Raw genomic sequence first — 70,980 nt, 5'->3', positions numbered from 1 at the left:
AAAGGGGAGGAGGCAGGAAGGGGAAGAAGAACTTTCCCTGGCACCTGGCCCTGGGTGCTTGGCGTTGCCCTTGATTACCCTCCAGTGACTTTTCTGTAATTCCTTGGACCTGGTCTCCTGACGGCACTAAGGATAATCTCCTATGATAAATGCATGATACATTTATTGCCTTTTCTGCCTTTGAGGTGGCGCCTATCATGTCTTTATGTTTCAGCTGAAGAAACTAGCCAAACACCTTGCTCCCTTGCTCAGATGCCCACAGGGAGTAAATGCTCCCTGAGGTTCCAGCAGGCCTGAGTCCAGAGCTAGAGCTCCCCATAGACCCTTGTACTCACCTGCCCGCTCTTTGCTCTCCTGCCTTTGCCTGCTCCTGTAACTGATCTGAACAGCCCTGTGTCCTTGGAGTCCTCAAAAATGCGGGGTCCAGAAGATGGATGCAGAGAGCAGAGATGAGGGAAAGACAGAGTTCAAGCAAAGGTGGAAATAAATGAAGTGGATTTAGGAATGGAAATATCAGGACTCGGGCCTATAATTATAATTTTCTACAGCTGTCATAACAAATTACCACAAACTTAGTGGCTTAAAGCAACACAAATTTATTCTCTTACTGTTCTGGATTTCAGAAGTCCAACAGGAGTCACACTGGGTAAAATCAAGGTGTCAGCAGGGCTGGGTTCCTTTCTAGAGGTTCTAAAAGAGAATCCATTTCCTTGCCTTTTTTCCACTTCTAGAGACCAACCACATTCCTTGGTTTATGCCCCACATCCTCCATCCTCAAAGCCAGCAACATAACATCTCTTTGACCCAGCTTAGTATATCACATCTCTCTCTGACTCTTTTATTTCCTCCCTCTTCCGCTTTAAGGACATTGATCCCACCCAGGTAATCCAGGAAAATCTCCCTTTTTTAAGGGAGACCAACAACCCTAATACCATCTACAACCTTAATCTCCTTTGCCATGTAACTAACATATTCATGGGTTGTAGGGTAAGGACGTGGACATCTTTGATGAACCATTATTCAGCCTACTACAGGCCTGGAATTCTGAAAGAGGAGATGAGCTCGATCCTGCTATCACATTCCCCATGTTCAGGTCTTCTCTGGCCTCCAGATCAGGTTAGCTACACCGCATCCCTCCTGCTCCACACCCCCCACCTGCCACCCCCCACCCCTGCCTTCATGCACTGTCGCAGCCCTTTACTGTTTTTTAGTAGAAATTATATAGCTATTTTTTTCTGCAATTATGTATGTTAATTTGTGTCTCCTCCATTCAATTATAAGCCCCTCAGAGGCAGGATCCAGGTTTGTCTTTTTCACCATGGAACCTCTAGCACTTAAAGGCAACTTTGGCACGGAGAATGTTAAAATATGCTCAGAAAATATTTGAATGATTTATTTAATGAATATGGCCTGGAAAGCCTTCAATTTCAGACTGAAGGGTACAGAATTTCCAGGCACCGAAAATCACTGAACTTGAAGGAGGGGACTAAAAGATGTCAAAAATAGGCTGTTCATAATAAAAGCCATCAGGGTAAGGAAAACGGTGAGCTGAAGTTTGGAAATGTTGAGTTTGAGGTACCCATAGGATGTCCTAGGACTTCTGTCCTTGCAGGAGACATGAGGGCCTAGGACTGGCCAGGATGTCACCCTTGGAGTTGAAGCTGCATGAGTGGATGGGGGAGAGGGGATAAAGAGCAAGAGCCTGGCCTCAAGGGCAGAACCTGGGGGAAGGACCGTGATCAGGGGCCTCAGAAGACTGGAATAACCAGAGAGGCACCATAAGAGGCAGGCCAGAATAAGCAGATCAAGGAAGAGGATTTTGAGGAGAAGGTTGTCAATAACTGTGAGGAGCCTGGGAGAATGAAACCTAATAGGAAGGACTCCAAAAGTCCTCCGTTTCCTCATGGGTGCAATGAGGGCATCCGAGCTCAGAAAATGCTAGGGCTCTGTGGAATACCCCCCTCTTCGGAGAACTTTGCCGGAACCCTGTCTACCTCTTCTGCACCTTCCTCACTCTTCACAAGCCTGGGGACCTGGCCAGTCTATATTCCTCTTTGGAGTCATTTCTACTGAGGGCATACTTATCTATTTGAGGTCATTTCCCCTGACGCCCCTACTATCCAAATGTGTGGTCCTCCTTCCAGCTCTGGATGTTAGGGAATAAAGGCCCTTTCCTGCTTCTTAACCAAGAAAATCTGGATAACCCTGAACTGAAGGGGTATTTGCGTACTTCTTACAACTCTTAGAGGGTATCCATCAGTTGTGGGTAAGGTCTCTGGTGCTGGGTCAGCGTCCAAATTCTGAATGCTCCCACTGCTCCACAGCACTGACCTCTAGAATTTGGCTGGGAAGGGGACTCAGAAGCCAACATTCCCTTGGTAAGATGCCAGCCAGTCCCTAATATTGGCAATTCCACCCAGTTTCATTATAAAGCAGGTGGGGTTGAGCTGGGGGAAGTAGTGTCTGTTTTTACATCTCCATCTGACAGTTTTTGCAGAAGGTGGAGGGCAGGGTGCCTGCCCCTCCGACAGGCCCTGCTCTGCCCCTGTACTTTGGCTCTAGGGGCAAGCTCTGCAGTCAATCCCCCCAGCACTGGATGGCCCAAAGATGGGTTCTAGGCAGAATGGAGAACCTGAATGTGATGGTGCCCTACCCTATCGCTGGCTTGGTAAACAGGAAAGGCCAGAGAGATGAATATAGGTCATCTAAAGAACAGAGGGATGAGGAGTGGGGAAGAAATCCTTGTTTCTTACATCTTCAAGATGTTCTTTCATAATCTCTCAGGCCTAAGGACCAGACAGAGCCTTTTTTCTTGGTTGTCAAGACCTCGCTTACAAGAACTAAAGGTAGAGATGGAGGAGTTTGCCATAGCAGGGTACTCTTAATTCATCTTAATTCTCTTAACTATCCTATGAGGAAGATGAAAATAGTATACACGTTTTATAGATAAGAAAGTTAAATACCTTTATCCAAGGGCATACAGCTAGTACATTGCAGAGAGCTGGGTTTTGAACCCCAACAGCCTGCCTCCAGAGTCCATGCTTCCGCCCACTCTGTTATGTGGTGAATGCTTAAAGCAGGCCCTGCTGTCATTTGCAGAGCCGCACAAGTCACTGGCCTGTACTGGCATCACCTCCCATTGCAGGTGCGCAGGCAGAAGCTCTGTCACCTGCGAGTTTCCCCTGCTCTGCCAGGAGTACCTTATGCTCATGAACCACGAACATCAGGAAAGGGTCCTGGTCTGCCCCACCCCCTGCTCACCTCCCTGTCTGTGTCCCATCAGACCTTCAGCCCCTTGGGGGCAGGCTAGGTCTCTAACTTCACTGCATCCCCAGTACCTAGCACAGGCTCCAGCACACAGCAGGTGTTCAGCCAGCATTGTTTGCTTAGAAATGATCAAAGCCAGCCTGCTCATTTTACAGGTAAGGACTAATCACACAGGTTAAGTGACCTGCCCAAGTCTCCACAACCTACTTCTGAGGAACTCATTCCTTGCTTTGTTCAAGAGTTCAGAGAGACTCCACGCATTCATACACACAGGATGGAGTGTGTAAAGACCGAATTATATGGGATAGACCAGTAGGCCATCACAGGTAGGGGCAGGGAGAAAGAGTTCCTCAGTACCAAGGACCTGGTTTAGTCTTATCAACACCCTGGAGTTATAAAAACTGCTTTTCTTTCTACCTGCTCAAGACGATCTCAGCCCAACCCAATGGCCCAACGCAGACCATCTGGGAACATTTACAGCTTTTAAGAAACAGGTAGCTTTACAGATAAAACCTGGAAGCCTACCCTCTTGTAAGACGGAGGCCTCCTTCCCTAGACACCAAAATGGCCACTCCCTATGCAATAACCGAAGGACCCCTCGTTGGGCCACTTTGAGCAATGGCCCTGAATCTCAAGTTCTTAGAAACAAAATGTTCTTGGGAATCTGCTATGTGGCTAACTCTGTTCAGAGTGTTGTCACTTACTCAGCTTTCATGAATCTTTACCTCAAACCAGTGAGGCAGTCATATTATTGTCAGCCCACTTTACAGGTGAAGAAACTGAGGCTCCAATAAGGTAATTTCCCTGACCCATGGTCACTTGGTTAATAAGTGTCAGAACTAGATTTTGAATTCAAATCCATTGGTTACACAAAAGCTGCCTCCCTTGCCATGCGTTATGATTCAAAGGCCATACCAGCTACTCTGTGCTGGTTCCATGAACCCCGCCCCAAAATTAACCTTAGTAACAAGAAAAAGGAGTCTCGCAAAGATTGCCACCCAGTATCCACACTCCCCATGTTTCTTAGTAACAGTATCCCAATTCCATTTGGAGCAGCAGGATTCCATCCCCCAGCCTCTCTTGGAGCCTAGAGGAATCCAGTAAGTTGTAAACAGAAGTCATTGACCAGAGAAGTTCTTTAGAGGATGCTTAATCCTTTTACCCTCTCTTTTTAGTTTTCCCTTTTGCCTTTCTCACCCTCGTTTAGTTTCTGCCAGGAAAGGGAATGGGATGACTGGAGATCCAACAGCCTTCTTAGATTCTGAGGTGACTGTGTGAACAGAAGTTCACACTAAGGACAGTCGAGCAGAAAGATGAGCAGAGTCTGGTTCTCTACTGACCGTGGAGCACCCAAACAAGCCCCAGGTGCCCCCCCCCCCACCGAACTCTTTTACATGAAAGAGAAATGCATACATCTCTGTCTTATCTGAGACATGGTTATTTACATGTCCTGCCATATGTAGCCAAACCTAATTCTTATATGTGAATGGAAGCTAGCATTTACTGAGCACTGACCATAATCCACAAACTTCCTAATGTTCTTGCAATTAATCCTCACAATAATTCTGCATCACACGTATTATCTCCACTTTGCAGATGAAGAAACTGAGATGCAGAGATGTTGGATAATTCTTCCAGGATCATTCAGCAGGTAGCAGAACTGGAGTTCAAACCCAGCTCAGTCTGAGTTCAAATTCCATGGTCTTTCCATAGCACCATGACATACTGGATGCTTGCAGAGAGTTAATTAAAAGTACCTCCTGGGGGTGCCTGGGTGGCACAGCGGTTAAGTGTCTGCCTTCAGCTCAGGGCGTGATCCCGGCGTTATGGGATCGAGCCCTACATCAGGCTCCTCCACTATGAGCCTGCTTCTTCCTCTCCCACTCCCCCTGCTTGTGTTCCCTCTCTCGCTGGCTGTCTCTATCTCTGTCGAATAAATAAATAAAATCTTTAAAAAATAAAAAATAAAAAAATAAAAGTACCTCCTGAGGACACTTGCTTTCAAGGTGGGGAGGCGTCGCCCTTGAACCCTCAGCGCTTCAAGCCACGTGCAGATGGTGCTTCATCTGTGCATGAAAGCATATCTTGCACATTTTCTACTTCCGCCTTCTGAGCTGCTGAAGCAGAAAGTCCAGGCAGCTGTGATAAAAATTTTAGGACTTGGCCTTATAGACTCTCACAGTGTTACAGTTGGGAAAGACCCTAAGAGGTCATCATTGGACACATGTGTAAACTAAAGCTAAGACAGGCAAAGTGATCTTTCTAACATTATCTGTTGAGCTGAAGGTGATACCAGGACTAGAACTCTGGTTTAAATTCCTAGTCTGGTGGGGTTTTGGTTTCTCGGGTTTTTTTTTTAACCTGCATCTGACCATTTATGTTTTTAACTACCAGTTAAAAAAAAAAAAGCAAATGTAGAAATTCTTTCCTCAATCTGGTGCTTCAATTTTGTTGTTCTTTCCCATAAATCTACCACAAGTTCCTAAAAGGTTAAACCAATCTTGAATGCCTAGAATAAGCCCCATTTGATCATGATGTACCATGTTGTCAGTTTACTAATATTTTTTTTTAAGATTTTATATATTTATTTATTTGACAGAGATAGAGACAGCCAGCGAGAGAGGGAACACAAGCAGGGGGAGTGGGAGAGGAAGAAGCAGGCTCATAGCGGAGGAGCCTGATGTGGGGCTCAATCCCATAACGCCGGGATCACGCCCTGAGCCGAAGGCAGACGCTTAACCGCTGTGCCACCCAGGCACCCCAGTTTACTAATATTTTGTCAAGGATTTTTGCAGCTGTGTTAAAGGTAGATATTGGTCTGTAATTTTTTTTTTTTTGTAATATCTTTTGTTAGTTTTTGGTATCAGGGTTAATATGGCCTCATAAAACAAGTTTGGGAGTATTCACTTTTTTATTTTCTAATAGAGAAAGATTGGTATTATTTCTTTGTTAAATGTTTGATAGAATTAACCATTAAAACTATCCAGACCTAAATTTTTCTCTGTGAAAAAATTTTGCCATATCAATTCCTCAATAGATATAGGGCTATTTAGATTTTGCAATTTATTCATGCCAGTATTGATAAGGTGTACTTTTCAAGTAATTTATCCACTTAATCTAAGTTTTAAAATTTTACTGATATGAAGTAATTCATAATATTTCCTTATTATCCTATTAAAGTCTGGAGAATATGGAATGATAGTCCCTCTTATTCCTGATACTGTAAATTTGTTTCTTTCTGTGTCTCTCAGTCTAGATGGATGTTTGTCAAATTTCATTGATTTTTCCAAAGAACTAGCTTTGGGTTAATTTGTCTATTGTTTGTTTTTTTTACTTTGCTGCATCATTTCCTTCTTTCTACTTACTTTGGGTTCACTTTGCTCTTATCTAGCTTCCTAAGGTTGAAACTTTGTTGATTAATTCTATTCCTTTTATCTTTTATAATATAAAAATGTAAAGCGATAAATTTCCCCCAATTCAATGCTGTAGTTGTGTCTCCCAAGTTTTGATATGTTGTATTTTCATTATAATTTACTTCAAAATATTTTCGAATGTTCCCCGTGGTTTCTTGTTTGAGACATGGGGTTATTTAAAAGTGAGTCAAGACCGAGGGCTAGCAAGATGGCGGAGGAGAGGAGACCTAAATTTCGTCTGGTCCCAGGAATTCAGCTAAAGAGCTATCAAACCATTTCAAACACCTACGAACTCAAACAGAAATTGAAGAAAAGAATAGTTGCAACCACTTTGTGCAAGGTAGGACGTGGGGAGAAGTGAATGTGAGGCAATATACGGTAAGACAGACCGCGGTGGCGGAGTGGGGGGGCCGCCATCAGCCAGCTGCCGGCAAGTGCTAGAGCATCGGGGCACAAAATCACAAAATCGGAACTTTTAGAAGTCTGCTCCACTGAGGGACGTCACACTAGTGGCTAAGCAGGGGGTGGGACCCTCACTGGAACACTGTGGTCTGAGGATCCCGGGGTTCACAGAAAGACCCAGAGTGCCTGAGTGCCGCTGAGCTCCCAGGTATCGGATCGGGGAAGCCGGCTGCAGAGTGAGCCGAGGAAGGGGCTCTCAGCTTGGGGTGGCCATAAACTGCGATACGGGGCACAGTCGGGCCACTGCTCTCTGAACAGGGACCCAATAAGTGGCAGATCTGGGAAGACTCCCCTTCCTCCCCCAGGAGGAGTGGAGCAGGAATCTGCTGGGTTTGGAGACTCCAAATGGGGTGGTGGGCCAGAGTTAGAAATGCTTGGTCACAGGCTGGGTGAGCACGGAGCGCGGACAGATACCAGGGGGACAGGAGTGACTGACTGCCTTTCTCTGAGGGTGCACTGAAGGCTAGAGGGGGCGGGCGGGGGGGACACAGCTCCAGGCTCTTCTGGGGCCAGAGATTGGGAGGCCGCCATTTTCATTCTTATCCTCTAAAGCTACGCAAAAGCCTTCAGGGAACCAAAGCCACATGGCACAAACCAGAGCAGATTACAAGGGTGGTGCAATTCCACATGGGTTGAAGACACCTGAGAATCAATACAACAGGCCCCTCCCCCAGAAGATCAGCAAGAACATCCAGCCAAGACCAAGTTTACTGATCAATGAGAACTGAAAAACTCCAGCGCTAGTGGAATACAGCACATAGAATTCATGGCTTTTTCCCCATGATTCTTTAGTCTTTCAAAGTTAATTTTTAAAATTTTCTTTATTTTTTCTTTTTCTGTTTCTTTTTTTTAAATTTTTCTTTTTTCCTTTTTCAACCAACTTCTTATCAATTCCTTTTAAAAAATCTTTATTAATTTTCATTTTTACAGTCATTGTCTATCCCTTCATTGTATTTAACCTTATTTTTTGTATATATGTAAGTTTTTCTTTCTCTAAAATTTTGGGAGGCAGTTTCTTCTAACAGACCAAAATATACCCAAAATCTACTGTGTGGTCTGTTCTGTTCACCAGCCTAATCATATTCTTTTTTTTTTTTTTCCCCCCAGTTTCAGGTTTCTTCTGATTTGTTTAGTGTATATTTTTCTAGGGTCATTGTTAGCCTTTTAGCATTTTGTTCTCTCATTCATCTATTTTTCTCAGGACAAAATGACAAAGTGGTAAAACTCACCTCAAAAAAAAAAAAAAAAAAAGAACAAGAGGCAGTACCAACTGCCAGGGACCTAATCAACATGGACATTAGTAAGATGGCAGAACTAGAGTTCAGAATGACAATTATAAAGATACTAACTGGGCTTGAAAAAAGCATAGAAGATACTAGAGAATCCCTTTCTGGAGAAATAAAATCTAAGCAAGTCAAAATCAAAAAGGCTTTTAATGAGGTGTAATAAAAAAGGAGGTTCTAAGTGCTAGGATAAATGAGGCAGAAGAGAGAATTAGTGATATAGAAGACCAAATGATGGAGAAGGAAGCTGAGAAAAAGAGAGATAAACAACTAGTGGGTCATGAGGGGAGAATTCGAGAGATAAGTAATACCATAAAGTGAAACAATATTAGAGTAATTGGGATCCCAGAAGAAGAAGAAAGAGAGAGGGGGGCAGAAGGTATATTGGAGCAAATTATGGTACAGAACTTCCCTAATTTGGGGAAGGAAACAGGCATCAAAATCCAGGAGGCACAAAGAACACCCCTCAAAATCAATAAAAATAGGTCAACACCCCAACATCTAATAGTAAAACTTGTAAATCTTAGAGACAAAGAGAAAATCCTGAAAGCAAGAGGTCTGTAACTTGCAATGGTGCAAACATTAGATTGGCAGCAGACCTATCCACAGAGGCCTGGCAGGCCAGAAAGGACTGGCATGATATATTCAGGGCACTAAACAAGAAAAATATGCAGCCAAGAATACTATATCCAGCTAGGCTGTCATTGAAAATAGAAGGAGAGATAAAAAGCTTCCAGGACAAACAGAAACTAAAAGAATTTGTGATCGCCAAACCAGCCCTACAAGAAATATTTAAAGGAGTCCTCTAAGCAAAGAGAGAGCCGAAAAGCAACATAGACCAGAAAGGAACAGAGACAATATACAGTAGCAGTCACCTTACAGGCAATACAATGGCACTAAATTCATATCTTTCAATAATTACCCTGAATGTAAATGTGCTAAATGCCCCAGTCAAAAGACACGGGGTATCAGATTGGATTAAAAAAACAAGATCCATCGATATGCCATCTGCAAGAGACTCATTTTAGACCCAAAGAAACCTCTGGATTTAAAGTGAGAGGGGTGGAAAACCATTTACCATGCTAACGGACATCAAAAGAAAGCTGAGGTGGCAATCCTTATGTCAGACAAAGTAGATTTTAAACTAAAGACTATAATAAGTGATGAGGAAGAACACTATATCATACTTAAAGGGTCTATCCAACAAGAAGATCTAACAATTGTAAATATTTATAAATAAACATGGGAGCTGCCAGTTATATAAGCCAATTAATAACAAAATCAAAGAAACACATCAACAATAATACAATAATAGTAGGCAACTTTAACACCCCGCCTCACTGAAATGGACAGATCATCTAAGCAGAAGATCAGCAAGGAAATAAGGGCTTTAAATGACACGCTGGACCAGATGGACTTCACAGATATATTCAGAACATTCCATCCCAAAGCAACAAAATACACATTCCTCTCTGGTGCTCATGGAACATTCTCCAGAATAGATCATATCCTGGGTCACAAATCAGTTCTCAACTGGTACCAAATTCCCTGCATATTTTCAGACCGCAGTTCTTTGAAACTTGAACTCAATCACGAGAGGAAAGTTGGAAAGAACTCAAATATATGGAAGCTAAAGAGTTTCCTACTAAAGAATGAATGAGTCAACCAGGAAATGAAAGAAGAATTTAAAAGTTCATGGAAACAAATGAAAATGAAAACACAACTATTCAAAATCTTTGGGATGCAGCAAAGGTGGTCCTAAGAGGAAAGTATATAGCAATGCAAGCCTTTCTCAAGAAATAAAAAAGGTCTCAAATACACAACCTAAACTTACATCTAAAGGAGCTGGAGAAAGAACAGCAAATAAAGCCTAAACCCAGCAGGAAAAGAGAAGTAATAAAGACCAGAGCAGAAATCAATGAAATAAACACCAAAAGAACAATAGAACAGATCAACAAAACTAGGAGCTGGTTCTTTGAACGAATTAATAAGATTAATAAACTCCTGGCCAGACTTATCAAAAAGAAAAGAGAAAGGACCCAAATACACAAAATCATGAATGAAAGAGGAGAGATCACAACCAACATCAAAGAAATACAAATAATTATAAGAACATATTATGAGCAACTGTATGCCAACAAATCAGATAATCTGGAAGAAATGGATGCATTCCTAGAGACGTATAAACTACCAAAACTGAACCAGGAAGAAATAGAAAACTTGAACAGACTTATAACCAGCAAGGAAATTGAAGCAGTAATCAAAAATCTCCCAACAAACAACAGCCCAGGGCCAGATTGCTTCCCAGGGGAATTCTACCAAACATTTAAAGAAGAATTAATACCTATTCTTCTGAAACTGTTCCAAAAAATAGAAATGGAAGGAAAGCTTCCAAACTCATTTTTTGAGGCCAGTATTACCTTGATCCCCAAACCAGACAAAGACCCTATCAAAAAGAATTACAGACCAATATCCCTGATGTACATGGATATCACCAAAATACTAGTCAATAGGATCCAACAGTACATTAAAAGGATTATTCACCATGACCAAGTGGGATTTATTCCTGGGCTACAAGCTTGGTTCAACATCCGGATATCAATCAATGTGATACGCTACATTAATAAAGAAAGGGCAAGAACCATACGGTATTCTCAATAGATGCAGAAAAAGCATTTGACAGGGGCGCCTGGGTGGCACAGCGGTTAAGCATCTGCCTTCGGCTCAGGGCGTGATTCTGGCGTTACAGGATCGAGCCCCACATCAGGCTCCTCTGCTAGGAGCCTGCTTCTTCCTCTCCCACTCCCCCCTGCTTGTGTTCCCTCTCTCACTGGCTGTCTCTCTCTCTGTCAAATAAATAAATAAAATCTTTAAAAAAAAAAAGAAAAGAAAAAGCATTTGACAAAGTACAGCATCCTTTTTTGATTAAAACTCTTCACGATGTAGAGATAGAGGGTACATACCTCAATGTCATAAAAACCATCTATGAAAAACCCACAGCGAATATCATTCTCAATTGAGAAAAACTGAAAGCTTTTCCCCTAAGGTCAGGAACACGGCAGGTATGTCCACTATCACCACTACTATTCAACATAGGACTAGAAGTCCTAGCCTCAGCAATCGGAAAACAAAAAGAAATAAAAGGAATCCAAATCGACAAAGAAGTCAAACTCTCACTCTTTGCAGATGATATGATGCTTTATGTGGAAAACCCAAAAGACTCCACCCCAAAATTTATACAGGAATTCAGTCAAGGCAGGATATAAAATCAATGCACAGAAATCAGTTGCATTTCTATACACCAACAATGAAACAGAAGAAAGAGAAATTAAGGAGTTGATCCCATTTAGAGTTGCACCCAAAACCATAAGATACCTAGGAATAAATCTAACTAAAGAGGCAAAGAATCTCTACTCAGAAAACTATAGAATACTCATGAAAGGAACTGAGGAAGACACAAAGAAATGGAAAAACGTTCCATGCTCATGGATTGGAAGAACAAATACTGTGAAAATGTCTATTCTACTTAGAGCAATCTACACATTTAATGCAATCCCTATCAAAATACCATCAACCTTTTTCACAGAAATGGAACAAATAATCCTAAAATTTGTATGGAACCATAAAAGACCCTGAATAGCCAGAGGATTGTTGAAAAGCAAAGCTGGTGGCATCACAATTCTGTACTTCAAGCTCTATTACAAAGCTGTAATCATCAAGACAGGATGGTACTGGTACAAAAACAGACACATAGATCAATGGAACAGAACAGAGAGCCCAGAAATGGACCCTTAACTCTATGGTCAACTAATCTTCAACAAAGCAGGAAAGAATGTCCAATGGAAAAAAGACAGTCTCTTCAACAAATGGTGTTGGGAAAATTGGACAACCACATGCAGAAGATTGAAACTGGACCATTTCCTTACAGCATACTCAAAAATAGACTCAAAATGGATGAAAGAACAACGTGTGAGACAGGAATTCATCAAAATCCTTGAAGAGAACACAGGCATCAACCTCTTTGACCTCAGCTGCAGCAACTTCTTCCTAGACACATCGCCAAAGGCAAGGGAAGCAAGGGCAAAAACAAACCATTGGGACTTCATCAAGATAAAAAGCTTCTGCACAGCAAAGGAAACAGTCAACAAAACCAAAAGACAACTGACAGAATGGGAGAAGATTTTTACAAATGACATATCAGATAAAGGGCTAGTATCCAAACCTATAAAGAACTTATTAAACTCAACACCCAAAGAACAAATAATCCAATCAAGAAATGGGCAGAAATCATGAACAGACATTTCTGTAAAAAGGACATCCAAATGGCCAAGAGACACATGAAAAAGGGCTCAAAATCAGTCGGCATCAGGGAAGTACAAATCAAAACCACAACGAAATACCACCTCACACCAGTCAGAATGGCTAAAATTAACAAGTCAGGAAACGACAGATGTCAGTGAGGATGCGGAGAAAGGGGAACCCTCCTACGCTGTTGGTGGAAATGCAAGTTGGCACAGCCACTCTGGAAAACAGTATGGAGATTCCTCAAAAAGTTGAAAATAGAGCTACCTTATGACCCAGCAATTGTACTACTGGGTATTTATCCCGAAGATACAAATGTAGTGATCCAAAGGGGCACATGCACCCCAATGTTTATAGCAACAATGTCTACAATAGCCAAACTATGGAAAGAGCCTAGATGTCCATCCACAGATGAATGGATAAAGAAGATGTGATACACACACACACACACACACACACACACACACACACGCGCGCGCACACAATGGAATATTACTCAGCCATCAAAAAATGAAATCTTGCCATTTACAATGATGTGGATGGAACTAGAGGGTATTATGCTAAGTGAAATAAGTCAATCAGAGAAAGACAATTATCATATGATCTCTGATATGTGGAATTTGAGAAACAAGGCAGAGGATCATAGGGAAGTGAGAGAAAAAATGAAACAAGACAAAACCAGAGAGGGAGACAAACCATAGAGACTTAATCTCAGGAAACAAATTGAGGGTTGCTGGAGTGGAGGGGGGGTGGGAAGGATGGGGTGGCTGGTTGGTGGACATTGGGGAGGGTATGTGCTATGGTGAGTGCTGTGAATTGTATAAGACTGGTGAATCACAGACCTGTATCCCTGAAACAAATAATACATTATATGTTAATAAAAAATAAAAAAATAAAAACCCATCCTGATTTTTTAAATGTTAAAAATTAAAAAAACAAATTGAAAAAAAATTTAAAAAGTGAGTCAATCTCCAAATATTTGGGGCGCCTGGGTGGCTCGGTCATTAAGTGTCTGCCTTCAGCTCAGGGTGTGATCCCAGAGTCCTGAGATTGAGCCCCACATCGGGCTCCTCCGCTGGGAGCCTGCTTCTTCCTCTCCCACTCCCCCTGCTTGTCTTTGCTCTCTCACTGGCTGTCTCTCTCTCTGTCAAATAAATAAATGAAATCTTTAAAAAAAATTCTCCAAATATTAGGGTTTAAAATATATGTATATATGACTTTTTGTTACCAGTTTCTAATTTAACTCCATTATGGTCGGAAAGCAGACTCTGTATGACTCCAGCTTTTTTAATTTAGTGATATTTGTTTTATGACCCAGCTTGTAATCTGACTTAGTGAGTATACGACATGCATTTGAAAAGAATATGTATTCTTTTTTTTTTTTAAAGATTTTATTTATTCCACAGAGATAGAGACAGTCAGCGAGAGAGGGAACACAAGCAGGGGGAGTGGGAGAGGAAGAAGCAGGCTCATAGTGGAAGAGCCTGATGTGGGGCTCGATCCCAGAACACCGGGATCACGCCCTGAGCCAAAGGCAGACGCTTAACCGCTGTGCCACCCAGGCGCCCCTGAAAAGAATATGTATTCTGCAATTGTTGGGTATATTGTCAATTAGCTCAAGATGAGTGATAGTGTTATTCTCTTCTTCTACATCTTTACTAATTTTTGTCTAGTTCTACCAATTGCAGAGATACGTATGTTCAAACATCCAAGTGTGACTGGGAAATTTTCTAATTCTTCTCTCAATTCTGTCAGTTTTTCTTTCATGTTCCTGAACCTCCATTATTAGGCATTATTAGGCACACAAACATTTAGACTGTTAGATCTTGCTGATGAATTAAGCCTTTTATCTCTAGGAAATACTCTTTAAATACTTTTTTTAAAAAGATTTTATTTATTTATTTGAGAGAGAGAGAGCATGAACAGGGGGAAGGGTGGAGGGAGAGGGAGAAACAGACTCCCTGCTGAGCAGAGAGCCTGATGTGGGGCTCAATCCCAGGATCCCAGGGTTATGACCTGAGCCAAAGGCAGATGCCCAACTGACTGAGCCACCTACATGCCCCTAAATACTCTTTTTTTTTTTTTTAAGTAGGCTCCATGCCCAGTGTGGAGCCCAAAATGGGGCCTGAACTCAGAATCTGAGTTCAAGACCTAAGTTGAGATCAAGAGTTAATCACTTAATGGACTGAGCCACCCAGGCACCTGAATACTCTGTAAATACTTTTATCTATTTATGATAATTGTCTCTGCTTGACATCTACTTTATCTGATGCTAATATAGCCATCTTATTCTTGTGCTTCCTGTTTACATAGCATAATTTTCCATCCATTTACTTTCAACCTACCCACATCTTGATACTTCATTTATATCCCCGAGGTAAACCGCACATGGTTAAATTTTTCTTTCTTACTGATTTTGTCCGTCTCTGCCCTTTCAATTGGAGTATTTAATGTAATAGTTAATATGGATCTATTTAGGTCTAACATTTCGCTATTTATTTTTTGTTTGTCCCCTCTGTATTTGAACTTCTTTTTTTTTTTAAAGATTTTATTTATTTATTTGACAGAGATAGAGACAGCCAGCGAGAGAGGGAACACAAGCAGGGGGAGTGGGAGAGGAAGAAGCAGGCTCATAGTGGAGAAGCCTGATGTGGGACTTGATCCCATAACACCGGGATCACGCCCTCAGCCGAAGGCAGACGCTTAACCGCTGTGCCACCCAGGCGCCCCTGTATTTGAACTTCTATACCTCCTTTCCTGACTACTTTCATTAATTGGATATATGTAAGAATTCCATATTTATTGGCTATTTAGCTATATCTTTTTGAGTTAACTTTTTGTGGTCATTCTAGTAATTAAAATATACATTCTTAATTTTTTTACAATCAACTTAGAGTTAAAATTTTACTGCTTCTCCTAAAGTGTAAGAAACTTGCCATTTTACTCTCATCTCAACCCCTTACTTTATGCTATAGTTGTTAAATAATAACATCTACATATTGATGATATGAACATTCACAGGACAATGCAAGACAATACAAGATAATGTTATAATTTTTGCATCAAACATTATCTTTTGAAGTTTTTAAAAAGATTTTATTTATTTACTTGAGAAAAAGAGAGCATGAGCAGGGGGAGGGGCAGAGGGACAAGCAGACTCCATATTGAGCAGAGAGCCCAACACGGGGCTCAATCCCAGGACCCCAAGATCATGAACGACCTGAGCCAAAGTCGGATGCTTAACCCACTGAGCCACCCAGGCACCCCACATCAAACATTACCTCAATACATATTATTTTAAAGAAATTTAAAGGGAAATAGTCATATTTACATATATTTTCCATTTCTGGTGCTCCTTTTTACTTCCTGAAGATTGAGTTCTAATCTAGTTCTCTTTACCTTGATGAACTTCCTTTAACATCTCTTATAGTGCATTTTGGCTAGCAATAAATGTTCTAATTTTTTGTTTAAAATATCTTTACCTTTCGTTCTTAAAGGATGTTTTTACTGGATATAGAAATCAGATTGACATTTTTTTTCTATAATGATATTTTTCTATTGACTCTGGCCCCCATATTTTTTCTGATGGTCAATGGGCTTTCAAATTATTGTACTCTTGTATGTAATATATCTTTTTTTTTTTCCTGACTGCTTGCAATATTTTCTCTTTATCTTTGGTTTCAACAGTATAGCTTCAGATGTGGTTCTCTTTTCTTTATTCTGCTTGAAGTCAACTAAGCTTCCCAAGTCTGTAATTTTATGTCTTTCACCAAATTTGCAGAAATCCTGGCCATTATTTCCTTAAATATTTTTTTCTGCACCATACTCTTCCTTTCTTCTACGATACTCTTAACACATGTGTTATTCCTTTTGGTATTATCCCTCGGATCCTTGAATCTCTGTTCATTTTGGGGGGTGGGAATCTTTTTTTCCTGTGCTTCAGATTAGATCATTTCTATTGATCTATACTCAAGTTCACTGACTCTTTCAGCTATCATCTCAAAAATGCTTTCAAGCCCAAGGGAATTTTTCAGTTCTAGAATTTCCATTTGGTTCCTTATATATATATATGTTGCATAATACCCCATAGCACCATACTATATCAACTCTCCTTTACTGATGGAGGTTCACATTAAGTTCTTTTTCTTCAGGGTAGGTACACCTTTTTGCCCCTACAAAGTCATGCTACAATAAATTTTCTTGAATATATTTCCTTACGTACCGGTATAATTTTTTTCTGTAGAATATATTACAGAAAGTAGTATTTCTGGATTAAGGAATATGTGCATTTTTAATACACATTATTATACTTTCCACAGATGCTGTACAAATTCACATTCCATACTCATATGGGTAGTGTCACCAATACTTTTTATTTTTGCTCATCTGATGAATCAAAATGCTATACTTTTATTGTGCTAGTTTGCATTTCCTTGAATACCAGTAAGGTTAAGTATCTTTTCATATCACTAATGATTTACACCTTTTTCCTGGAAGTACCTATTAATATGCTTTGTCAAGTTTTAATTGTCTTTTTTTTTTTTTTTGGTTTGTAGGAATTAAGGTATATTAGCAACATTCATCCTTTGTCATGTATATTTTTAAGTATTTGGTCTTCTGACTTTGTTTATAGTTTCTTTTGCTATACAAAAGCATGTTCATTTTTAAGAGGTGATGTGTGATGGGGCATCTGGGTGGCTCCGTAGGTTAAGCATCCAACTCTTGATTTCCACTCAGGTCATGATGTCAGGGTTGTGAGATTGAGCCCTGCATCAGGCTCTGTGCTGGGTGTGGAGCCTGCTTAAGATTCTCTCTCTCCCTCTCCTTCTTAGGTGGTGACCCTTAGGGTTCCTAAGTTTTATCTTTTGCATCAGAAAGTCTTCTTTACTTTATGATTTTAAAAATAATTCCTTACATTTGTATCTAATATTTTTATTTTTCACATTTAGACTTTTAGTCCATCTGGAGTTTATTTTTGCATATGATGTGGGGTAGAAGTATCATCATATTTTCTTCCAGATGGATAGTCAGTTCTGCCAACACCATATATTAAGTAATCCATCTTTCTCCCTCTAAATGAAATGTTATCTTTATTTATATTAAGTCCTAGTTTGAATTTGTTTCTGGATTTCTTCTTCTTATTATTCTACTTGTATTGTTTATTCCTATGCTATACATATGGTTTTATCATAATAGCATTACAGTAAGTTTTATTATCTGGTACACAGGTAGAAATTGTGTTTAGCTAGTAACATGGATAGCAGATAATAAAAGCTTAAACAAGAATTAAGTTTATTTCTATCACATAAAAGAAGTCTGGTATAATAAGGCCAGGGTTCATATAGTAACACCATGCTCACCAAGAACCCAGACTTCTGCCATTATTCTGCTCAGCTGTTCTTAGCAGTGGCTTTCAACCTGAGGCTCCCTGTGCTCCAGGAGAGCTGCTGAAACTCCAGCCATATATCCCTTTTTTCCAGGCAGGAAACAGAGTGGAGAGGAAATCAGAAGGGTACATGCCAGCTGTCTGATTTCATTTTTAGGGGCTTTTCTGGAAGTCCAAACTAAAAAGTTTATTTATACCTGCATCTGTAAGGGAAGCAGAGAAATGAAGTCTTTTAGTTGCTGGATATTGAGTGTGAACCGAGTTTGTCTCAGCCACATCTAGTAAGGTAAGCCCTCCCCTCCCTTATATTCTTCTTTTATTTGTTTTTGTTACTTTCAGACATTTATGTCTTTTAGTTAATGGACTTCATTCTTTAGAACAGTTTTAGATTATAGAAAAATCGAGCAGACAGTACAGAGAGTTTACATATACCCCCTTCCTATATTTGTTCCTACCCAGTTTTCTCTATATCATTTACCTCTTGCATTCGTGTGGCGCATTTATTAAAATTAGTTGACCAATAGTGTTATATTACTATGAACTAAAGGCCGTAGTTTACATTAAAGTTCTCTGTATTGTACATGTCTATGCGTTTTGACAAATACATAATGGCATGTGTCCACCATCACAGTATCATACAGAATCATTTCACCACACTAAAAGTCCACTATGCTTCACTTATACCCCTCCCCCAAAACCCCTGACTCCTGGGAACCACTATTCTTATTACCATCTCTATAGTTTGCCCTTTCCCAAATGTCATGTAGTATGTAGACTTTCCACACTAGAAAAGCTTTGTAAGAAACTGCCAAACTGTCTTCAAAGTGGCTGTACCATTTTGCATTCCTATCGGCAATGAATTAGAGTTCCTGTTTTTCTGTATCCTCACTAGCATGTGGTGTTAGCAGTGTTTTAGATTTTAGGCATCCTCATAGTTTTGTATCAGTGTTTCATTGTTTTAATTTGCATTCCCTAATGATATATGATGTTGAATATCTTTTCATATACTTATTTGCCATCTGTATATCTCCTTTGGTGAGGTGTCCGTTAAGATATTTTGCCCACTTTTTAACTGGATTGCTTCTTTCCTTATTCTTGGGTTTTAAGAGTTCTCTGTATATTTTGTGTTCAAGGTCTTTTTTAAAGATTTTATTTGTTTGTTTGTTTGTATGAGAGACAGAGAGACTGAGAGAGAGAGAGCATGAGCAGGACAGAGGGAGAGGGACAAGCAGGCTCCCCACTGAGCAGCGAGCCTGATGCGGGGCTCAATCCCAGGACTCTGGGATCATGACCTGAGCTGAAGGCAGACACTTAACCAACTGAGCAACCCAGGTACCCCTGTATTCAAGGTCTTTATCAGACATGTGTTTTGCAAATATTTTCTCCCATTGTATGGCTTGTATTTTCAAAGGTATTCTACCTTTCAGTGTTGTTAAGGTCAACATTGTGACAAAATCTCCATTTCTGTTTAGGTTTTCTGCAAGTCCGTACCACTCCTCTTCTTCTGTGACTTCCATTGGCTTAAGGCCACTTCCCTTTCCAAGTCTGGCCAACTGGCAGAAATCCCTCAGCTATCAGCCAATCCAATATGACAATATTATATTTATAATGTAGAGAAATAATTTATATATTTTAAAATCATATGTACATATATCCTTTTAACACTTTTGGTTTTTCATCATTCTAAGAAATTCTCAGGGGCGCCTGGGTGGCACAGCGGTTAAGCGTCTGCCTTTGGCTCAGGGCGTGATCCTGGCGTTGTGGGATCGAGCCCCGCATCAGGCTCCTCTGCTATTAGCCTGCTTCTTCCTCTCCCACTCCCCCTGCTTGTGTTCCCTCTCTCGCTGGCTGTCTCTGTCTCTGTCAAATAAATAAATAAAATCTTTAAAAAAAAAAAAAAGAAAAGAAATTCTCAGTCACTAAAAACCATACATACCTGCATTAAAATTTCCTCTTAAAATTGGAATCTCCCCCCTCAAATTGTTCAAGCACCCAAGGCATTGAGCAGAAAAGGGCCCCTTGTTTGGCTGCCTGTGGAACTCAGCAGGGTGTCCGCAGACCTTTCGACAGGGACACTTCCCCTTTAGGGCCTGCACTTGCCCTGGGCTGCAAAGTCAGCCTCCAGCAGCTGCCTCTCCCATCTTCACTTGACCACAGCTTTGCTCAACGACTTCTCCTTCCTAGTTCTTGAAACAGTTCACTCTCCTCTGCTTCTTACCGACTGTCTCTCTACCTGCTTCTTTTCTCCCATACCCTCCCCCCACCACTCCCTTGGTCACCAGGCAGTCCCCGAGGTCAGAAAAGTCTGCCTCACCTGTTCCTTTTTCCTCCCTTTCACTGACGTTGTCTACACAGACGTCCCTCACTTTTCGTCGCATTCTCATTATTTCTTTTTCCAGTTTGTTGTTGTTGTTGTTGTGACTTTACCTTTTAACATAAAACGAATACAAGCATATGAGAAGAGTAGGTAGGTAAACCACAGTTAAGGTTCTAGGGGGGTGATCTTCCTGGATATTGACTGCTAGGACTGGCTTAAAGACACAAGAAAAAGACCTGAAAATCCTACTCCATCTCTTTCATTGTTCCTGTCTTCGTAAGAAATACTTTCTTAGGGGCAAAAGTGAAACTTATGAATTTGATGCTGACTTAATTAAGAACGTTTTGAGATCCATGGAGCGATGCAATATTCCCCCATGTTAAATTTATCTGGATAGATTAAAATTCGGTAAGCTATAGGCCAAAAAAAAAAAAAAAAAAGTAATGGCTATTCACTGCAGAAAAAATACAACAAAGTCGAAAGGTAAAGATAAAAACCAGCTGCAGTCTCATCAGTCCACAATAGCCCTGTAGCCATGCAACGCTTGCAGACTTTTCCCGATGCCTGTAGGGAACACAGGCCCAGGGACCCTCATCTACAATTCCAGGAAGTGAAAACCTCGGGAAACACAAGGTTGTTTTGCTTTTGTTTTTGTTTTCTAAGTTTGCAGCCAGCTTATTTGACTACACAACCTGACCCAAACTGATGTGACATGATTTATAGTCTTTGTCCTACTTAGAGTGAATGTTCATGTTCCACTGCAGAAATCTTCGTGGGTTTGATTGCAGGTTGCTGCCTCAGACACATCGAGGGTGTTCCGTAACGATGCAGCTTTGTAAAGTCTGAGAAATTCTGAATTCCGAAACATATCTGACCCTCGAGGGTCAGGACTGTGGACCCGAAGACTTCAAAGAAGTGATGGTGATAATGATGCTCTGTGGCGTCCACGCGCTCCAGGCACTGCTCAGCACTTTGTGTATATTAATTAATTAAATCCTATACATTCCCACAAAGGAGGTACTATTATCTTCATCTCCATTTTACACACAAGGAAAGAGATGACATTGTACTTACTGTTTTATTGCTTGCTTTCTGCGCTGGATAATACCTCTTGAACATCTTTGATTTCAGCGAATATGAATCTACAGCCTTATCTCTAGTGATTGCACTGTGTCCTATTGTGTGACTGTGTTTTCAGCCAGTCCCCTGTTGTAGGGCACATGTTGTGTTCATACCCTCTTGATGCATTTCTCTCTAGGATCCTTCAGTAGAAGCTGGCAGTTGTCCTTCTCAAACCTCTGGTTCTGAGAGGCCAGGACATCGCAGGACTTGCTTACTGGGTCCTTAGAAGGAAGCCCATCCTGCCTCTTGACCATCTCCTTTTATATTTTTTATTTTTTGTTATCCTAATATAAGCGTTTCATCCTCTGTGTATCTTTACCCAATTCCCCGGCATTTGAGAAATCCGTTTCGCCATTATTGAGGCAGGATCTGAAATGGCAGATATCTCTCACTTCGTCAGCACGGCCTCTTTTGCTTCCTGCCCTTAATTGACCCACTTCCCTCTCCGTGTGCCCTTGTTTCAGAAGGCTAGCATGTCAGCTCCGCGATGACATCTCTTAGGTCTATATTCCTACTGCCTGATTGCTAAGCATTTAATCAAATGGGTCCTTCTTTGATGTCATTTAATCTTGATTCTTTTCCCACAGTTGCCACTAACATTGTCTCGTGGCACCTGTATTGGTTTCCTGTGGCTCCTGTAAAAAATGACCACAATCTCTGTGGCTTAAAACAAAAGAAAATTATTCTTCCACAGGTCAGAGGGCCAAGAGTCCAAAATCGAGGCTTTGGCAGAGCCACACTCCCTCTGAAGGCCTAGTGGAGAACCCTCCCCTCCCCCTCCAGCGTCTGGTGGTGGCAGGTGTTGCTTTATGGCTGCATAACCCAAATTGCAGTCTTCATCTTGGACTTCTCTTCCCCCCATGCCTCTCTTCTGTGTCTCTTATGAGGACACTTGTCATTGGATTTCGGGTCCACCCAGATAATCCAGGATGATCTCATCTTGACATTACATCTGGAAAGATCCTTTCTCCAAATTCGGTCACATTCACAGCTTCCAGGGGTCAATGCATGGACATCTGAGTCTGAATCTATTCCAGCTCTACTGCTTGGTGATGGCTGCTTCTGGACCAATCATTTGGCACCTCTGAAGCTCAGCTCCCTTATCTGTAAAATGGGATGATAATGACACCCACCTCTCTGCATTGTTGTGAGCAATAGAGAATGCGTGCTAACGTACATGGTATAAAGGTGTTCCCCAAATGGTAGCTATGACAACGTGTGTATAATGCAATATGATGTTTCTTTAAAATTAGAGGGGTTTTTTATTATAGAAGAAAAAATAATTCATGCCTGTGGTAGTGTATAAAGTAACACCTCCCCACTCTAAAAGAACCTAGTCCTAGTTCCTGGAGGTAGCCGTTGCTAACAGTCTCTTCTATAAGCTTCTACAAATATTCTATGCGTTTGGAAGTATATATCCATTTTGTTACACAAATAGGCTCATGTACATTCAAAGCTTCCTTTTTACTAAATCATTGTTCCAGGTGTATTCTCCAGGAAGCAGACCCTGAGATGGACTTCAGTGTGCAGAATGCTTATGCAGTGGTGTTGGTGGGACTAACATCTGTGGAAGGGAGAGTGGGAGCAGGAGTAGGGAGAGGGAGAGGTCAAGGTCTTAGACAGCCTTGGCCAACCCCACGGAGTTCTGGAGTTACACTCCTGCCACTCCACTGCCAGTGAGCCAGCCTGGGAAGGCAGCTTTCTGCAGCTGAGGCCATCTCTGAAAGGGACGACAGCAGAGGGCTGTCTACCACCAGCACTCCCCGCAGCTGACAGCAGCAAGTTCTTCTGAAGGGGGCATCAGCAGCACCTGGTGTCCACCTCAGGGATGTCTGGATGACCTAGTAAGACAGGAGAACTCTGATGGAGAAAGGGTATCCTCTTGCCTAACAGCTGGAAGACCCAAACCCTGTAGACCCAGCAAGTCTGGCACATGGGGCTGTGTCAACTTTACACTAGTTTTATGGGAGTTTTTATTGTCCAAAAACAGTCACCATCGCTTTGTCTTCCTCTTCTGACAGCAGAGCTTCTGGGATCTCTTTGGCTGGGATGTAGGGCAAAGGGCTGGGGGAGGAAGCAATTAAGTTTCAACACAAATTTCTCTGACAAGTAATGAAAACAGAAAGTAGCTGAGGATTCCCATTCCGTAAAAGACAAGCATAAAGGGTCATTCACACATGTGACAACGGCCCTTCCTATCTACTTCCTTTTCAATGTTCTTTTAGTGTTTTCCTTTGTTCAGCACTTGCTGGATCAACTCCCAAGCTAAGAATTTGGGACCACTGCCCCATGGTCTGAGAAAACAGGTGCCATTGTCTCACCCAGGCTATGCCCCCAAGGGAGGCTGTGTGTAACTTGGCATCCTCCATGGGGGCCCCACACTTTCCCTGCCCTTCCCTCTGACCTCCTTCGTGGAACTTAGGCAAACATAGGGAAGCAAAGGTTGGGAGACCAGGCTCCATCCTGGGAATGGAGACCTGCTTGAAAGTAAGAATTTGGCTTTAATCAGTATTACCAGAGGCTACCTCGCTGGCTCAATCAGTAGAGTATGTGACTTCTTCTCAGGGTCATGAGTTCAGGCCCCACATTTGGCCTAGAGCTTACTTATATATAAATATTTTAAAATGCTCAAAATATTTAAAATAAAAAATTAAATATATTTATAATATATAATATATGTTTTATATTTATATATATTTATATCTGGAAGGAATTATATATATCTAGAGGGATATATGTTTTTACATATATATATCTATATCTATCTATATATATCTATCTAGAAAAAGGAAATGGTATCTATCTATCTAGATAGATATAGATATATATCTGGAGGGAATGTAAATGGTACAAACATTTTGAAAAACAATGTGGCAGTTTCTTATAAACACCACAAGAGCTAACCATTCCACTCCTAGATAAATGAAAACCCATATTCACACAATGACTTGTACAGGAATGTTCATAGCAGCTTTATTCATAATAGCTCAAGCTGGAGACAACCCAAATGTTCATCAGATAAAAAATTGTGATATATTCTTGCAATAGAATACTTATCCTCAGTAAAAAGGAATTGATATATACAAAATATGAATGACCCTCAGAAAACATGCTGAATGAAAGAAGGCAGACACAAGAGTACATACTGTATGATTCCGTTTACATGCAACTCTAAGAAGGTCAATTTAATCAATAGTGACAAAGCAGAAAAGATGAAAACGGGGTATGTATGGACATACTTAGGAAAAAGAATATGCACCAAAATATTAAAGTGCTTGGCTCAGTTGGAGGTGGTGGACGTTAGGGGGCATTATAAATGACTTTTACTTTATACAGTTCTGTACTTTCTAAACTTCACAATATGATCCAGCTACTCTACTCATAAGTATATACCCAAGATAAATGAAAACCTACATACACATGAAAACCATACACAGATTTCATAGGAGCATTATTCATAATAGCCAAAAAGTGGAAACAACCCAAGTGTCCATCAACTGACGAATGAATAAATAAAATGTGTTTATATCTAGAGTGGATTATTCGGCAATAAAAAAATGAATTACTGCTATGTGCTACAATACACATGATCTTTGAAAACATGATGCTAAGTGATGAAAAGCCATCAGATCAAAAGTATTTACTACAAATATGACAGAGGATTAATAGAAAGGTCTCATTCTAGCTAGGAAAAGAAAAGAAAGAAGAACCCAGTTGGTAAAAGCAAAGGAAATGAAGACAGTCGCTCTGGGGGAGCTAATAGGAAACGGATGGGTAACAAGCCTTATAATTGCTAGTCATCAAAGAAATGCAAATTGAAGCAACAGCATTCCAAACGCAGGCACTACTATTATCAACTGCATGGTTGCCTTGGATTCTGGACCCTCACTTGCTTCAGCAAATAGACCTGGTTTCTCCTTCTTTCATTTACAGAGAGCTAAATTAGTGCTCAAATATAACAACTTCATGATCTACACAACGTTAAAATTATCTCCCATTATTTTCTCCTTTTTTCCCCCACCTCACGCCCTGTATGTTCTCTGGAAAAAGAAGTTATCGAACATGTATACAAACACACTGCCTCTAATCCAATAATGATAATAATAATAATAATCCTTTTAAGTAAGCAAGTTATAAATCTATAAAGCATACATAAATGAACTTTTTAACCTATAAGCTACCAGATGGCTCATGATTCCTTCAGATATGGTTTAGGAGGCCCATCTGATGGCTCTGATGGGGGACCCATGCCCCAACACTCAGAGCTTGCCCCGACTCCCAGCCCTTGCCTTGCATTCTTCCTGAGACCTCTGTCATCATCCCTACTTGGGATTGCTTCATGAATTCTTTCTCCTCCCTTCAACTTTGTGCTTCCCACAAATTTGCCACTTACGACATGGGCAGGACCTCTCAGAAATGAACGCGTCAAGCCTCTCATTTGACTCTTGCCACAAGATCCCCCTGCCTTTATAAAACAAGGTGTGCATTGTTTTATCTTTAAAGTGATGCCGTTGGGGCATCTGGGTGGCTTAGTTGGTTACGCATCTGCCTTCAGCTCAGGTCGTGATCCCAGGGTTCTAAGATTAAGCCCCACATTGGGTTCCCTGCTCAGTGGGGAGCCTGCTTCTCCCTCTCCCTCTGCTGTTCCCCCCGCTTGTGCTTTTTCTTGCTGTCTGTCAAATAAATGAATAAAATCTTATAAATAAATAAATAAATAAATAAATAAATAAATAAATAAATAAAGTGATGTTAAGCTATCCAAAAAGCAAAAATAATTTAATTATGATCTTTAATGCTAGTGTACTAGTATAATCTTATACCACTAACAAAAGTGGAAAATGATACAAGACCATCAAGTTGTGCATTCTTTTTGATTCTGTGAATGTGTGCATGTGGGGGGTGGTGTGTGTGAAGATATTCATTACAGTAACATTGATAATGGGAAAAAAATTGTTTTTCCTAAAGGTAGAGCAATAAGGAAAGAGTTCAATTATGAGGCTGCCCTCTTGCAAAGACTAATTGGAATAAGGATAGACCACTGACCTTATCCATTAGCTGGCCAGTGACTGGCCTGGCAAAAAAAAAAAGATAAACTGAACCCACTAGAGTCTTTCTCTCTTAAACAATACCTATTACCAATTGAGAAGGTATTAGAGCTGGGACGTCATCTAGAGCAGTAGTTCTCCAACCTTAATGTTCATGAGGATCACCTCAACAGCTTGTTAAAATATGGATTGTTTCTAGACTATGGGCACAGAGAGATGTGCAGAAGGGGAAGGACAGAGAAACTCACAGGAGGAACTAAAGACCAACTGTGGCTCCTGGTTACTTTCCATTTTCCGTGAGCCCAGCTATACTCGGGTTCCTGATCTGAGATTCTATGTGACCTCTCTGTGTCCTTATGCTAAACTCCCCTTAATTTAATTTAACGTCAGTGAGTCTCTTTGCAACATAAAAAGCCTGCTTAGAACACATTTTGTAAGATTATGTCCTTCAATGGAGGCAAAGTGCATTATCCCAATTCCGTTCCAACCCACCCCTTGTGTAACCAAGGTAATGATTTTGTATGTATCTTTCCTCAGCTTTCTCTAAGTTCCATATACACATATATGCGAGTGTTTTACTATGTTACAAAAAATTAAATTGTTTTGAGTTAGCGTTCAGATTCTGCTATAGACGGACATATCTGTGGCTTAGACAAGCTGAGGTTTACTTTTCTTTTGCATGACGGTCCTGAGGTGGGTGGTCCGAAACTGGTGAGGTGGTTCTGTGCTCTGAGGTCATCTTAGAATCCTGTCTCTTTCCATCTTGCAGCTCCACCAGCCTTGGGAGTTGCGTCAATCACATTTCCCAGGGTGTTTTATACCATGTCTGCATTCTGGTCAACAGGAAGGGGAAAGGGAGGTGGCAGGGAGGGCATTCCTTGCCTTTAAAGAACAGATTTTCAAATGTGCACAGATCACTTCTAATCATTTCCCCTTGGCCATAATTTAGAACTGCACACACAACTGTCTGGAAAGGAGGCTTAGAAATAGAATCTTAAGCTGGTTGGTCATGTGCCTGGTTAAAATTTAAGAGGTTCTGGAGTGGGGAGGGGTGGAGGAATGGGATTGCTGGGTGATGGACATTGGGGAAGGAATGTGTTGTGGTGAGCACTGTGTATCGTGTAAGACTGATGAATCACAAACCTGTACCCCTGAAACAAACAATACGTTACATGTTAATAATTTTTAAAAATTAAATATAATTTTTTTTAAATTTAGAGGTTCTGTTATCAAAGGAAAAAGGGGGAATGGATCTTGGGGAACATTGAACAATCTCTACCACTATGACTATACAATGCTCTGCAATTTGCTTATTTCGTAATGCCCCTCCAAGTCAATAAACACCACCCCAATTTGCTTTAATGGCTGCCAACCTAGCATCTTACTGTATAATTATCATGTATTCAGTTACTCCTCTATTTGTGGGCCTTCAGATTAAGTCCATTTTTTTGTACACATAAAGTTTCTTCAATAAACCTGCTTGTTCACAGATTCTTGCTTCCTAGAACTTTTGTTTCAGTAGGATGAATTGCCCAAAAAGAGTCAAAGGATATGCATTTTTTATTTTTATATGTGTTGCCAAATTATTTCCTTTAAGGCTATAAGAGTAAGTTATAAGTCCACCAGCAATGAATGAAAGTCCCCATTGCCTTATATTATCATTAATATGACTTATGATCAATATGATTAATTAATATAATTAATTAATGATTAATCATTAATTTTTGGCCCATGTGAATGGATGAGAAATTCCACTTCATTGTTACTTAATTTTTTCAAAGATTTATTTATTGGGGCACCTGGGTGGCTCAGTCCATTAAGCTTCTGTCTTCACCTCAGGTCAACTCAGATCCTAGGGTCCTGGGATGGAGCCCTGAGTCTGGCTCCCTGCTCAGCAGGGTGTCTACTTCTCCCTCTCCCTTTGCCCCTCCCCCCACTCATGGTTTCTCTCATTCTCGCTCGCTCTCTCTCTCAAATACATACATAAAAATAAAATAAAAGTATTTTTAAGAAAAGATTTATTTATGTATTTGAGAGAGAGAAAAAAAGAGCAGTGGGGCGGGGTGGGGAGGACAGAGGGAGAATCTTAAGCAGACTCTATGCTGAGCACAGAGCCCTACACGGGGCTGGATCTCATGACCCTGAGATCACTACCTGAGCTGAAACCAAGAGTTGAATCCTTAACTGACTGTGCCACCCAGGCACCCCCATTTTTACTTAAATTTGAATTTCTCTGAGTACAAATGAGGTTAAGGGTATTGTCATATCTTTATTGATGATTTGCATTTCCTTTTCTGTATATTGCTGGTTCATATCTGTATCTATTAGCATCCCAGCAGGAAACAGAATTCACCCCAGATGGTTCAAACGAAAAGACTGCAAGGAAGGCACTACTCACAGAGTTGCAGGCGGGACGAAAAGGGTAAATACAAGATGAAAAGTTAGTGAGGCACCCAGAGACGAAACAGCAGGAAGCTATCGCTGCCTCTGAGGGCTAAAGAGACAAGACGGGGAACTAGTGTTACCAGTGAGCCCAGTGAGGACTGAACCATGGAGGAAAAGCTCTCCTCTAAGAGCTGTGGAGATGGAAGCACTTAGCTTCTGCCAGACACATATCACCAGAAGGGAAACATCCCAACTTTTCTCTCCTTCACCCCTCCTATCTCCCGCCAGTTCTTTCCATTGGCCAAATCAACGGGCAAGGCAGCCAGCAAGGATTCCAAGTGATGCAGTCCACAGGGCAACCTCCCAGGACACAGATGCAGGCAAACAGGGTGAAGAGCTGTGCAAAACAAGCAGAAAAAACAGCATAGTATCTTTTACCCCCTCTTCTATGGAGTATGTGTCTTTTCCCTATCCATCGGTGGGAACTTGTCAAACACTAGGGATATTAATCCTTTGTCTCTAAAATGTATGCAAATGATTTCCACAGTCCATCACCAGCAATTGACTCTTATCCACAATTCATTTTTCCATATAAATCATTCTTATGGCTTTGGAGTCTACCTTTCAAAAGATAGTACTACCTTCACCTCCAAGGTTCCACACATCATCTCCTACATTCTCTTCAAATGTTTCTTTTTTTAACTTTTGCCGCTTTGCTCCCTTTGAGTTTATTTTTGTACAGGGCATGAAGTAGAGAGTCTAGCTTTGTTTTCTTCCAGATGAAGAGCCAATCATGCCAGCCATGCTGGCATGGCTCTTTATCCACTGAGGTAAAATCACAACTTTGTCATATAAGCTTAGAATATATACTTAGATTTATTTCTGAGCTTGCCATGGCACTCTTTCACTGCTTTGAGTGGACGGTGGGCTGGGGGTACAGGATAAGAGCATTCTAAAATTTGCAAGGAAGAATCAAAGTCTGAGAAGTAAGAGAATGGCTAAGAAATTCATGGAAAGGGACACCTGGGTGGCTCAGTCAGTTAAGCATCTGCCTTTGGCTCAGGTCATGATTCTAGAATCCTGGGGTCGAGTCCCACATCCGGCTCCTTGCTCAGCAGGGAGCCTGCTTCTCCCTCTGCCCCTCCCACCTGCTTGTGTGTGCTCTCTCTCTCTGACAAATAAATAAATAAAATCTTTAAAAAAAAAAGAAATTAATGGGAAAAAATTCTTTCAGTAGCCTTGATATATTATATGTTAGTAATTTCTAGAATGCTGATCTAATTTTTTTAAAAGTATGGGGGTGCCTGGGTGGTTGAGAGCCCAACTCTTGGTCTCAGCTCAGGTCATGATCTCAGAGTTGTGAGATCGAGCCTCACATTGGGCTCCCCACTTAGGATGGAGTCTGCTTGGGACTCTCTCTCCCTCTCACTTTGCCCCACCCCCCAGTCTCTCTCTCTCATTCTCTCTGTCTCTAAAATAAATTAATTAATTAATTAATTAATCTTTTTGAAAAAGTATGATGTTATCCCAAGAGCAAATGAATAAATACAAATTAAATTTGAAAACTTAGTAATGTTCTACTAGTCTAACATGGTAGCTGTTTTTAGTACTTTATCTTACCCTCCATCCTTTATCTGTATAACCTAAAGGTCAGCCCCCTGAATATCATAAATTCATCAGTTCACGGGGGACATTTTGTTTTGCTTTGTTTTTTGCTTCTTCTTAACTCCCTTGCCCCTGCACTTCTGCCTCATGGTTGCTCCTAGAACATTTTCATGGGCCATTTCTTCTCTGGAAGTCTCCAGCCTCCCACCCTTTTGCCCACCTTTCCCTCTCTAACCTCACTGCTCATCTCCACCAGCTTCTGCCCATTGCTCTCTCTTCCCCCTTCACTTGCCCCACAACATTAAAACTTCGTCTTTCTTTTTTTTTTTTTTTAAAGATTTTATTTATTTATTTGACAGAGATAGAGACAGCCGGCGAGAGAGGGAACACAAGCAGAGGGAGTGGGAGAGGAAGAAGCAGGCTCCTAGCGGAGGAGCCTGATGTGAGGCTCGATCCCGTAACGCCGGGATCACGCCCTGAGCCGAAGGCAGACGCTTAACCGCTGTGCCACCCAGGCGCCCCAAAACTTCGTCTTTCTTTATTGGAAGAGCAATGCTGTATTACCATCTCACTCTAACCCGGGCCAGCCCTGAGCTCTAGATTGCTGTGAGCACCAGGGTCTAGAAAGTGTGTGGCAAAGCAAAGACAGCTCACTTTCTGAGGATTCCTGCCTCCAGATTCTTAAAGCAACAACTTTCTCTCCCTCCTTCCTGGCCATACTTTTCAAGAGTTTGTTCACAGCTTATACACATACCAATTTGTGTTCGACATTCCCTTGATGTTAGTTCATCAAATGTACACACATATCAATTTGATTTTTTGTAAGTCGTTTTCTCATCATGAGTCTTAGCTTTAAAAACTGTATAATTCCCTCATGTAGAGATGACATAATTGACAATAATTTCTCTAGCTTTGAACACTTAAAACATTTCCACTTTTTTTTTTTTGCTGGAGAAAATTTGTTATATTTTTAAATAATTAAAGCTCTCTTTCTGTCCAATTATTTTCTAATACTTCAAATTTTTTAATTCTTTTTTAACCCTGAGGTCAAGAGTTGCATGCTGTGCTGACCTGAACCAGTCAGGCGCCCCCTATCGATTTATTTTCTGAAAGTAAATCCCTGGGACTATGCAAAATAGAGAAAAATGGAGCTTACGTTTTTATTACCTTTGATATATATTGTTAAATTTTACACCATTCTACAAATTTACAGTGCCACCAGTAACGAATATTTCTCTATAGTCTCATTTCTGTTGGGTTTTGTGTTTTCAAAGACGTTCCACATTTATAGATGCAAACTGTGCTTTGTTTTTATTCCCATTTCATGTCTTGATTCCTGGGACTGTTGAAAAGTTTGCCATTTATTTACAATTTGGATTTTCTCTTCCATATATTGTCTGTGCTCTTGTGTATTTGTGTTTGACTTTTTTTTTCTCTTTTTTTTTTTGGTAGTTGTGTGGCTTTACCAACCCAAATACAATGTGCACATAAGCGGTCTGTCTGTTCATTTTCTTCACCATGCAGCCTGGTATTGGGATGGGTGACTCTGGGCTGGGCTGCTCTTTCCACCATGGCTTCTTGGTTCTGGGAGGGGACGTTGTGAGCAATCTCTGCGCGGTAAGATCTGTTACACAACCACAGCGCTTCAAGCTCCTTGACGTCGTGGACTAGGAATCCTGGAAGCCATGGAGCAGCCTGTGCTTTGTTTTCTTGTTGCTTCCATAACCAGGCGTGGGCGTCGAGAACTGGCCCTTGAATCTTCTGTAAACCCTTCTGTCAATGCCTCTGGGTTTCCATCCCTTGCACTTAGTTTTGACATATCGGTCTGACAGGCACCAGATGAACTTGTTGGTCCTCTTTTCAACAATCTTGGGCTTCTGAGGGCGGCCCTGATGCTCTTATTCACACACTTCAGAGAGGGCAGATTTGATGCCTGCTTGATCACATCTGCCATAACTATTTCCTCTAATCTCATTTTTCTTTATAGATCTTGTATGTAGGTATTTGTAAGTTTTACTATGTTCCAGCAGTCCAATTGTTCCCTTATTATTTATTGATTTATGTTAGAAGGTAGTAGAAGAGGGACACCTGGGTAACTCGGTTGGTTGGGCTTCTGCCTTTGGCTCAGATCATGATCCCAGAGTGTTAGGATCGAGTCCCAAGTCAGGCTTCTTGCTCGGCGGAGAGCCTGTTTCTCCCTCTGCCTGTCGTCCCCTCTGCTTATGTGCTGTCCTCTCTCTCTCTCTCTATCCGACAAATAAATAAATAAAATCTTTTTTAAAAAAAAGAAGAAGGTCACAGAAGATACTTAGGACTGTAAGAATTGAAATTCCACCACTCCTAGTCTTGCTCTGCCGCTCTGGGTGACTGAGCAGATCACGCCGCTCCCGAAGCCCTCTTCCCACCTGAAAGGGCCTGACATCATGGGCAATGGCATGGAGTGCACAGGGTCTGAGGAGGATTAAATGACATAAGACATAAAAGGCCCCAACCCCACAGGCGCAGTGAAACAGGCCAATATTTAGCCAGGATGCACCACAATGGCCCTACAGCGAGACACTGAAACACATTCGTTCTGCTAGAATGTGCATTTCTGTAAAGGAATCACTCATCGCTGGAGGAAAATCATAACCACCATCAGGAAAGCAAGAAGCCCTCAGTTCAGCTGCTACTCTGACTGCATGAGCGCTTTCACTATAGCTTAGGAAAATTAAAAATAAGCGCTCATACCCAGAGCCCTTTTCCCCAGCTCCAGGGCACTGCCTCCTGGACCCACTGAGCAGAACTCAGAGCCCACTGCCCTCTATATTTTCTTTTCTCTCTTTTTTTTTTAAGATTTTATTTATTTATTTGACAGAGAGAGAGGCAGTGAGAGAGGGAACACAAGCAGGGGGAGTGGGAGAGGGAGAAGCAGGCTTCCCGCTGAGCAGGGAGCCCGCTGGGCTTGATCCCAGAACACTGGGATCATGACCCGAGCCGAAGGCAGACGCTTAACGACTGAGCCACCCAAGTGCCCCTCTCTGTACTTTTCTGCACCTGCCAGCCAGCTCTAAGTAAAGCCCTGCCCACATTTTTCCACTCTATGATGCTGTACATTTGAAATAGCCACTGTGATGCCCTCCAGCCACACGGAGGTGCCCAGCGGTCCGAGCTCTCTCCTGATGTGCAGACTACTGTATGCATTGCTTTCCAGTTACAGACGTGCATAGATTGGGAGTGAGCTGCCTCTAACCCTATTTTCCCCACAGCCCTTCTATTTGTACTCCTTGCTTTTGCAGAACATACGATTTTTCAGGAATGGGTAAGTGTTGGGCACTAGTATGTACAGCCTCACACCCTCTTGTTCATACCTTTGATCCCGGCCTTGTTTGGGGGCACAATTCCACACAGGCTTGGACCTGCCTCCTGTGGCCACGCTTCACCCCCTGACCCCCGCAGGGCTCGTGGAGTGCCTGCAGGAGCGTGCTCAGCACTGGCTCATGTGCAACACAGAGGGGCAAGGGTGTTACAACCCGTTGGGGCAACCCTCTGCCAGTGCTGGATAGGAGTCAATGGATGAAGACTTACAAATGCTTCTCCCTTTCATCCCTCAGAGGGTTAGTCTGAGGCATATTCAGTACAGTTTCTCAGAAGTTACTGTTGGCATCGAAGCCCAGTTGTCCACAGCAAGGACCAGCACAACTGGCTTGGCTTGCCCTCCTTCCTTGGCCAGACTCCCTAGGCCCTCCCTCTTCCCTAGGAAGGCACCTGCACCCACGTCCTTGTCTCAGGTTTTTCTTTCCGGGGGAACTAAGGTACCATGGGCTGCATTAAAGTCAAAACACCTCTCCCTACTGTTGCGAAACAGTCTTTGCCCAAATCCTTCCAAGGGCCTTTATCATCTCTTCCCCAGGATCCCCTGCACCTCCTTATGATGCCCCACCCAAAGCCTCCATCTGGAATCTTCTTTTTGGTTTGGATAGAAGGAGCCAAGTTTTCAGCATCTGCCCCAGTGTCTAGATTGAATAGAAGTGGCTCCTCTGTGTCAAGGGCTAGTCTGAATCACCAAACAGGGACAGACTCTCACAGCCCCAGCTCCAGTTGCACACCAGGAGTCAAAAAACCTGTCTGCAGCCAAAAGGGTGAACGTGAGGTTTATGAGTCGCGGCTTTGCCCTCCTTGTCACATTCAGGATGAACTCAGAGGGGAGGAAATGAGACCATTACTAAGACCTGTTCTTTCCACTGGAGCACTTCCTTCTTAGACTTCGACACTTCAGTGTGTGTACATGCACGTAGGCCTGATTTTGTCCTCATGATCTTTGCATTCTTTGTATCCTAAAATCTAGGTCAGTGATTCTCAGACTTTGGGATTTCGCAGAACAGTACATTAAACACATATTTTTAAAACTATAAAGCTGTCATAATTCATTTCGTTTAGAGAGAAATTTATAACACACAATCCATGGTTCTACAATCTTCTCTTTCTATCTTCTGCCATAAGGTTTAATGAAGTCTTCAACATTATTCTGGAAGTCCTCTTTGTTCTGCAAATGTGTTCTGCGGCTTTAATATTCAATGGACCATCACAAGTCAAAAGGACAGTGAATAGTTTATTTAACCCCCAAACAACATCCTTGAATATCTCAATGGAAGTCCAGCTGGTACAGTCAGTTGAATGGTCTCTCGGTAAACTTAGACATATTTCACCTGTCTTGGCGCTGTTGGGGTGCCAGATCCCCAGCAAACATTCATGCTAGGAGGCACCATGTTGTGCACAGTGGGAACCGTAGTTTCAAACTGGAAATGTCCCCCCCCCCCCCCGGTGGTTACCTTCATCGGGGGTTACAGTTAGTTGAAAGCAATGCAGCTTGTTTGGGTCAGGAAAATGTACTTGACATGTACAAGGTAAATTGGCTTCACACTTTGTAACCTCTTTAACAAGCAGTTTGTCCCAAACAAAAGCCCTGAGTGGAGTCAGACCGACATCTGGGACCCTTGGGGACTGTCAGCCCACTTCAAGTGGTAACCAGCGTTAGCATTACTGCAGACTTTAACCTGAGCGCCCAGGGACAGGCGAGGTGGGCCCTGTGACCAACATCATGGAGGGCCTGGCAAGACATGCGGCCTCTCACAGTGGCATCGAAGTCTTGGAGGCTCTTTATCAGCCTTCCTCTCCCTCTCTCTCCCTTGCCCAACGGAGTCTGGCCTATTCTGTTTGGTAAATAAACAAATGATGCCCTAGGTAATAGAAAACAGGTAAAAAGGGCATCATTGAACTTGAAAATTTGTGCTTAGTTTTAATTCACATGGAGATTGTCTTACTTGACTTAATACAATGACCACTTCGTACTCCAAGTTTATTGTGCAAAATTAGAGCAAACCAGTCCTTCAATGTACAAGTCCTTTCTAAGTTTAAGGAAGGTGACTCTGAGAGCTTTTTTGAATTCTTCAAGTTGTTAAGAATAGGATGCCATTTTCAAAATTTGATTGTCCAAATGACTTCCACAATGCTATAGTCAAAGTAACTTCCCGAATTCCAATGGCAAAATTTAATGCCAGATGTGTCCAATAACTCATAAACCACTCCACAGATAGAAATTAAATGTAACTCGATCTTGTCGCAAACTAAAAAATATCTTTGGAAATGTTTCCAGAAAAGGCCATCAGTTAAAAGTTATTAATTTATCCCTAACTAGTAAACTGGCAGTCAGTGTGTAGGATTTAACAGTATGGATTACAGAAGTGATCTTCCAACTGTATTCTGCATCAGAATCACCTGGAGAGATTGTTGAACCGCAAACTGACGGGCCCTATCCTCAAAGTTGCTAATTCATAGGTCTAGGATAGGATACGAGAATCTGCATTTCTAACAAGTCCCCAGCTGATGCTGAGACTGGGAGAACCGCACACTGACTATTACAGAGACGTAGAAACACTTGCTACCACACTAAACTATAAAATAGACATAAGTTCTGTTTCATTCAGGGACAAAAAAAAACTCTGTGCAAATTTCTATTTTGTCAAATTTTATCTCTGGCCTGGAAAACAAACCAAGGTTATCTATAGAGTTTTTCTTTGGGGCTCGTGGTTGTCAAGGGTGCTGGGGGTGGGGGTAGAGTCCAACAAAAGTTGAGAGGATGTCATATTTAAATAGGTGAAACTAGGTTGCTGGAACCACCAGTTTATGAGAGTGATGGGTGTCATCGGCATTGAAATCTCACCTCACGGTTGCATCCTACTCCGACTTCTCTGCAACTCCCTCACCCCCCATTAAAAAATGAAAAAGGAATTATCTTCATTCTGATCTAATCTCTCAAGGCCTAAGGTGTGAACTAGGTCATCTGGTGATGACACTTACAAAACCTTTACACGTGATTTGCCATTAATAGGGTGTAAAGAACATTCGAATATGTTATCTTTGATCCTCAAACCAGTCCTAGGAGGTGGACCTTACTACCTCTTGATACCAATGATGGAATTGAGTCACACAAAAGATAAATGACTTGCTCAACATTAGAGCTAACAAGGAGCAGTACCAGTGCTCAGATCCAGGTTTTGAAAGACTAACTACTAAAAGTTTAAACTGTTCAAGGCACCTGGGTGGTTCAGTTGATTAAGCAGCCAACTCTGGATCTCAGCCCAAGTCTTGATCTCAGGGTCATGAACTCGAGGCCCACGTTGGGCTTCATGCTGGCATGGAGCCAAATACATACATACATACATACATACATACATGTTTAAACTTTCCAGAGATCTGAATTTCCAAAAATATTGAAACTAAGAGAGAAGTTTATTGTCCTTGTTGATGCTATTTCTCCAACATATTAGAAATAATTAGTAATGTTTAAATACATATAATACTTGTTTTTGTTAGGAGATAGTATAAAAATATAGAGAAAGCATCCCACCCATTTAAAGAAATAACTTTATTTAAAGGAAATAGTTTGATAAGTTTTGCCACATAGCTGTAACTGTGAAATCATCACCACAACCCAGATAATGAACCCTCAGAGTTTCTTTTTGCCCCTTCACCTATTTCACCCATCCCCCCCACCCACCTCTCCTCTGGCAACCATCAGTTTGTTCTCTACCGTTAAGAGTCTGTTTCTTGATTGTCTCATTTTTTTCTTTGTTCATTTGTTTTGTTTCTTAAATTCCACATATGAGTGAAATCATATGGTATTTGTTTTTCTCTGAGTGACTTATTCACTTAGCATTATACTACCTAGCTCCATCCATGTTCTTGCAAATGACAAGATTTCATTCTTTTTAACAGCTGAGTAATATTCCATTGTATATATACATCACCTCTTCTTTACCCATCTATCAATGGACACTCGGGTTGCTTCCATAATTCAGCTACTGTAAATAATGCTGTAATAAACATAGGGATGTATATATCTGTTTGAATTAGTGTTTTCACATTCTTTGGGTAAATACCCCATAGTGGATTTACTGGACCATATGGTAGTTCTATTTTAATTGTTTGAGGATCTTCCATACTGTTTTCCATAGTGGCTGCCTCTAGTTTGCATTCCCATGATGCTGCAAGAGGGTTCCTTTTCTCCATATTCTTCCCAACACTCTTATGTTTCTGAATTTAGCCATTCCGAAAAGTATGACATGATACCTCATTGTGGTTTTGATTTGCATTTCCCTGATGATTAGTGATGTTGAACATCTCTTCATGTGTCTGATGGCCATCTGTATGTTTTGGAGAAATGTCTGTTCATGTCCTCTGCCCATTTTTAATTGGATTATTTGTGCGTTTTGGTGTTAAGTTCTTTATCTATTTTGGATACTAACCCTTTATTGGATATGTCATCTGCAAATATCTTCTTTTCCCATTCCATAGCTTGTCTTTTATGTTGATTGTTTTCTTTTCTGTGCAAATGTCTATTTTGATGTAGTCCCAATAGTTTATTTTTGCTTTTATTTCCCTTGCCTCAAGAGACATATCTAGAAAAATGTTGCTGCAGCTGATGTAAAAAAAAAATTACTGTGCTCTCTTCTAGGATTTTTATGGTTTCAGGTCTCAAATTTAGGTCCTTGATTCATTTTGAGTCTATTTTTGTGTATGGTATAAGGAAGTGGTCCAGTTTCATTCTTTTGCATGTAGCCGTCCAGTTTTCCCAACACTATTTGTTGAAGAGACTTTTTCCCAATGCATATTCTTGCCTCCTTTGTCAAAGATTGATTGACTATATAATTGTGGGTTTATTTCTGGGCTCAAGTTTTGAGAGTTCTTTATATATTCTGGGCACAAGTCCCTTATCAGATATTTGATTTAAAAGTATTTCCTCCTAGGGGTGCCTGGGTGGCTCAGTTGGGAGAGCATGGAACTCTTGATCTCAAGATTGTGAGTTCAAACCCCATGCTGGAAGTACAGCTTACTTACTTACATACATACATACATACCTACACACATATATAAATATCTTTTTAAAAGGGCATTTCTTCCTAATCTATGACTTATGTTTTCATTCTCTTAACTATCTCTTACTAAGAGCAGAGATTTTACATGTTAATGAAGTCCACATTTATCTATTTGTTCTTTCATGGCTGTGCTTTTGGTGTCATTTCTAAGAAATCATTGCCTAACCCCAAGGTTACAAGTGTTTCTCCTATGTTTTCCTCTAGAAGCTTAATAACTATAGGTTTTACATTTTGATCTATGATACATTTGGAGTTAATTTTTGTATGATGGGAAATAAAATTTGAGGTTCCTTTTTTTCGTGAAGATATTCAAGGTGTCTTAGCAACATTTGTTGAAAAGAATATCCTTTCTCCAATGAATTGTTCTTGCACCTTTATCAAAATTCAATTGTCCATATATGTGGAAGTCTGGACTCTCTATTCTGTTCACTGACTTGTCTGTCTCTAAGCCAATGCCACATTGTCTTTGTTACTATAACTTTATAGCAAGTCTTGAAATCAGATAACATTACTAGAGTCATATTGTATAAAATGTGATAATATATATTAAGGGCAATAAAAATAAAGTGAGTAAATTCCTCTTCTTCCCCTATTCTGCACATTTTGGTGAGTTTGTTTTTAGGAAAATAATTTGAAAGAAAAAGAACTTTAAGAAATTTATCTTAAAACATCTTATAACAATTTTTCCCAAGCCAAAAAAACAAACCAGGGTTATATCAAGGGTAATAAAAACATAAACTAGTTGTTCCCCATTCTGCATATTCCCAGGGGTTTAATTATAGAAAATAATTTGACACAGAGATTTAATTATTTAAAAGTATTTTATGACAAATTTCCCCCCAACGAAAATGTGGAAATGTCTTAAATGTTCAAAACTAGAGAAAATATTGTCAATTATGTCATCCCTACATGAGGGAATTATACAGTTTTTAAAGCTAAGACTCATGATGAGAAAACGACTTACAAAAAATCAAATTGATATGTGTGTACATTTGATGAACTAACATCAAAGGAAAGTAGAACACAAACTGGTGTGTACATAAGCTGTTATCGCAACTCTGAGAACTACGCCCAGGGAGGAGGGAGAGAAAGTTGTTGCTTTAAGAATCTGGAGGCAGGAATCCTCAGAAAGTGAGCTGTCTTTGCTTTGCCACACACTTTCTAGACCCTGGTGGTCATAGCAATCTAGAGCTCAGGGCTGGCCCGGGTTAGAGTGAGATGGGTAATACAGCATTGTTCTTCCAATAAAGAAAGATGAAGTTTTAATGTTGTAGGGCAAGTGAAGGGGGAAGAGAGAGCAATGGACAGAAGCTGGTGGAGATGAGCAGTGAGGTCAGAGAGGGAAAGGTGGGCAAAAGGGTGGGAGGCTGGAGACTTCCAGAGAAGAAATGGCCCATGAAAATGTTCTAGGAGCAACCATGAGGCAGAAGTGCAGGAGGGAGCTAGGAAGAGACACAGAATAAAAACAAATAATTGTGCCTGTAAAACTGGTAAATTGGGGATTTCCAAGAGGCTGGCTTTTGTGTTATACAGATAAAAAGTAGAAGATAAGGGGCACCATGGCTCAGTTGGTTGAGCGCTGACTCTTGGTTTCAGCTCAGGTCATGATCTCAGGGTCCTGGGATTGAGTCCTGCATCAGGCTCCTTGCTCAGTGGGGAGCCTGCTTCTCCCTCTGCCTCTCTGCCTGCCTCTACCCCTGCTTGTGCGTTCTCTCTCTGACAAATAAATAAATAAATAAAATCTTTAAAAAAAAATTAAAGACCTAAATAAATGGAAAGGTATCTCATGTTCATAGACCAGAAACTTAACATTGTAAAGATGGCAATAATCTCCAAATTGATCTGTAGATCCAATGCAATCTCTATCCAATTCCCAGTTGGCTTCTCTGCAGAAATTGACAAGCTAACCCTAAAGTCCATATGAAATTTCACGAGCCCCCCAACCCTAATTTTCAATCTTAAGAAAAAAGACAAATTGGGAGGACTCATACTTCCTGATTTTAAACCTTACTACAAAACTACAATAATCAAGACAATGTGGTACAAACATAAGGATATACATATAAATCAAGGGAATAAAATTGGGAGTTCAGAAAAAGAGCTCTCACATCTATGGACAATCAATTTTCAACAAGGGTGCCAGAACAATGCATTGAGGAAAGAATAGTCTTTTCAACAAATGGTGCTGAGACAACTGGACATCCACCTATATAAGGATGCAGCTAGACCCCTACTTCATACCATATACAAAATTTAACTCAATGTAGATCAAAGATACAAAGTTACAAGACTCTTAGAAGAAAATAGGAATGTAAACTTTCATGACTTTGGATTAGGCAATGATTTCTTAGATATGATACCAAAAGCATGAGCAAAAATATTGGGCATGACCAAAATTAGAAACATTTGTGGTTCAAAGGACACCATCATGAAAGTAAAAAAGACTACCCACAGAATGGAAGGAGATATTTGCGAATCATATAACTAATAAGAATCCAGTGTCTGGAATATGTATATATTTAATTTTGTGAACATATAGAATACAGTTATAGCTGCCTTAATGTCCTTCCTAACATCTGTGTCAGTTTGAGTTAGTTCCAACTGGTCGATTTAACTTCTCATTATAGGTTTTCTGTTCCAAGTTTTCTGCATGCCTGGCAACATTTTTGGATGCCAGACACTGTGTATCTTACCTTGTTGGATGCTGAATATTTTTTCGTACGACTATAAATATTCTTGAGGTTTGTTCTGAGGCTTACCTGAGTCACTTGGAAATACTTCAGTCTTTTCAGATCTTGCTTTTAAGATTTGATAGGTAGTTCTTGGGACGTCTGGGTGGCTCAGTCAGTTAAGCATCTGCCTTCAGCTCAGGTTATGATCCCAGGGTCCTGGGATTGAGTCCCACATCCGGCTCCACAGGGAGCCTGCTACTCCCTCTGCCTGCCTCTACCCCTGCTTGTATCTCTCTCTCTCTCTCTCTCTCTCTCTCTGACAAATAAAAAATAAAATCTTTAAAAAAAAAAAAGATTCGTTAGGTAGTTCTGGAACATTGCTCAGTCTAGAGCTAAGTATTCCAGCTAGAGGGCAAGACCCTTTTACCTACACTACCCAAAGCCCTGTGAATCTTGCAGTTTCCCAGTCTGGCGGCTGGAACAGACACTATTCCTGGCCTGTGTGAGCAGCCGGCTCTCTTCCGTCTAATCATTTCAGGCGTTCTCTTCCTGCCTCAGGCGGGGAGTTAGTTTCCTCACCCGTCTGCACTGAGCAGTACCCAACCCAGTATTCAAAGGGCCTTTCTGCCTACGCCCAGAGTCCCCTCTCTTTGCAGCTCTTTCCTCCCCAGTACTCTGTTCAGTGGCCTCTCATTGCCCTGGTCTCCCCAGACTCTCAATTTCACCTCAGTTTCAGAGTTTGCTGGGTTTAGATCACGACCTGAGCCGAAGGCAGACGCCTCACTGACTGAGCCACCCAGGTACCCCCACACCCATTATTTTCTGACTCAACTTTTTTTTAACAATTAAAACTTTGATCTGTATGGAATATGTTGGTAAAGAGTGAGGAAGGAACCCAATTATATATTCTCCTTAGTTTCCAAGTATCCCATCACTATTTACTATTTAATCAATCTTTTCCTCACTTTTTCAAAATGTCACATCTACCATTAACAAATCACCTTCTTTTTTTTTTCAATCACCTTCTGTATCTAGCATTTTGTGTACCTATGAGAGTCATTTCTGAGTTATCAGGCACTTATAATATTATTTTTTAATAAAGCTTTCCCAGGTGACAAAATCATAGCATTCTAGCACTAGAAAGATATTCAAAATTATCTAGTCAACTCCCCCAGTCGAATTTAAAAATTTCTTCTATAGCACACATGACAGAATGTCACCTAGCCTCAACTTGAAAATCTCTAGCAATGGAAAACTTAAACTCCATGTGACAGCTGCTTCCATTTGGGGACACTTCTATTGCTTCTCATTCTTTTGGCCAAGATCAAATGCAATTTTTGGACACTTCTGGTGATTAGAAATTTTTATTATGCCTTGCTGAAATCAGCCTCCTGAAATTCCTGTCCACTTTTTCTAGTTCTACTCTGACAGCTTACACACCTGTTCCTCCTCAAACCTATCGACCTTTCAGTGCCTGGAGACATCTCTCCTGTCTCCCTTTGGCCTTCTTGAAGGGAAAACATGGGCAACGATCCCTTTACTCTCCAAAGGCTCAACAAGTTCTCTACTATGGATAATTAACCAGTTAGCAATGTGATTTACTGGATTTGTCATATTTCAAAAAATACCTCTATAAAATAAAAATTCATAATCTTCACCCCCTACATTCTGACCTTTTTCCAATTCTCTCTCCTCAAGGAAACCAATGATAACCTTATGATGCATATTCTTTTATGGTTTTTTATTCTATGTACATGTATAAAAAGTGCTTTAAAAATGATGTGATTTGCTTTTTGCATATAACAATACCTCATGTACTTGACATATTTCTAAGTCAATACATATAGAGATCAACAGCATTCTTTAAAGTAACTTCATGGGCACCTGGCTGGCTCTGTTGATAGAACATGCAACTCCTTATCTTGGGGTCATGAGTTCAAGCCCCACATTGGGCATAAAGCCTATGTTAAAAAAAAAAAATGAAGAAGAAAAAGAAGGGAAAAAAAGAACCTCAGAACATTTCATAGTATGGATTTACCATAATTTATTCTAACATTTTCCCCGTACATTCTTCACGACTCCATATTTTTTAGCATTGTAAAAGAAATGATACAATATATATCCTCATATATAGATTGTTATATACTACTGCTTTTATTTTTATAAAATACATTTCTAGAAGATTGTTGCATTTTATTTATTCATTTACTTTTAATTTTATTGAAGTAAGAACACTTAACATGAGATCTACCCTCTTAGCATATTTTTAAGTGTTCAATACGGTACTGTTGAATATAGGTGCAAAGATATACAGTAGATCTCCAGAACTTATTCATCTTCCTTAACTGAAACTTGATGCCTGTTGTCTAGTAACATCCCACCTTTCCTACCCCAGACCCTGACAACCACCATTCTATTTTTTACTTCTATGAGTTTGATTATTTTAGATGCCTCATCTAAATATGAGCATCTAATTTATGATGCTTCATCATAAGTGAAATCACGTAGTATTTGTCTTTCTGTGACAGCCTTATTTTATTTAGCACATTGCCCTGAAGATTCATCAGTGTTGTCGCATACGGCAGGATTTCCTTTGTAATATTCCATTGTATATATATACCACGTTTTCCTTATCCATTCATCCACTGATGGATATTTAGACTGTTTCTAATCTTGGCTACTATGAATAGTGCTGCAAAGAACATGAGCTCTTCAAGATCCTGATTTTAATTCTTTTGGATAAATACCCAGTAGTGGGATTGCTGGATCATAAGATAGTTCCAGTTTTAATTTTTTAAGGAACCTCCATACTGTTTTCCATAGCAGCTGCACCATTTTGCATTTCAAACAATAGTGTACAAGGGTTCCAATTTCTCTACATCTTCACCAACACTTGTTGTCTTTTGGGGGTTTTTGTTTGTTTGTTTTGGGGGGGTTGATAATAGCCATCCTAACAAGTATGAGGTGATCTCTTATGGTTTTGATTTGCGTTTCCCTGATGATTAGTGACAGTGAGCATTTTTTCACATACCCATTGGCCATCTGTATGCTTTCTTTGAGAAATGTCTATGCAAGTCCTTAGCCCATTTTTTTTTTTACTTGAGTTATTAGTTTGTCGTTGTTGTTGTTGTTGTTATTGAGTTGTAGTAGTTCCTTATATATTTTGGAGATTATTCCCTTATCTGATGTATGGCTCACAGATATTTACTCCCATTCCATAGATTGTTGTTTCCTTTGCCGTGCAGAAGCTTTTCAGTATGACGTAATCTATTTTTGCTTTTGTTGCCTGTGCTTTTGGTGTCACATCTATGAAATCATTGCCGGGACCAATTTCACGACGTTTTTACCTTGCGTTTTCTTCCGGGATTTTTGCAGCTTCAGGTCTTCCATTTAATTTGAATTGATGTTTGTGTATGGTATGAGGGTTTAATTTCACTTTTTTGCATGTGGACATCTAGTTTTCCCAATACCATTTGCTGAAGAGACTGTCCTTTCCCCATTGTGTACTCTTGCCACCTGTCAAAGATCACTCGACCTTATATGCATTGATTTATTTCTGGGCTCTCTTGTCTATTCCATTGGTCTATGTGTCTATCTTTATGCCAGTACTATATTATTTTGATTACTATAGTTTTATAATGTATTTTGTATCAGATAATGTATTGCCTCCAGTTTTGTTCTTCTTTCTCAAGGTTGATATAGCTATTTGTGGTCTTTTGTGATTGGATGCCTTTTTTTTTCCTTGCCTAATTGCTCTACGAGAACTTTCAGTATCATGTTAAAAAGAGGTTGCAAGAATGGGCATCCTTGCCTTGTTCTTGATCTTAGACGAAAAGCTTTCAGTTTTTCATGGCCAAGTATGATGGTAGCTGTGGAGTTTTCATATTTGGCCTTTATTACATTAAAGCACTTTCCTTCCATTTCTATGTTGAGTGTTCTTATCATGAAAGGATGTTGAACTTTGTCAAATGCTTTCTCTGCATTGAGATGATCATATACTTTTTATCCCTTATCTTCTTAATTTGATGCATCACTTTAATGGATTTTCATACGCTAAACCATCCTTGCATTTCAGGGATAGATTTCACTTAGTCATGGTGTCTGATCCTTTTAATGTGCTGTTAGATTCAGTTTGCTAGTATTTTGTTGGGGATTTTTACATTTACATTCACCAGTTGATATTGGCCTATGGTTTTCTTATGGTGTCTTTGTCTGGCTTTGGTATCAGGGTAAGTCTAGCCTCATAGAATGAGTTTGGAAATGTGTCCCCCCCCCTTCAAGTTTTTAGAGGAGTTTGAAAGTTGGCATTAATTCTTCTTTAAATGTTTGGTAGAATTCACCAGTGAAGCCATCTGATACTGAGCTTTGTTTGTTTGAAGGTTTTTTTTATTACTGAATCTGTTCAGACTTTCTATTTCTTCATGATTCAGTCTTGGTGGCTTGCACATTTCCAGGAATTTATCCATTGCTTCTAGGCTATCCACTTTGTTGTATATTTGCTTTGTTATTGCTCATAGTCATCTCTTATGATTATTTTTATGTATTTATATATTTTTAAAGATTTTATTTATTTATTTAACAGAGAGAGAGCACAAGCAGGTGGAGGGGCAGAGGTAGAGGGAGAAGCAGGTTCCCTGCTCAGCAGCAAGCCCGATGTGGGACTCGACCCCAGGACCCCAGGATCATGACCTGAGCCAAAGGCAGATGCTTAACCGACTGAGCCACACAGGGGCCCCATCTTTTTATTTTTTAAAAAAGATCTAATTAATTTATTTATTTGAGAAAGAGCACACACAGGGCGGGGGTGGGGAAGGGGAGAGAAGCAGAGGGAGTGGGACAAGCAGACTGTGCCGAGCACAGAGCCCAACATAGGGCTCGACCCCATGACCCTGAGATCACCACCAGAGCTGAAATCAAGTGAGATACTTAACCAACTGAGCCACCCAGGCGTCCCTCTTATGATTCTTTTTATTTCTGTAGCATCTGTTGCAATATCTCTTCTTTCATTTCTTATTTAGTCTTTTTCTTTGTTAGTCTAGCTAAGTGTATCAATTTGTCTACTTTTTCAAAAAAACAACTCTTAGTTTCATTGATTTTTTTTCTGAAAGGGTATGTGCATTTTAAATTTAAGTAGCTATGACCAGATTACTTGCCAAAAGGTTGTGGTAATTTATACACTCTCTGAAAAAGGTGGGGGATGGAGTGGCTCTCCATCTGGAACAAAATAAAGTTAGAACCTTGTCTCACATTATAGACAACAATAAATTTCACAGAGATTAATACAGAAAGACAAAAAATAGAACTAGTTCCTATTAAAATAGGAAAAAATAAAAGATAACATTTGTTCAACCTCAAGATAAGTTTGGCACTTTTAAAAAAAGACTGGAAACTGAGAAGCCATAAAGAGAAAATTGTTGTACTCAACCACATAAACATTTAATTACATAAACAAAGCCGAAAGAGAAATGAATAGAGTGAGAAACTTGCAAGATATAGCAAGTAATACCACTAATATATAAATAACTCCTTCAAATTAGTAAGAAAAAAATATATAAAAAGCTAATAGAGGGATGCCTGGCTGGCTCCTGCTGTAGAGCATGCAACGCTTGATCTCGGGGTTGTAAGTTCAAGCCCCACGTTGGGTGTAGAGGTTCCTTAAAAAAAATAAAATCTTAAAAAAAAAAGCTAGTAGAAAAATGGGCTAAAGATAGGAATAAAAATTGGTAGAGATCTATAAACAGCCAATTAACTTATGAAATGTTCATCCTCGGACGTAGTACAAAACACACACACACACACACACACTTAACCAACATTATCATTGTTCCTCACGGGATGGCAAAAATGGAAAACACTGCTAATATCTAACGCTGTTGGGCACTGAGCTCTCTGATCACTCTGACAAAGGAACCATTTTAAGTAATCAATTAGTCAATTGCATTTTCACACCTTACTTTTTTTGCTTCATTGACTATGTTTCCAAGCAAATGATATTTTTTCACCAGCCGCAGAAGATAACACCTGAATGAGGTGTGAAACAACATAAACCAGCAGCTGTAGCACGTGGAAGCCCACTCTCAGGGCTGGGTGACAGGAGCAAGGCTCCTCCTTCCCCTTTCCAAATATGCTATAGTGTAATCTTCACAATTCAAGGGGAAAAATTAGCAGGAAAAAAAAATAACATTCTCATATTTTTCCTGAACGTGCTGCTTTAGAACCTCATTATGCTGTCTACGCTTCTGCCAAATGAGTCTTATACTTAAGTACTCTGCAACAGCATGAATTCACTAAGAGCAAAATCCTCACCTCAAAATAAAGTCTTTGTTTTATTTTCTTCTTTACTTACAAGCAGAGAAAGAGGAAGTATCCCGGGAAGCTTTAAGAGGGGATTTTGATCCACATAAAGAAACACTGTCCAGAAAGGGAACCTCAAGTTCACCTGGTTGCCCTTATCTTACAGAAGAGGAAACTCTAAGCTAAGAGAAGCAAGACCTCAGAAAACACACAGGTTGGGAATGTGTAGCAGTTGCCACTGGACTTTGTTATAGATCGTTCCAAAGGGGTTCTTTTTTTTTTTTTTTTTAAGATTTTATTTATTTACTTGAGAGAGAGAAATAAAGAGAGCACAAGGTGGGGAAGAGCAGAGGGAGAAGCAGGTTCCCCGCTGAGCAGGGAGCCTGACTCGAGGCTCCATTCCAGAACCCTGAGATCATGACCTGAGCGGAAGGCAGACGCTTAACTGACTGAGCCACCAGGGGCATAGGGTGCATGCCCCTGATCATTCCAAAGGGGTTCTTCCCCCTTTTGTCCAGCCCTTTCTCTGCGGTCACAGGCTTGCAGAAGAGCGAGCGTTCTGGTGCAGTGTAACCACTAGGTGGCACTGTGTACTGCTGGGCTAGTTCTGGTAAAGTAGCCCCCTGTCCAGCTGTAGCGTCTCCCTGTCTGTGGACGGGTCCTTTTCACGCTGGCTAAATCATAATTCTCCTCCGAAAGTTATAAACTTAGCCAATTTTAAGAACCATTTCATTTTTCTTAGAAAGGATAGAATTTTGGTTCATGGATTGGGAGGGACTTTCACTTTAAATATTTTCTGGAATTAGTCCATTCCTAATTGTTACTGTAAAATTCGTGCAGCCTTTAAGGGCTCCTCAGGGTGCCCAGTGCCAAATGAGCTATGAGTTACGCAGCTGAAGGACTAGTGTATAGAGCGTAGGGTGCATGCAAATGCTTCGTGAGACCCAAGAAAAAAATGTAAACCTCCAGAATAAATCAGGCTGGACGCTTCGGTGTTCTCCCCACAAACTGTGTTTTAGATAAGCCTTTCAGGTGATTCTGAGGCAACAACAGTCTTGAAACCCTGTTTTACAGGATGCATAATTAAAAGGCAGTTTCCCTTCTGACCCAGGCACCATCCCGGTGGCTATTTGTCTAGCATCAGCAAGCCTGCAGGGGTGGTGATAAAAAGCATTCCCGGTGTCTGGTTCTATATTTTCCTGTGTAGAGAATGCCACCCATGCTGGGCATCAGAAAGAGCACACAATTAGCTGCAGCCGTTGTTCAAGATTGTTGTTGTTACAAAGCCCAGCACACAACAGGTGTTCAGGGAATATTTGTTGTCAGCAATAAAATAAAACATTATATATGTAGTGCTGTATACATTGAACCTCATATACATAATGTTGAATAAATGAAGCCAGACACAAAAGTTCACATACTCTGATTTCGTTAGATGAATACCAAGAAAGAGCAGGACTAAAAGGGACAGAAGTCAGAAAAGCGGTTGCCTTTGAAGGGGGAGGATTGACTGATGGAAGTATTGACTGATAGTGGAATGAAGGGTTGTCTGGGATGCTGGACCGGGACCTGGGTGATAGCTGCCCGACTGCTCTGGTTCCTACAACAGTCGAGGGGGGCTGTACTTAAGAAAACAAAGAAACAAAAGAAAAGCCAGGCTGGAAAGGAAGACAGGAAAACAATATGAAAACAAAAATAAGATAAAGAAGAAAAAAAGGAGAAGGGTAGAAATATAAGAAATACAAAGGAACATAATTTATACAGTTGGAGTCTTTGAAGAAGAAAACAAAGCAATGGAACAGAACTAACATGTAAAACTATAATCCACTCAAAAAACATTTTCAGAAATAACAACGACCTGAATCTACATACTGAAAAGATCTGCCAACTACCTGAGAAAATTAACGTAAAATGATGGACTCTGAGACATATCTTGGCAAAACTATCAGATTGTAAAGATAAAGAAAAACATTCTGAAAGCCTCCAGACACAAAAGGACATAATTTGCAAATGCAAAAGAATGAGATGAGCATTAGACTTCTCCAAAGCAGCACACAAAGCAAGGCAAAAAGGGAGTGGTATTTTCTAGAAACTGAATGGAAAAAAAAGTGTGATCCATGGCAGCCAGTTTTTCAAGTATCAAGACAAACGTTTTTCAGGAATTTAGGACCTTTTTTGAGGAATCTTTTAGAGGTTAAGCTTCATCCAACCAAGAGATGACTTGGAAAATTTTAACAAAGGGCTGGTGGTGGAGAACCTGGCCGGCTCAGTCCGTCGAGCATGTGACTCTTGATCTCAGGGTCCTGAGCTTAAGCCCCATGTTGGGTGCAGAGATTACATATATACATATATACATGCACAAACACAAAAAAACACAAAGGGCTGATGATGAGTATTTTCGTCTAGATCATTGCAGATCAAAAACTAAAACAAAGGTGGAAGCGAGGGTAGAAGACCACCGTACAAGTGTACGACATTGTGACAAAGCAGAAATAATGCAACCGCAAGGTGGGACAAGAAGAAAAGTAGAAGGGGAAAAGTTGATTGATTGTCTCAGAGGCAACGGGTAGGGGTTAGAAGAGGCCGTTAAAACCTATGCTCATGTGGACATATGTCAAAAAAAAATCTTAAAAATGTCATGAGAAAAACTTCAGTAAGCTCTATCAAGTGGACATTTTATGGACAACGCTCTCTGATCACGATACAATGAAACTAGAAAATGTTAACTAAAAAAATTTTAAGAATCCTTAAGTGTTGAAATTTATAAATTCTTTAAGTTGCATATTAAACAAATTTCAGTTTAAGAGGAAATGAAACATGAAAAAAATTGTTTTGTAACTGTGTGGTGATGGGTGTTAACTAAATGTATTGCGGTGATCATTTATGTGAAATTTATGTGGTGAAATATATATAATCATTATGTTGTGTGCCATAATATCTTAAATTATATACCATAATATATAATGTATGCCATAATATCATAAATTATATCTTAATTTTTAAAAAGAGGAAATGTAAACTTTTAATTATGGAATTTCTAAAACATGATTAATGAAAGCACTACATATCATAATCTATGGGATACATTACAACAATGATCAAAGGTAAGTTCACAGTACAACAAAACACTTTTGTCAGTTAAAAACAAAAGAATGAAAATAAATTAATTAAATTCTTAGCTCAAAAAACCAGGGGGGATAAACAGGAAAAGAACAACAAAGTGAACCAAAAGAAAGCCTAAGGTAGAAAATAATAAAGTAAGAGTAGAAAATTAAAGAGTCAAGGGATAGAAAAGCAGTAACTTTAATTAATATATCAAAATCCTGGTTTCCTCAATAATTTAACAAGATAGACAAACCACTCTCTGACTTGATCAAGAAATAAGGGAGAAAGCACAGACGTACAAAATAAAAACGATGGGAGACATACCAGGGAAACAGAAGAAATTTTAAAAATCATGAGATTAATTTGCAAAGCTCTATGCAAATAAATTCTGAAAACCTAGATAAAATGTGCATTTTCCTTGGGAAAAATGTTGAGATAGAAGAATTGGTGAAGAAAAAGTAAAAATATCTATATTGCAGATGACATGATATTATATCTGGTAAACCCTTGAGAATCAAGGATAAAACTAACTCAAACAGTAAAAGAACTCTGAAAGATAATAAGATATAAAATTAACACACACAAATCAAGAGCCTTCATATGCATTAATAATAACCACTTAGAGGATATAATAGCAAAGAAAACCCCAATGACAGTAGCAAAAGATTAAGTAAGTAAATTGAACAAGAAATGTAAAAAACATAGAATAAAACTTTACAATATTTCTGAAGGATACAAAAATAGACTCGATTGAATGATGAAACATTTTCTATGTTTAGATAGGACACAGTACAAAGGTATAAATCCTTCCTAAGTTAATTTATAAAGTTAATATAATCCCAATAAAAATACCAACAGTTATTGATAAAATTCATATGGAAAAACAAATACAAATCGTCAAAAAAATGGTGAAAAAGAAGTACAGTGAGGACCTAATCCTACCAAACATTAAAACGTGCAATAAAGCCTCTATAATTAAAGCAATTGGTACTGATGTATAAATAGCCTGACAGTGAAATTGAATACAAACCCCAGAAATAAACCCTAGTAGATAAGGACATTTGTATACAACAAATGTGGCAACTGAAATCACTCAGGTATATAAGAGAGGCAAGGGGCGCCTGGGTGGCACAGCGGTTGAGCGTCTGCCTTCGGCTCAGGGCGTGATCCTGGCGTTATGGGATGGGGCCCCACATCAGGCTCCTCTGCTGTGAGCCTGCTTCTTCCTCTCCCACTCCCCCTGCTTGTGTTCCCTCTCTCGCTGGCAGTCTCTATCTCTGTCGAATAAATAAATAAAATCTTAAAATATATATATATATATATATGAGGCAAATGAGTAGCCTTTTTGAAAAAGATAAAATTATATCTGTACCTCATTCCATGCACAAGAATAAACTCCAAACTGATCAGAGATCTAAATGGGAAAAAAAGAAAGGAAGAAAGAAAGAAAGAAAGAAAGAAAGAAAGAAAGAAAGAAAGAAAGAAAAAGAAAAAAAACCAGTAAGTTACTAGAAGAAAATATGGGTAAATTCTTTTTTAATCCAATTACAGTTTTCCCCATTTCTGAAAGTAGAATGCTCCTATGAAATCTTTTGTAAGCCAAAATAGCATAAATCAAAGAAACACGTACCATGATATGTAAAAAATTTCGAGCATGACCAGACCCAAAAAACAACCTCTCCTAGGCTTTCTGATGCACAAAATAGCTGGAGATAAAGCACAGATACTCACAGACACGGAGCTCTTGCAGCTTGATGCGAGATGCCCAGTGCTCTGCCGGGGGAGGAAGCGTGCTGGGGCTGCGCTCTCTGTTTGGGGTGCAAACTGCCTCCAGGACTGCTCGTTGCAAGACAAACACTGAATGATGTTTTTGCCTTTCACCTTTCTTCATAGAAGCAAAAATCCTCTTCAGATCTCTTTCGCTTGGTAAAAACAGGTAGTAACGTAGGGCTGTTGTCAAAGTGAGGTGGCATCAAGCAAACTTTTGAAAAATAGGGAAAAGCTTTCAAACTCAAGATCCAAGCGTAATAAAAGAAAAGATTGATAAATTTGACTATGTAAAAATAATTTTTGAAGGGCAAAAACAATACCACAAAGTAAAAAGGTAACCGATAAACTAGGAGAAAATATTTGCAACATACGTGACTGATAAAGGGCTATTATCACCAGTTTATTTTTAAACTCTGAAATTGAAGAAAAAAAGGCCAAAAACTCAATAGAAAAAATGAAGGGAAAGATATGAACAGACAATTCACATAAAAGTGTAAAAATGGTCTTTAAAATATGTAAAGATGTTCAATCTCACTCATAATTAGAGAAATGAGAATTGAAACTACACTGATAAACCATTTCTCACTGATCGGATTGGCAAAAATTGGGGGAAAAAACCCAACTTGACAGTACATTCTGTTGGTAAGGCTGTGGAGAAACAGGTACTGTCATAGATTGCTGGTAGAAATCAAAATCAGGGAGCGCCTGGGTGGCTCAGTTGGTTAAGCATCTGCCTTCGGCTCACGTCATGATCCCAGGGTCCTTGGATGGAGCCCCAAGGCTGGTTCTCTGCTCAGTGGGGAATCTGCTTCTCCCTCTCCTTCTGCCCTTCTACCCCTCCCACCCCCACCCCCTGGCTCATGCTCTCTCGCACTCTCTCTCTCAAATAAGTAAATCTTATTTAAAAAAAAAAAAATCAAAATCAGTACAACCTTTTAGGAAGGAATTTGGCAATATCTGACAAAGTACATGTGTTTACCTTTTGGCCCAGCACTGCCACTCTGGGAGTGTCCCCTGAACATTCACCTCCACCAGGATGACCCTACATGAGGACAAAGGTGTCCATTGCTGTATCACTTGTGATTGCAAGATACTGGAACAGCCTAAACTCCCCCATACACAAGAGTGTTTGAACAAACCACGATGCATCCGCGAAATGAACTGCTTCGTCCACTGTAAATAAAATGAGGAAGATCTCAGTGCACTGAAACGAAATGATTTCCAAGATAATCGTTAAATGAGAAAAAGCAAGGTGCAAAAGAGCCATTTATAACGAGAGATACTTCCAGAATGGTGGCAGGAGGAAATCTGAGGACCTACCCTCCAGCGAAACAATCCTAACTGGTGGAAGTTAAGAAAAGAGAAAAAAGCATTTAAACTCTCTGAAAATTGTCCTCAGGGCAGACAGCAAATAAACATTTATCCGCAAACCTCTGCTAAATGTTGACAGTGCATGGAAGCTTCCCTCCAGGTGGGTGCAGCTCCTCTCTCCTCCCCACCCCCCAGCTCCCAGGCAAAGACTATGGTATCTCCCCAGGAAGGGCAGGCCATCAGGCTTCCTTATCATTCCCAGCTCTGCGTTGCAGAAGAGAAACTCCAGGTGAGTGTGGACAAGAGCTTGGGGCTCCCTTTTTGCATTGAGCCTCTACTCACACGGCAGAGGTGCTACCTCTGGCAGCAAGCCAAGGATACCAGGATCGCCCTCACCCCAGCTGCTAGTAGGAAGCTGGTTCTTCAAGGACCCAGGGGACCAGAGGATACTTCCTCTGCCCAGTGCCATGCAGTAGAACAGAGCCGTCACTCTGAGGAAGCTGGCTGCTGTCCTCACGGCTAGCTCTGCAGTTAAGTATTTTATGACAATTTTTTAAAATTAATACTTGTATTTACCACTGGATTTAGGATTAGAAGAATCTAAATTACTCTAACATCTCAAATAAAATAATGGATCATAATGAGCTAGGTGCTTTCTAGAACGCACTCCATAATGTTATGGACCAAATAATCCATTCTTTACAGTAACTTTTATATTGGTATGTTAAGGTTATTTGTACTAACTATTCTTCTTGGGTGAAAAACAACTGGAAATGTCCCAAGTATCCATCAACTCTTCATAACAAAAAAGAATGAACTTCTAAAACATGCAACAAATGGAAGGTGTGTGCTGAAACCCCACAAAAGGCTGCACACTGGGCGATTCCATCTATATGAAGTTCTACAAAAGGCAAAACTAATTTATGTGAAAAAAAAACTTTAGTGGTTCTCTGTATGGAACTGTTGAATCACTATATTGTACACCTGAATCGAATACAACACTGTATGTTAACTACACTGGAATTAAAATTTTAAAAAATAAAGTGGTTCTCTAAGGATGAGAATTCATGTGGGAAGTGAAAGGAGGCACAATGGAACTTTCTGGATGGATGGAAATGTTTTATAAATTGTACTGGTGGTTACATTGATACATATGTTTGTTAAAACTCATCAAACTGTACACTTCATATAGGTTCATCTTATTTTATTCAAATTATATATCAAAGTTGATTAAAACAAAAGAGAAGGAAAAGAAAAGTTTGGGGTTTTCCCTGTCTGCTCATATCTAAGAGAGGAGCAATAAGAAAATGATTAGAAGTCCTGTAAGTGAGGAGAGTTTTCAATAAGGGGTTTCATTATGGGGCGATCTGGGTGGGCTGTTTTGTGGGAAACTCTTGATGTCAGTATTTTTAGGTCTTCTCTAAAAAAGAGGCAGTAAAGCAATTGAGGCCAGACTACTTAGGTTCAAATACAAGATCTACCACTCATTTGCTAAATTCCTAACTTCTCTGTGCCTCAGTTTCTGTATCTGTAAAATGTGCATGATACTATGCCTACCTTGGAGTTAAGGTGAGGATTAAATGAGTTAATGTATATAAAACAATGTCTGGCACATAGTAAGCACTAAATAAACATTTGCTATTATTGTTATTATTACTCAGGCAAGACGCTTCCGATCTTCTGCCTTGAAAACAGAATCCTGGCTGTTAGGATCCTAGGAGGGAGCAAGAAAGAGAAACAGCTGGACTGGAGAAGAGGGCTCATCCATTCTCTTTGACCTTTTCCTGGGGGAGGGGGAGATTATGCCCTTATTTTCCCCTTCTTGTCTTTGTCGGGATTGAGGGAGGAGCAGAAGTTGCATGCGGATTCATCCCACCAGCTTCCCGGAAGGATTTGTCAAGCAAAAGAGCGGGCGGCAAGTCTTACTCCTGAGGAGCTCAAGTGGTCTAATGACATAAAAATTTAAATCATATACGTTAAAATCATCATAAACAAAATCACAACATCATAAAGAGTTAAAGATAAGCAACGAAGTGTGGAAAGAACTTGCAACAAATGTAGTGTGGAAATAAAGACCTACTCCCGTAAGAACTCAGAGCTTCCTGAACAAGGGAGTCACCACCAGCACATGCTTTGGGCAGAGACTCGAAGCCGCAGGGGATGAGAAAGCCTTGTGGCCCAGTGGGGGGAGGGGGACGGATTTCAGATGTGCTTTGATTGGAGATTCTGGGCACAGAGAATGTGGATGCAGGCTAACTAGACACAGGGCGTCTCATGTGATTAGTTTAGGGGGCATATTTGGTTTTCTCTGGCTGATCCTGAGTTGGAAATTGGGGGGAGGAAGCAAAAAATGGGGAAAGTGACGGTCATTGACCAAGTCCTAATGTTGTGGTAGGGTTACTACAGAGGTTGTGGTTTGGTGGCCTGGACTGGCTGCTGCAGACGTTGTGGGACAGAATTCTATGGTCACATGTGGTCTGACTGTTGTCTGTATTGATACTCAGTCTCAAAAGGGATAAGAAAAACCTAGATGTCTCCAATAGATTAAATGATCAAAAGATGCAAAGTATGATTTCTATGTTTGGAATTAGGAGTAGCCAATTCAGTAGGTTCAAATCACAGTTAGGTTTGGTTTATGCATACCCAATTGCAAATGCTCAAGAAAAAAGAGAGAAAGGTGATTCAACTCTATTATTCCCCGCAATGACAATGTGTCACAGGCAATGCAGACTTGGCATGGCTTTGTTTTTAAAAAACAAACTGTAGAATTAATTATGACTCACAGAGAAACACCGATAACAAGTAAGAGGAACTGATAATATCAGCTACAGAAAATACTATTAATATTTTATGGATGATTTAAGACAGTGTTTTCAAACTACGGGTTATGATCCATTAGTGGGTTGTGAGATCAATTTACAGGGCAATAAGTATTTTTTTAAAAAATTGACTGGTATAGAATAGAACAGAATATTGTCTTTTTGCCTTATCAGTTAACTTTTATTTTATTTTTTTTATTTATTTATTTTTTAAGATTTTATTTATTTATTTGACAGAGATAGAGACAGCCAGCGAGAGAGGGAACACAAGCAGGGGGAGTGGGAGAGGAAGAAGCAGGCTCATAGCAGAAGAGCCTGATGTGGGGCTCGATCCCAGAACGCCAGGATCACGCCCTGAGCCGAAGGCAGACGTTTAACTGCTGTGCCAACCAGGCGCCCCATCAGTTAACTTTTAGAACCCAACATTTGGGTAAAATGTGACACCAGTGTCAACACTGAAGTAATTCAACCTCATAGGAGAAGTATATAGAGATAAAATAAGATACTGTTTGTCTGAACAGAACTACATCTGGGGGCCTGGGTGGCTCTGTCAGTTGAGCAGCTGCCTTCAGCTCAGGTCATGATCCCAGAGTCCTGGGGTTGAGCCCCATGGGCTCCCTGCTTGGTGGGGAGCCTGCTTCTCCCTCCCTCCCAACTTGTGCTCTCTCTCACTATTTCTGTCGCTATCTCTGTCTTTCTCTCTCTCTCAAATAAATTTTTTAAATTAAAAAAAAAAGAACTACATCCAACTTAAAACATCTGTGCCTCAAAGGATACAATCAACAGAGTTGAAAAGGCAACCTACAGATTAGGAGAAAATATTTCCAAATCATGTATCTAGCAAAGTGTTAATATCCAGCATATAAGTAGAGCTCCTACAACTCAACAACAAAAACAAATAACTCAGTTTAAAACTGGGCAAAGGACTTAAATAGATCTTTCTCCAATAATATACAAATGGCCAACAAGCATATGGAAAGGTGCTCAACATCACTAATCATTAAAGAAATGCAAATCAAAACCACAATGAAATACCACCTCATACTCGTTAAGATGGCTGCTAAAAAAAAAAAAAGTGTTTCCAGGGATAGGGAGAAATTGGCTCCATTATGAAATATTGGTGGGATTGAAAAATGATGCAGCCACTATGGAAAATGGTATAGCAGTTCCTCAAAAAATCAGAAATGGAACGACCACATCATCCAGCAATCGCACTATTGGATATACAACCAAAAGAATTGCAAGTAGGGTCTCAAAAAGACATTTGCACACCCATGTTTAATAGCAACATTATTCACAATAGCGAAGAGGTGGAAGCCACCCAAATACATACTGATAGCTGAACGGATAAACAAACTGTAGGATATTCAGCCTTAAGAAGGAAGGAAATCCTGCCATGCTACAACAAGCGTGAAGCTTGAGGACATTATGCCGAGTGAAATAGGCCAGTCATAAAAAGACAAATACTGAATGATTCCATGACTTATCTAAAGTAGTCAAATCCAGGGGCGCCTGGGTGGCACAGCAGATAAGCGTCTGCCTTCGGCTCAGGGCGTGATCCTGGCGTTATGGGATCGAGCCCCACATCAGGCTCCTCCGCTATGAGCCTGCTTCTTCCTCTCCCACTCCCCCTGCTTGTGTTCCCTCTCTCGCTGGCTGTCTCTATCTCTGTCAAATAAATAAATAAAATCTTTAAAAAAAAATAAAGTAGTCAAATCCATAGAAACAGAAAGTAGAGGAGTGGTTTAATCAGATTAAAACAGCCCACCAACAAGCCCATAAAAACCCTTAGACTTAGAAACTCTGGTGGCAACTCTCTTGGGTCCCCTCCCTCTTCAGGAGCTTTGTACTCTATCATTCAATAAACTTTACTATCGCTCTATAAACTTTGCTTTGCTGCCCACCTCTCTGGTCTACTTCTTCATTCTTCAAAGCAGTATGACCAAGAACCACAGGCACTAAAGGAGAAGAAATCCTTCAATAATAATGGATAAGATGGGAAATTTTATGTGTTTTTACCACAATTAAAAATAAAATTTAGGGGCGCCTGGGTGGTTCAGTCAGTTAAGCGTCTGCCTTCTGCTCAGGTCATGATCTCAGGGTGCTGGGATAGAGCCTCACACGGGGCTCTCCGCTCAGCGGAGAGCCTGTTTCTCCCACTCCCACTCCCTCTCCCTCTGTGCTCTCTCAAATAAATAAAATCTTAAATAAATTAATAATAAAATTTAAAAATTATTACTTTAAGATTTTATTTTTAAGTAATCTCTACACCCAAAGTGGGATTTGAACTTAAAACCTTGAGATCAAAAGTCACGTGCTCTACCGACTGAGCCAGCCAGGCGCCCCTAAAAATATTTTAAACTAAAACAAGATAACCATGTGTTACTTACTTCCCAAAACTCTTTAGCGATAATGTTAAATGTTGGTGAGGGTTTAATGAGTAGTCTTACCATTGCTGGTAGAAGCATCTCTTACAAGAAGGCAATTTGGCAGTATCTGTCAAGAGACTTGCAAGTATTAATACCCTTCAGCTCAGTAGATCTATTCCTAGCAATCTATCCTAAGGAAAACTTTAAATGTGGACAAGGATTTGGGTACAAAGATGTTCATTACATTCTTTTATTTTTTAAGGGAAAAATTGTAAACGGTGTAAATATTGAAAACGTGGCAACAGTCAAGAACATTTGGACAGCAGAAAGGGAAGGAAGAAAATGTCTTAAATTCACATGATGGCATGTCATAGTCATTAAAATGTCTACTCATAGATGTTAATGGAAAAATATGTATGATACAATGTTGTGTTAGGATAATTTTTTTAAAAGATAAAATCATGACACTCACATAAATATAAAGAGAACATTCATCACAGATTGAATTTCACTCAGTAATTAACGAGGGAACCGGTAAGGTATTAAACCCAGTTTAAACAAGAATTCAAAGATTCCCACAGGACTAGGTCAATCAGGAACACTTTAATGAATTTACAAATAGATACAACACTGACTTTATCTACTTAGGGATTTGGAAATCTTATCCCTCCACCCACCAAAGAAATTTCCATATCTATGGGCCAGAATAATCTGCATCACTACTTCTCAATGGAGAAGTGTAGTAAACAGGACGCTAAGAGATCATCTTTTTCTTTCCTTTTCTTGCCTCCTTTTCAAAATCTTTTACAACTTTTCCTAGCAGTTGAAATCATCAGAATATAAAATTGAATATGTAACATTGTCTCAATTAAGAAAAAAAAGAGAGAAATTCACCCTAAATATTAAGTATGGGCTGTTGTTTTTTTTGTTAATGATGGAGTTAGTAGTTAACTTGCTTCCTGAATCTTTTCTCTTCCCCAAGTTTTCCACAACAAAAGCATAGTCCTTTTATAATGAAAAAAAGTTTTCAAAACTACAATCATAAGACAATTTACCTGAAGCAAAAAGACCCAAATAATGGTACCCCTAAAATTCAGTAATACTCAGGAAAATTTATATCTAAATCTAAGTAAATCTATCTGCAATCTAAAGTTAAGAGAGTCAACATGAAATGCCTGGAATTAGCTACTTGTGGAAATACTCCCCTAAAGCAATCTTCCTCTGAACAAATCTGATGATAAATATTTTTGAGGAGATAAAGCATGCTTTCAAATTCCTTAGGGAAATCACAATCTAAGGCTAAGAGGAAAATAATTGAAGATGAGCATTTTTATTATTATTATTAATTCTAACATGAATCATACTAGGGATGGGATTTGGTAAAGGTAGATTTTGGTCTGCCTGGAGTAGCAGGGGAAAAATCTAAACAAACGATTTGCCAGTGCTTCCTCAGTAACTCTCAGAGGAAAGAATGTACTGATTTGAGATGGCTAGTCTTAAGTACTTCAGTAGAAATACATTTTCTTAACATAGAGAAGGACAATTTATCTGTTTACCGTACTATGGTTTAAGAGAAATACTTCCAGAAGAACATCCCACTCCTTTTGTTCTCCTAAGGTAAATACAAAATGGAGACCAAACTTGAGAATTCCTTGAGCCAAGTAAGCAAAACTAAATCTAGCTTATTCATGAACATAAGTGAAACTTAGATTATTTCTTATAAATGTGTCTGATAATCATAATAGAAGCTCAGATTGGCTTCCTAAAAATGACATAAAATAATCACTTCTCACCAATCGCCTACTGTCTGGAAACCCCAGGGTAATAACCAGTCCCTGTCAAGGTTAAACAACTTCCTCATTTTCACTCTGTAAACTATCCTATAACCTCGTGCCTCTGAGCTTTGTGTCTGTTTTGTATTTGAAAGTTCCCAATTTGCAAACTGTTCACGTCTACACAATCAGCTCTTACTGAATACCGTTTTACTCGTCTGGTGCTTGTAATTTCACTATTCTGGATTTTTGACAGTTTTCGTTCTATCTTTACCGCTTCAATTTGATGTCATGTAATCATATCCACTAAAGTAAGTCTTACACATGTATAATGCCCTAGTATATACTCACAATGACCCCAGGTATATGGGTCAGTATCGTCCACTTAGAAACTCATCCCAGGCCTGTGGTGTCTTTAGAAAGAGGTTGAGTTCATCTTGGCAGCACCTCCAACCCTGAGATTCTGGAGGCACCTGAGGGCATAGTTGGTTCTGGAAGGGAGAATTGCTTTCTTCCTTAAGAGGCTCAGAGCTCCTTTCAGGTAGCCAAGCTTCCCTGAAGGTAGAGCAATCTCTATCAGATCCCCAAAATATGGTTTGGGCAAATTAACCAGGAAAGGAAAACAGAGATAAAGGTTAAACATCAGAGGCAAACGTGTATTTCTGAAGTCATGACGGTCATTCTCATCTATGACTAGACTTGATCTATCACCAGACAAAGGGGCACTGTAAAATGATTTCTTTTTTTGGATTTATGATATCAGGCTGTTATTTGCATTACGCAGTGAGGATTAGTTTTCAAAACACTCATATCTTGTCTCAGGAAGAGTAGAAGGAAAAGAGTTTCTCTGACCTCACCAAACCTTTTTCAATACGGAGAAGGACCAGCTGTTTCTCTGGGACAGTAGTTCTCAGATTCAGTGAGATTAAGGATCATAGAGCATATCCAAAATGAAGACTTCCCTTTCTCCACCCTTGAGATTCTGATCTTGTAAAAGCTCCCTGTGTAATCTTACTTACAGCCAGAATGGAGAACCCCGAAGCATAGGGTTTTACCCTTTAAAGGGCTTTCAGGGGCCTTACTTAAAGGTGTTTTAAATGGCCCTCTCCCTAACCTCAAGCAGTGAGGAGCATGCAGTATGTTTTACTGCAGCCAGTTAAATGCTCAGCCTGAAACACTGACTCTGGAGAGAATGACTGCAAAGTCTCAGAGCCAATTAGAAATTATTCATGAAATTGTAGTAGCATTGAGTCAAGGACGGCAGCACCTGGTGGTGTCCTAAGCAGACCTTCCCTATGTGCGTGCTAGCCTGCCCAGTGAGTCTCTGAACTATCCAATTCCTTCTAATAAACCCCCTTTCTGGTTAAATTAACTAGGAGTGGAATCTGTTGTTTGCAATCCAGAACCACGGCTGGTTCAGTAAAGTAGGTCTTATCGTTACATTTTGCAGATGAAGAAATCAAGTTTCAGAGAGATTAGATTACTTGTCAGAGGTCTCTTGGTAAGTGGCAAAGCCAGGACTCAAATCAAGATCTTCTTTGCTCATTGTGCTTACCATCATGATATGGGTTGGGAAAAACCATAGCGCAACCATCATACACCTTCTTGACCCACAGAAACAGCCTCAGTGGTTCTCAGCCCGGGATGCACACTAGCGTCACCTGACAGTGGGACCAACCTGGATTGCCTGGGGCTGTCCTGTTCTTAGCACTGGAAGTCTCATTTCCAGGGAAATCCTGTAGCCTTGGGGAGACTGGGACAGTTGGTCACTCTACCGGGGGGGGGGGTACCTTAAAACAACAACAACAATAACAACAACAACAACAAATGCCGAGGCCCTCCTCCAGAGATTTTGAGTTAGATGTTCTGTGTGGGACCTAGATATTGGCATTGCTTAAAGTATCAGCTTAAAGTATCAGTGTGAGCAGCTAGGGTTGAGAGTCACTGGTCTATATGAAATCTTTCACAGTGTATCAGACTCCTAATCAGTCTGTCCTATTTGTGCATCTAAGGCTGGCTTTATTGCTGTGGTTAATATCTACACAAGCGGGCATTTGATAAAGACTCCAAAATATTAAGATCAGAAGGCATGGCAAACAGTGTCCAGAGCCAAAAGCTGGTTTCAATGGCTGCCTCCCTGTCTCCTTCAAAAAAGAGCAAATAGGGAAATATTAGGGGCATTTGAATGGCCCTGCAGGTCATAATTACAGCGTCTGGGATTAATCTAGTGATCTCGGGGAGGGTAAGGAGCTCTGCAACAGTGATAAGTAGTGCTGTGTATGGGAGAAAGGAGTGTGGTACAGGCTGTATGGGTGAATGAGGCTGGGTTATAAATTGGTGATGACTCAAACTTCTCATGTCACTTGGTGATTGAGGTCTGACTGTACTACACCAGTTGGCAAATTCTACAGCTTTGGCTCCTATGTTGCCATTTGACTTTGTTACTAGGGGCCAAGGAGAAACCCAGAGGACCAGGTCATTCCTCTAGTCATCTGTGGTTCTGCTAGCCCTGAAAGAAAAGCCTAGAGCCTTGGCATTCCAGGGTTCTTTTTCTCTCAGAAGTTCATTTGTTCATTTATTCGTTCATTCAACAAATATGTGTGAAGTACCCACTATATACCAGACACCACGCTGAGGATACGACACCAAGGAAAACTAACATGGTTTTGCCCTTGTGTGGTGTTGTGGGGGGAGACTGATGTCTAACCAAGCCATTTAAAATAGTGTGATCATTGCTAAGACAGAGAAGTACTAAGCACTGAAAGAAACATGTAGATGAGGTCCAGGAAGACTTCTCAGAGGAAGTGTCACCTAGACTGGGGCAGATGGATAATCTGGATTTAGCCAGGCCAAGGGAAGAGCTCTCTCAGGGAGATAGAAGAGCAAATGTAAAGACCCCAGCTGGGCTGTGTGAAGCATGTGGTAGGTGGAATAATGCGCCCCCCCAGAAGATCACACCCTAATCCCCAGAATCTGTGAATATGGAAGCTTACCTGACAAAAAGGGTTTTGCGGATGTGACTAAACTAAGGATCTTGAGATGGAGAAGTTATCCTGGACTGTCTCGGTGGCCCAAGTAATCACAGAATGCTTTTACTTGAAAGAGGGAGGTGGTAGGTCAAAGTCAGAGAGAGATTTGGAAATGCTACAGGGCTGGCTTTGCAGATGGAGAATGAGGCCATGGACCAAGGAAGGCAGGCAGCCTCTAGAAGCTGGGCAAGGCAAGGGAACTTTTCTAGAGGTTCTCCCGGAAAGCATCCAGAAGGAACACAGCCTTGCTAACACTTGGATTTTAGTCCAGAAAAACCCATTTTGAACTTCTGACCTCTAGGACTATAAGATCATACATTTACATTGTTTTAAATCATGAAGTTTGTGGTAATTTGTTACAAGAACAATAGGAGACTAATATAGGAACCTACCAAAAAAATAGTCCAGAATGGCCAGACCATAGAGTACAAGGTGCAAATAAGATTGGAAAGGTAAGCAAAATCAGGCAGAACCTCATAGGGCTTGTTAAGGGTAAGGCTGAAATCCACTTCATCCTTGGGATACCCTGAAGGATTTTTAAACTGAGGAATGATCAAATGAGGTTTACCTTTTAGAAAATTACATTTGATCTACTTCAGGGGTCAGCAACATTTTCTGGTAAACAATCAGATAATAAATATTTCATGCTTCATGGGCCATACGGCTCTTGCTAAGTATTCATTTTTTTTTAACAACCCCTTAAAAACATAAAACCTGTTGTTAGCTCAAGAGCCATATAAAAACGGGCGGTCCCCAGCTTTGAGCCATCCTGTTTTCCATTTTCTCAGCCGCTCTTGCAGCTAGATGTGGTGATGGGAGTCAGGAACCCAATTCTGGCTAAAGAGATAAGGGAACATTTCCCAAAGAATTCTGGGAACACTTTGGCCGTACTTATGAGAAGTTTGGGCACTGCGTTTCTGCTTTCTCCATGCCCTTGAACATTGATGGGATGCCTTATCTCATGAGATAAGCCTGAGCGGGGGGGGGGGGGGGGGGGGGGGGGGGGAGCCAAGATTAACAGAGATGACAGCCCTGACAGAAATGGACTGAAGCAAAGCCTCAAGTGTCTATCTCTAGGTTTCTTGTAACACGGAGGAAAATCAGCCCCATTTTAATATCTGTTTTAAGTAGGGTATCCTGTTGCTTGCAACTGAAAGAATTCCTAAGTGAACAGGTGAATGCTAGGAGATTGATTAGGAGGTTTTGCCCCAATGCGAGAGGGGTGACGCTTGCCCAACGTAGTGCTGTGGTAATCAGGAAGTACACAAACTTGAGACATATTTCGAAGGTCGTATCAATAGGATACAGAGATTGTATGTGGAAGGAGAGGCAGGAAGAGGGAACAAGTGATGTCAGAGATTACTCCCAGATCATTGATTGTGGCGGTACTGCTATCTACCCAAACAGAGAAAGGAGAAGAAAGAGCAGGTTTGGGGAGAAAAAGTGAAAAATTGAATTCTGGAGTTTGGGGTTCCTGCGGGCCATCTTAATGGAGCTGTCCTTAAGCCATGCCATGTGAGAAACTGATGCCCAGGAAAGAGGTTGAGATAGCTGTCATCAGCATCGATCCATACTTCTTCTTCTCTCTTTTTAAAAAAAAAATTTATTTATTTATTTATTTATTTGACAGAGAGAGAGCAGGAGAGAGGAAGAGCACAAGCAAGGGGAGTAGGAGAGGGAGAAGGAGGATCCCCACTGAGCGGGGAGCCCAATGTGGGGCTCAATCCCAAGACCCTGGGATCATGGCCTGAGCTGAAGGCAGATGCTTAGCCGACTGAGCCACCCAGGCGCCCCATACTTCTTTTTTTTTAAGTAGGCTCCATGCCCAGCATGGAGCCCCATGTGAGGCTTGAACTAATGACCCTGAAATCAAGACCTGAGTTGAGATCGAGTCTGACATTGAACCAACTCAGCCACCCAGGCGCCCCTCATGCTTCCATTTTTAAACTATCCTTTAAAAAAATCATATTCGTGGTGTCACCATCCTCGCGGTAGTCCAGCAGAGCAGCCATGCCATCTGGATTCATTTTCACCAATAAAGAGCTGCTAGTTTTTGAAATTAGCAAGGAGGTGCTTGATTTGTTCTGCAGCCCCTGTCATAAAAGGTTTTGCTCTTTCTGTCCTTCGTTCTTTAAGCTTGCCTTTGATTGATTTCGTGTAATCTTTTTTTTTTTAAAAGATTTTATTTATTCAACAGAGATAGAGACAGCCAGCGAGAGAGGGAACACAAGCAAGGGGAGTGGGAGAGGAAGAAGCAGGCTCATAGTGGAAGAGCCTGATGTGGGGCTCGATCCCACAACACTGGGATCACGCCCTGAGCCGAAGGCAGACACTTAACCGCTGTGCCACCCAGGTGCCCCTCGTGTAATCTTTGATGTACCTTCTGTAGGCTTCTTTTGTGAAGCTGGTTTCCTGCAAGTGATGGTTTGTGACAATATCAACACCAGGGATGACGGTGCTTTTGGTACCTTCTCCCTCCCAGCCTTCAGCGAAGGCATTTCCACCAACGAGCAAGTCACCAATGTTACCCTCTGTCCTACTGACGGTCTTCCCCTCCGCCTTCAGGCACAGCCCATCTGCAATCTCCTAGATCTTACAGATGTCGGAGAACATCTCATCATGGCTGACGAGGTCCTTCTAGATGATTAAAATGGCGGCTGGAGAAAAACATCGATGCTGCTAGCTTAGCAGGAGGTGGAGTGCGGTGCAGCCTGAACCACACTGGGGTGGGGAAGTGGGCGGAAAAGTGAAAGATGCTTTTCAATACCTTAATTTGTAAGTTGGATGTGACACTTTGGACTGTCTCAACTCTTGCAATTCCTTGACGTATAAGTATCTTTTCCCTGAAATGCAAAACTGTAGTCAATTTCCTTAAAAGTTCTTGGGCTCGTAGCTCAGCCACACAAAGATTGAATTTCCTCATATGTAGAAGTCCTAGCAATGCTTACTCCATAGTCTGTCAAGAGCACCCAGTGAGAATCTGTATATGAAAGTCTTTTATGAACTGTAAAAAAACGACAATGAGTTTAGCTGGGTGTTTATTTACATGTACTTTTGTATACACAGACTTCATAAGAATAAGGGTTTTCATATGATCTTTGTAGAATGGGTGGGAGTCCAACTGGTAGAGAGGAGAAGAGATGAATTGCTATGTGGGAAAATGGTATGATATGATAAAGAACAGTTCATCAAAACCAAATAAAATTGAAGGGGAAACATGAGAGGCACTCTTTCAAAATAATGGTCATAATGATAATGATGAGGACTGTTATTATTAATCATCATCTACCGTTTTGAAAATTCTTCCCCATGCAGCAAGATGTGAAATAAAATAAGAGGAATGAACACCAAAAGGAAGAAACAAAAATCATTTTTTGTAGATGATATAGTTTTAGTATTAGGAAACTAAAGAAGAAATAGTTAAAAGCATTGACATTAATAAGTGGGTTTGATTAAACAGCTAGAAACAAATTCATGTAGAAAGAAGCAATAGCATTTCCTTAACCAGTTGAAAAAGACAGTGAAATCTCACCTACATGTGATTCTGAATACACTTACCACAGACTTCCCAGCCAAGTGCATTGTCCAAACTAGGTCTTCCCATTGTCCTTCCCCTTCCTTCCCACCACATTGACATTACCTTGAGAACAATCACATGCATCCCATATATTCATGTTAATTCCTATCAATGAGAAGAAATTTTATCTTGAAGATTCTGTGTTAACATTTTAGGTGGACCAGGATTCTCCAAGAAGAGCGCTTAAGAGAGGCCCTTCATAAAATGTGTTTGTTGTTTCTGTTGATGCTTATCTCCCTTTCTGTTCCCCTTAGGTCTTGTTTTCCTTCTCTCCCTGCAATAACTGTTTGTTATGAAATATAATAACTTGTAGACTTTTGTGATAAGCCTGTAATAAATGCCAGGGTCTGTCTGCACATGGAAGTAGGTGGTTACCTCTCTCTCTTCTCCACCCCTTTATCACCTAGACACAGCGTCTGGGGAAGGTTAGCAGAGTTACAGAAGCATAGCCTCTCTCAGCCAGAACTTTCCTCCCTCCCATCTACCTGCCTCATCCACCAACACCCAGTGACGACTTTATAGCCCAATCTGACTGCAGCTCTCCAATCAGATAGGTGAACGTGCTCAGGTCCTTGGTCTAGAAATTTTTACCTTCTCTGGCCCCAAGGGGACTTTGGCCCTAAATTTAATTTGAAGTTGAAGAATGTTGTAGGGGCTATGCTGTGGCCAGGAGGGCTGAGTAACCAGAACAGAAAGTGGGAGAGGAGGGTGGGAAATGCCCCTCCTTTTGCCGTTACCAGGGACTTCTTTCTGGGCCAAATTTGGTACCAACTAAAGCACGTGGAAGTGCCTAAGCAAGGGTTTGGTGAATGAATGTGATTCGTCTTGAGTTTTTTCTTGTGAATGCTCTTGAGTTTAGCTTAGCCCTTGTCCTTTCATGCTGAGCAGCACAAGACCAGGCAAAGGAGTAGGCAATGTGACCGGGCTTGGCGGCTTTACCTACTAGACCCCATAGCTCCATCCACAGTTTGCCGACACAGCTCCTAGGTTCCCCTATTGTTAACATCTTACATTACACAGTATATTGTCAAAACTAAGAAACCAACCTTAGCATATTATTGTTATTGAAACTCCAGACTGTATGTTGCTAGTTTTAACTAGTATTAACTAAACTAAGCTAAACTAAACTAACTACACTGATTTCAATAGATTTTTGCAGCTAATGCTTTTTTCAGTTTCAGGATCCAATCCAGGATACCACATTGCATTTAGGAGCTAATGTGCTTTTCGCCATCCTATAAATCTCCTTTAACACCCATTTCCAGCCCCATCCCTGAACTGTCTTCCAAGATTTAACATCAATCATAGGGGAGGAGAAGGAGCCAAGGTCCTAAGGTTAGGTCTAAAAGCCACCTCAGCATTTCTCATTAGCATTTCCCAAAATGAAATCTCCGGATGAAGCGTTCAACAAGAAACTCTGCTATTTTCAAGGAAAGAGAGATTCTATAGCCAAAAGAATTAAAGAAATGCTTGATGCCAGGGGTGCTTGGGTGGCTCAGTGGTTTAGCGTCTGCCTTCGGCCCAGGGCGTGATCCCGGAGTCCTGGGATCGAGCCCCACATCAGGCTCATCCGCTGTGAGCCGCTGTGAGCCTGCTTCTTCCTCTCCCACTCCCCCTGCTTGTGTTCCCTCTCTTGCTGGCTGTCTCTCTGTCAGATAAATAAAAATCTTAAAAAAAAAAAAAATGCTTGATGCCAAATCCCTTCTTGAAGAGGCAAAATATTTATCGACATGACAAAAACTCTGAAAAGTCTTACAATAAATAAGCCAGTTCAACTTAACAGAACTTTTATCAAATTTCAGTCATTTCTGCACCACCTTCATGCTTTTTGCTGTATCTGCACAGTGTGTACTATTATTGACTTAATCTTCTTCTTTAAATCCACTCATCTTTTAAAAAATACATTGTAAAGAGCATTTGATATCACTACTCTCAATGGAAAATTAAGATCATTTGCCAAAATTAGTTAGAATGGAAAAAATGTTAATTTCAACCAAGAACTTCCTAAAGTCATCTCATCTATCACCAGTGGTTCACATATGATAGATTGCAAAATATTGGTTAACCAGAACCCTTTTTTCCATAACACCTGTTAAAATCCTGGGGAGACACTTTGGGAAAGGCTTAGAAGATCAGAAAATATATAGAGGGAGCTAGTGGTAGACCCTGAACTGAAGCTGAAGCCCCTACTTGCCTCTCAAGTGCCCTCCTCACAATTCCTATTCTGCTTCTGAGGTTCAGACCTCCCTTGGGCACGGCCAAAGGAGATTCCATGGGGGTCACAGTTTGTAACACAAAAAGTTCAGATTCCATGTGGTCTGGTTTTGATCCTGACTTTGGGATTTTAAACAGATTCCCACACCTAGTTCTGAAGGCTCCCTATCTTCCTCCACTCTAGGGGAAGAACTTGGATCTGATTCTTTGTCAAAGTACATGGGTACAAAGTGTTTTCTGAGTCCCAACTATCATTGCTACCTATACCCCGCCAATTCCCACCTACTGACCACTGACCAAGTTCCTGCACTTTGTCCGGTTCTTCCTAAAGTCATGTTATTTTAAAATTTAATTGTGTTTGAGCAACAGGGTGTGGCAAGGGGGGGGTGCCTATTGTTAATCAGTAACAGAGAGCGGCAGATAAACAAGGTGCTTCCAGCTGGGTGGGGCACATTTGGCTCTCAGTTCTCCCTAAAGCGGCTCCAGAAACTTGAGTACTTGATTTGACTGGCGCTCTTGGCTGTTTTCTCATTGCGAGAGGCTAGAGTACAGGTGTTGCTGACCCCTCCTCCATTTGGTCAGTTGCTTGATGCCTTGAGTGGGTTTGACAACATAATGCTCACTAATCCTACCCCAGCTGGTTTCTAACATTCAGACCAGATTTGAGTGCCCCTGGGCTTGATAATAGCCTCTGGAATCATCCATTCCTTTCTTTATTCAAAATATTAAACATTTTGATTAAGCCAGTCTGTGCTATGGTTTACGTAATAATGGGTAACATTTACGGAGCTCTTACTCCTTGCACATTATCTCACTTAATCTTGGGACAACTTTAGGAAAAAGATATTCTTTTTCTCATTTTAAGGTCAGGTAACCAGGGCCCCAACAACTTAAATACCTTTCCAAATTTTACGTAATTATCAAATGCCAGATCTAGTATTTGAACCCAGGCATATACTTAATGCCAGAGCCTGTACTCTTAGCCCTTAGCCTATACGGCCTCTGTGGGAGAAGGCGTGGTTTGTAACTTCAAGGAGTTCACAT

The 70,980-nt window shown here is 40.6% G+C and overlaps 2 pseudogenes; both read right to left on the bottom strand.

Annotated features, from left to right (window-relative positions):
• Window positions 1-35,052: 35,052 nt before the first annotated feature.
• Window positions 35,053-62,699, bottom strand: LOC148109785 (NEDD8-conjugating enzyme UBE2F-like; annotated as a pseudogene).
• Window positions 62,700-66,073: 3,374 nt separating this feature from the next.
• LOC148109784 (translationally-controlled tumor protein-like) lies at window positions 66,074-67,749 on the bottom strand (annotated as a pseudogene).
• Window positions 67,750-70,980: the final 3,231 nt, after the last annotated feature.

This window comes from Ursus americanus, chromosome 6, assembly GCF_024610735.1.
Source record: "Ursus americanus isolate L20-20 chromosome 6, mUrsAme1.1.p, whole genome shotgun sequence".
NCBI lineage: Eukaryota > Metazoa > Chordata > Mammalia > Carnivora > Ursidae > Ursus > Ursus americanus.
This window is presented reverse-complemented; position numbering and strand designations above follow the sequence as displayed.